Here is a 71,524-nt window from a genome sequence, read left to right as displayed (position 1 = left end):
GATTGCCTTGCTGGTTACCACAACAGCTTTTGAGGCAGACCATTTATTTTTCACAGAGCACCTGGGGATTTAAAGATCTCATCCCTGACCAGCTGTTCTCACATTTTTCTTCCAGCCCTGGGTGGACTTCCCACATTTTGGAAAAAAAAGTGTAATTTGATACACAAGTGTTACCCATAGAGTCTCAAGAAGGAAACCAACTGACAATGTAATGCCTTGTTTGTTTTTATACAACAAAACGACGAAAAGGTTGAATCCAGTTGCAGAGGAACTGTCGTGTATGACGTGTCATTGCTATTCTTGAAGGAGGAACCAGGTGACATGTGGAGATGCGGGAGAGATTGAGTTTCGCTGGGATTTTAACGCAAACCTACCTGATTCACACTTTCTGAAACAATATGCAAAGCAAAATCCAGCCTGCCTTTGAAATTCGTGCTTCTCTCAATTTTGTGGTGCAGTTTCTCCAAACTGACAGTGTGCAAAAATGTGTGTGTTACAGGAAAGTGTACATGAAAAATGCAAATAAGTGGGGGGGAAACTTGCATTATATTAGAGGAAATTGCTTGCCAAAGGGTTTCTGTCAAAGAAAATTGCATAAGCAAATGTGTCTGGGGAAAGTTTGCAATAAAATGCTAACAAATTTTCCTGAAGGGGAAAATGCAGAAATGTGGAGAACTGAATTTGAGACTAGAAAATGATAACTGCATGGAAATAAAAACAGACTGTTTTGTCCATCCCTGAGCAGCAGAGGGGTGCTTTATCTCATTGGGTGGTGTTGGTAGATGAACATTTATTATTATTATGAACATTCAATGTATAAAGAAAAAGGTATGTGAAATATTGTTTTAGCTGTTTCTATGCATCCCATCGTTTGATATACGAGATGCCTCATAGGAAGCAATTCATAAATTTTACTGTTCTTGTCATTGTTTTCATGGGTTTGTATTATATATCTTGAAAACAATGACAAGAACAGTAAAATTTACTGAGCCTAGGACTTGCCGATCAGAAGGTCGGCAGTTCGAATCCCCGCAATGGGGTGAGCTCCCGTTGCTCGGTCCCTGCTCCTGCCAACCTAGCAGTTCGAAAGCACGTCTAAATGCAAGTAGATAAATAGGTACCGCTCCGGCGGGAAGGGAAACGGCTTTTCCATGCGCTGCTCTGGTTCACCAGAAGCGGCTTAGTCATGCTGGCCACATGACCCGGAAGCTGTACACCGGCTCCCTTGGCCAATAAAGCGAGATGAGCGCCGCAACCCCAGAGTCGGTCACGACTGGACCTAATGGTCAGGGGTCCCTTTACCTTTACCTATTATACATATTGCAGGTTGTCCCTGCAAATTGCCTCAATATGGCTGCGGGAACGAAGACATAAATGGAATGGAATGGAACAGTGAAAAGAAGCTACCTTTTCCCACCCCCTTGGCAACATATTTCATTTCATTTTAGGACCCCCTTCTACAGCTCCAAACACCCTGTCCCAGCACCACCTTTCGGTTTGTGATTCAAGAGATGGCAGGAGCAACGTGAACGGGTGGGTCCTGGGTTTGGCTGGCAACCATTTATCCAGCAGCCACAAGCCCAAGGATTCCTGCTGACTCTGTCCACAGCCTGTTGGTTCACACATTACATTTCCCTCAGTGTTCTTGCCCTGGTTGCACAGTTTTCTGTGCATGCCTTAGAGAACACCCAGGCAAGCAAGATGCGTGGTCAGAGTTCAAGGAGGGAGCCTGGGCCTGGAGGATGTGAAGTGGGGCTCACTTTTGAGGGGCATTGCCCGGGAATAAGAGGGCATGCCTGAGGAGGACGTTACAGCCTGGGGAGAGTCCCAGGGGCCAGACAGAGGCTGCATTTGGCCCTGACACCAGCCTGACACTCTTTGCACTTGAAACTTCCCAATTTGTATTTTTTTTATCCACCATGCAAAATGGTTGTATATCAGTTTCCAGTGCGCCTTATCTTAAAGACTCCCTCCACATTATTAATAGCTTAAATCTCCCCAAAGCCCAAATTTGACCCTGGCTTTATCAAGTCTCTTTAACGCAAAGTCGCTAAAGTAATCTAAGAGCTAAGCGCGGCTCTGAGAGTCCTGCGCCTGCACAGTGTAAGATGGAGACTAACAATAAGCTCTTCCATTTGTAATTATGTCAAACAAAGCTCTGGAGAGAAATTGGATAAAATAAATGTTTTTTTATGTTTTTTTAATGCTCCCTGACTCGCAGCCAACAGCTTAGCAAGTCTTCCTAAGAATTGCCTTCTGTTATTTGTTAAGAGGTTGGGGCAGGAATACATTCCCTTTCTCTAAGAACTTATGGGCTGGCAAATGCCACCCATCTGAGGCCGCTTAGCTCAAATGCTCCCCAGGGTCACTTGAAACAATCCTTGCAGTTTCTATGGTTCATGGTTGCCTTCAATAATGCCGGTAGGTCAATGGTTCTTCAGTTGTGGTTCAGGATCTTATGGGACCCTGAGACCCTGAGGAAGAGAATACGGAAGAACTGTGCAATCCTATACATGTCGACTCAAAAGTAAGCCCCCACTAAGTTCATTTGGGCATATTCCTCAGGTAAGCTGGCCCAGGAGTGCTGCCTTGGAAGCTTCTTCCAAAAGAGGAAAGCTTTGGCATCAACAGAAGCAGGACTTTTTTTCATCCAGAACTCACCAAAACTCAGTTCCAGCACCTCTCATGTGGGCACCATTGCCATTATAAGAGAACCTCTTTTTCTAGAAAAATAGCACTGGACAGAAGTATAGTGTCCAGATCAAGGGAAGTAACAGTACCACTCCATTCTGCCTTGGTCAGACCACACCTGGAATACTGTTCTGGGCACCACAACTTAAGAAGGATGTTGACAAGCTGGAATGTGTGCAGAGGAGGGCAACCAAGATGATCAATCGTCTGGAAACCAAGCCTGATGAAGAACAGTTGAAGGAGCTAAGTATGTTTAGCCTGGAAAAGAGGGGACTGAGAGGAGATAGGATAGCCATCTTCCAGTATCTCAAGGGCTGTCACATGGAAGTGGGAACAAGCTTGTTTGCTCCTGCTCTGGAGGGTAGGACTCGAACCAATGGCTTCAAGTTACAAGAAAGGAGATTCCGACTAAACATCAGGTAGAACTTTCTGACGGTGAGAGCTGTTCGACAGTGGAACCGTCTCCCTTGGGAGGTTGTGGACTCTGCTTCCTTAGAGAATTTTAAGCAGAGGTTGAATGGCCATCTGCATACCCTCCAACATTTCTCTGATGAAAATAGGGACGTCCCATTCCATAACGATTATTTTACTATTTAGACCCCACACATCTTACTAGGTTGCCCCAGCCACTCAGGGCAACTTCCAACATATATAAAAACATAATGAAACATTTAAAACAGCTTCCTTATACAGGATTGCCTTTAGATGGCTTAGAGGGTCAGATAACTCCATACCCTCCAATATTTCTCCAATGAAAATAGGGACACCCTAAGGAAAAGTGGAACATTCTGGGATCAAATCAGAAACTGGGACAGCTTCTCTGAGTCAGGGATGTCCCTGGAAAATAGGGACACTTGGAGGGTGTGCATCTGTCATGGATGCTTTAGCTGAGATTCCTGCATTGCAGAGGTGTGGATTGGATGACTCTTGGGGTTGCTTCGAACTCTACAATTCTATGATTCTGTGAAAGAGAACAACAGCCTGCCGCTTCAGCCAGGCATTGGGGTGCATTAGAAGCTCCCCGTGTGTGGAAGGAATATGAATGAAGGCAGATGGGAATGGTGAAATTCTGCAGCAGACAACAGGTGAGCTCTAAAGCTCTAAACGGCCTTGGCCCAGTATACCCGAAGGAGTGCTCCACCCCCATCATCCAGCCCAGACACTGAGGTCCAGCGCCGAGGGCCTTCTGGCAGTTCCCTCACTGCTAGAAGGGAGGTTACAGGGAACCAGGCAGAGGGCCTTCTCGGCAGTGGTGTGTGCCCTGTGGAACGCCCTCCCAGCAGATGTCAAGGCAATAAACAACTATTTTACTTTTAAAAGACAACTGAAGGGTGCCCTGTTTAGGGAAGTTTTTAATGCCTGATGCTGTATTGATTTAAATATTTTGTTACCCCAGCCAGATGGGCGGGGTATAAATAATAAAAAATATTATTAAAAATAATAATAATTTATTTCAGGTTTAATGGGCCTTCCTGTACATTCTTTCTATAAATCAGTGAGCCAGGGCAGAAGGCGGCAATGCAGAGGATCCCAAAGCCTCTACAGTTGACAGCAGCGCCCTCAAGACTTTGAAAAAGCAACTGATGGGAATAAGTCATGCTGTCAGAGCTGCTTCCAGATCCTAGCTCACAGAGGATCACGCTAGCCAGCGATCATTAAATAAAAGTCTTTATTGAGTTACAGTTTCCATTCTCAAGCTGCTGCGTGCAACTCTACGTCTCATGGTTAGATCGGCGAAGCTCCATCTGAGTCTCCGCCCCTTGTACACCAACTTAATATCCTAGCCTTGCTCCACCTTTTCCGCCTGACTGTTCTTCTCTGGGTCCCTCTGCCCCCCGGGGTCTCTTCCTTCCGGGATTCCTCTGACGCTGACGCTGACCCCCCTGACTCTTCTCCCTCCTTTCGGCGGGCTTTAGGACCTGGCTCCCTTTCCGGGCTGCCTACTGCGCCACCTTCCTGTGCATTTGAACTTGGCACGCGCGCCCAACCTTCCACCTTCCGTCTGACCGTTTCTTCGCTCCCCGATGGAGGTGTGGCCACTCCTGACTCGTGCCCTCCCCCCTGTTGTGAGCTGCCAGCGCTTGATCCCTGGCGCCCTTCCTCTTCCCTGCTCTCTGGCGGTGACGCTGGTCCTGATTTCCAACTGCTCCCCTCTGAGTCCCCTCTGGCTCTATCTTCCTGGGGTGTCCCCCTAGGCTCCCCCCTTGCCCTGGCCACTGGTGCTCCTTTCTGTGAATCTTCTGATTCACTGGAAAGACTCGGAGATCTCGGGTCGTCGTCATCACTCATCTTTTCTTCTGCCTCCTCTCCCTCGCTCTCTGTTTCCTCCCTTGCCCTTGCCTCTGCTCCTGAACCCCTGACATCCATCCCCCCCTCGAAGCCCCCTCTTCCCCCCTCCCCTCCTTCCGGTGCGGGATCTGGGTGCTGCCGTGTCAGGGGGACGAATGTCGGATACAGTTCGCTTCCCGTGGCGGGCCGCCATCCGAAGTCTTCCGGTTCTTCCTCCCTGCTCTCGTTGACGACGGTCACCTCCGCTTCCATCTCTGTGCCGCCGTGCTCGAAACCCGGGTCGTCCCCGAAAACGTCCATGTCCGTCTCTCCCTCGTTGCCTTCTGGAGACGTTGCTCGTCCTGGACCCTCCAGCCACCTTCGGCGGAACTGCTCCTCTGGTCGATCATCCCACCAATACGAGGGTTCTGAAGCAGATCCCGAGGGTGACCCCTCTGGGGAACGGGCGTCTTGTGTCGGTTCCTCGTCCGAGTCGAACCCCCGGAACGTGCTGGCTGAAAGCGTGGGCGTGAAAAGCCAGTCGTCGAAAAAGTCTGCTGGCATTGGCCTATGTGGGAAGAGGGCATGAAACTCTTCTTTGAGCAGAGGTTCGTCTAAAGCGTAGCCCGGCACCCAGCTGTTGGCACTGGCCGGGGTGCCCTCCTTGGCGAGAAGGTATTCTACCCCCTCTTCCCCCCATCTGGAGTCCAAAATCTCCGTGACTTCGTTGATGCGCTCCTCCTGTGCCACTCCCCCTTGCCCGGTCCTCTCTCGGAGCGGACCCGGTGCCGTTCCTGGTTCCTGAAACCTGTGAGGTGCCTTGTAGGGAGTGAGCACCGATCTGTGGAACACCGGATGCATTCTGGAACCCTCCGGAAGAGCCAGCCTGAAAGCCACCGGGTTGACCTGTTCGTCGACTTGGTAGGGCCCCAGTTGTTTATGCCCTAGTTTCTTCTTCGCCAACGACCTGGCCGGCACTGCGTGGGCTGCTAACCAGACCCAGTCTCCCACATGGATCTCTTCGCCAACCCTTCTGTGTTTGTCCGCTTGTACCTTGTATGCGTGTTTAGCCAGCTCCAGGTGCCGCCGCAGCTGATCGTGGACCTCCTGCAACTCCGACGCGAACGCATCTGCTGTCTGCGGCTCCCCCTCCCCCATTCTTTCCAGTCCCGGGAAGGTTCTAGGGTGCCTCCCGTTGTTGGCGAAGAACGGCGTGACCCCCGTGGACACGTGCTTCGTGTTGTTGTAGGCGAACTCGGCGAGAGGCAGGTAATCCACCCACGTCGCAGGCTGTTGATTCGCATAACATCTCAGGTACTGCTGCATGATGGCATTGACCCGCTCCGCTTGCCTGTTGGTCTGCGGGTGTCTAGCCGACGCCAGGTTGATCTTGACGTTCAGGAAGCCCATCAGCCTCTGCCAGAAGTTTGAGATGAACTGTCGCCCTCGGTCGGACAGAATAGACCGCGGCAGACCGTGAACCTTGAACACGTGGTCTATGAACAGTTTGGCGGTTTGTTCCGCCGTGGCCACCTTCGCACACGGAATGAAATGTGCCATCTTGGAGAACAAATCCACCACCACCAGCACAGCCGTCTTGCCCCTCGAGCTGGGCAGATCCGTGACAAAGTCCAGGGCCACTCTCTCCCACGGCTCGAACGGAGTTTGCAGCGGTTCCAGCAGTCCGGCCGGCGGTCTGTGCACTGGTTTGGACCTCTGGCAGGTGTCACACCTCGCCACGTAGTCCGCGACTTCCCCTCTCATTCCAGGCCACCAGAAGTCTCTGGCTACTAATTCCACCGTCTTCTCCTTGCCAAAGTGCCCGGCAGTGGGCGCGTCGTGCAGCTGCTGCAGTACCTTGGCGCGAAGTTCGTCTCCCGGCACGTAGATGGCCCCTTTACGGATGAGCAAACCATCTCGCAGCTGGAACTCGTCGGTCGCTGCCGTGCCCCTGTGCACCTCTGCCATCTTTGCTTGCGCGAAGGAGTCATCCTGCAACGCTCGTCGCACCGCATCCAGGTCAACTGTTGCCGCCGCGCACGCCCACACTGTCGGTGCGAAGATGTGCATGGCGGCCGCTGGCGTTGCCTCCTCCAGATACTGTGGCTTACGGGAGAGAGCATCCGCCATGATGTTGGTGTCCCCCGGGACATACTCTATTCGGAAGTCGAAATTCGCAAAGAACTCAGCCCAACGTATCTGCCTCTGGTTCAGGAACTGTGCCGTGCGCCAGTGCTCTAGATTCTTGTGGTCCGTGCAGACCTGCACCGTGTGCTTGGCGCCGATCAGGAAGTGCCTCCACGCTTTGAACGCTGCATGAATGGCCAGCAACTCCCTGTCCCAGATGGTGTAGTTCTGTTCGGACTTGCTGAGCTTCCTTGAGTAAAACGCTCCCGGCCTCCAAACCCCCTGCGGGTCTTTCTGCAGCAGGACTGCTCCCACGGCTCTGTCCGAAGCGTCTGTCTCCACCCTCATCGGCCTGCTGGGGTTGACATGAAGCAGCTGCTCTTCCGACGCGAAGAGACGCTTGAGTGCCTGAAAGGACTGCTCCGCCTGCTCTGTCCAGATGAACTTCTTTTTCTTGGAGCTGAGCGTGTCCGTGATGGCTGCTGTCTGCATCGCAAAGCCTTTGATAAACTTGCGATAGAAGTTCGCGAAGCCGACAAACCGTTGGACCTCCTTCCGGTTGCGTGGGCTTTTCCAATCCAACACTGCTCGGACCTTGGCGCTGTCCATGGCGAGCCCTTTATCAGACAACTTGTAGCCCAGGAAATCCACCTCGGTCACGTCGAATTGGCACTTCTCCAGCTTGGCGTAAAGCCTATGTTGCTGTAGCCTGCTCAGCACTTCCTTGACGTGTCTGTCATGCTCCTGCTGCGATTCCGAAAAGATCAGGATGTCATCCAAGAAACAGACGCACGTCTTGTAGAGGAGCCCCGCCAACACGTGATGCATGAAAGCTTGAAAAACGTGGGAGCCATTTTGCAATCCAAAAGGCATAACTCTATATTCGTAGGTGCCCAGGGGCGTGAACATGGCTGTCTTCCACTCATCTCCCTCCCGCATGCGAATGAGGTTGTATGCCCCTCGCAGGTCCAACTTGGTGAACACTCTGCCCTTCCGTACCTTTGCGCGGAGGTCGTCGATTCGGGGCATGGGGAAGTCCGATGGCTTGGTCACACTGTTCAAGATGCGAAAGTCCACTACAAGTCTTTTTTGGGGCGTGTCCCGCTTCTTAACAAAGAATACCGGACTGCCCCCCGCTGCCTTGGACTCTCGGATGAAACCGCGCTCCAAATTATGATCTATGAACTCTTTGAGTTCCTGCAGTTCGTCCTCAGACATGGAATACAGCTTCCCTTTGGGTAGCGCCGCCCCCGGCAGCAGGTCAATTTTGCAGTCATATGGTCTGTGGGGGGGTAGCCTGTCTGCCTCTTTCTCGCAGAAAACCTCCAAAAATTCTGCGTACTTGTGGGGAACCGCTTGCAGCGTGCCTAGCTGCAGCTGTGACTCCTCTTCCCCTCCTTCCTGCCTGGGCACGATGCAGTGTTCAGCGCAAAAGGAAGAGCCGAAGGTCAGCTGCCTCTGGTACCAAGCCAGCGTCGGGCTGTGCTTGTCCAGCCAACTCATGCCCAATACAATGGGCGTGTCCGATAGTTGAGTGACATTGAAGCTGATGATTTCCCTGTGATTCCCAAGTCGCATCACCATTGGTGGCGTCTGCTTCACCACTTGCCCCCCTAGCAGCTCCCTGCCATCCACCGTGACAACCTGCAGGGGCAGCGTGGCAGGCAGCAACTGTATAGCGTGCCGGTCGACAAAGTCCTGCCCTATAAAGTCCGCATTGCTTCCGGAGTCAATGGTGATTGGCACGTCCATGGTGATTCCATTGGGCAGCTGGAGCGACGCGGTGAGCTTCACTACCGGTTTGGGCGGGAGGGGGTCCATGGGCTGTAAAATCTCTGGGGACTGCTTCACTGACACGTCTGGCTGGGCCCCAGTGCCTCTTCTTCCAACCAGACTCCTTCGTTTCCCTGCTGTGGTTGTCCTTGCTGCGTTGCTGCAGTTACCATTGCTGAGGCTGCAGTGTGCTTGTGGAGCCTCTGGGGACACTCTTTCGCCATATGCTGTGGATCATCGCAGATGTAACACTTCCTGTTCCCTCTAGGAGGCTTCGCTTTCACTGCTGCCGGTGCTAGGGCTCTGGCTGCTGACTGAGCCCTTGCACCTCCAACCTCCATAGGTTCCGCTCCTCCTCCTGGCGGAGGCGTGGATTGCGCACGCGCTGCTTCTCTGGGAAGGAAGGAGGAGCCCCTGGCTGGTTCGCGCCCTCCACGCCCTTCGTCCCTGCTCCACGGACGTCCTTCCAGCCGCACCCCCACCGCCAGCGCCCTCTGAACGATCTCCTGCGTGGTCCGGGGTCTCTCCCCCCTCGCAATTTCATCTTTAACCGAGCCGTGCAATCCCTCCCAAAACAGGTCTCTTACAGGAGCCGAATCTCTGTCCCATTCCAGGGCACTGACCAAAGCGAAAAAGCGGGCATGGTACTGCCTTACGCTGGCCCTCCCTTGCTTCAGTCCATGTATCTCCTGCCGAGCAAGATCCACGTCAATGCTTGATAAAAAGCACCCATCCATCGCTTTAATAAAGGCATCCGCATTTTGGAGCGCCGGATCCTTATCTCTCCACAAATTGTGCAGCCATGCTTTAGCATCTCCATGCAAATGGGACATGATGAATCCCACCTTCTCTTGCTCATCTCTAAAGTCTTTGTTCAGCAGTTGCAGTGCACACATTACATCTGCTCTAAAGTTGGGGTACTGTTGCAAATTCCCATCGAAGTGAGAGACCAGACCGCCTGTTCGTCTCCCCAACCCAATCCCCTCCGGTTTGGGTGTCAGTTGCCCTTGCTTCGTAAGCACTTCCAACCTGACCTGGAGATCCCTGTAGGCGGCAGCTGCGTCCTCCTCTCTCTTCCTGGATGCAAGAGCCTCGGCATTCAGTCGTGTCACTGCTTCTCTGAGTTCCACTATCTGCTGTTCGGCCGTCATGTTGTCTGCCGTTCGTGAGCTCGCTAGTAGGCACCCGCTTTCTCTCCTCTCCGCGAGGACGTAGATGCCCACAATCTGGAGATGGAGCTTACTGTCAGAGCTGCTTCCAGATCCTAGCTCACAGAGGATCACGCTAGCCAGCGATCATTAAATAAAAGTCTTTATTGAGTTACAGTTTCCATTCTCAAGCTGCTGCGTGCAACTCTACGTCTCATGGTTAGATCGGCGAAGCTCCATCTGAGTCTCCGCCCCTTGTACACCAACTTAATATCCTAGCCTTGCTCCACCTTTTCCGCCTGACTGTTCTTCTCTGGGTCCCTCTGCCCCCCGGGGTCTCTTCCTTCCGGGATTCCTCTGACGCTGACCCCCCTGACTCTTCTCCCTCCTTTCGGCGGGCTTTAGGACCTGGCTCCCTTTCCGGGCTGCCTACTGCGCCACCTTCCTGTGCATTTGAACTTGGCACGCGCGCCCAACCTTCCACCTTCCGTCTGACCGTTTCTTCGCTCCCCGATGGAGGTGTGGCCACTCCTGACTCGTGCCCTCCCCCCTGTTGTGAGCTGCCAGCGCTTGATCCCTGGCGCCCTTCCTCTTCCCTGCTCTCTGGCGGTGACGCTGGTCCCGATTTCCAACTGCTCCCCTCTGAGTCCCCTCTGGCTCTATCTTCCTGGGGTGTCCCCCTAGGCTCCCCCCTTGCCCTGGCCACTGGTGCTCCTTTCTGTGAATCTTCTGATTCACTGGAAAGACTCGGAGATCTCGGGTCGTCGTCATCACTCATCTTTTCTTCTGCCTCCTCTCCCTCGCTCTCTGTTTCCTCCCTTGCCCTTGCCTCTGCTCCTGAACCCCTGACACATGCCATAGATGGAATGCAAGTAAGGAACTTACAGTGCAAGCCTGTAGACTGAGGCAGATCGTATGGCGGTGGGATGTCACCACGTCACTCCTTCCTCTACCTCCTGGTAAGCAGCAGCAAAGGGGCCGACTGGGATGAGGTGAGCAGCAGCACCTCACTGCACCCTCCCGACTGGAAGCCCATTGCAATGCAGTTCCTAGCAAACTGATTGCAAATATCTGCATTGAGAGGTGTTTGCCTTGAGAGGCTGGATGTCATAATGCAAGGATAGGGGGCCTGTTTCAGCCTAAAGGCTGCTTTCCCCTATGTGCAATGTCCCAGGGATCAGATGTGACCCTTGGCTTTGTAGACCAGGCTGCATCCGACCACTGGGGGCAGTCCTGGGGGCCAGAGAGCGAGCCCCGGAAGGCCACATTTGCCAAAAGAAAAGGGAAACCATGTATGAGGCTCCCCGCCCCTGTCATATCGGCATTGAGTCAGCACACACAGGATTCCTGATGGACATAAGCCAGCAGGAATCTTGTGCAGATTCCCACAGCTATAATTCCATGGAAGCTGGAGCCCCCCGTGCAGGTCATTTCCAAAGCCTGTGGGTGGAGGGTGGGGAATGTTCCCGTGGACATTTCTGGGCTCTCTGTTGGGGGTGGGTTGGAGGTTGTCACTGTGTTAAACAATACATGATGGTTTTGTATATCTATGATGTAAAGTTCTGTCTGGGAATTAGCTGGAGCCAAACTCACCCACTCAGACTATTTCCCAGAGAGAAGAGGCTGCCCATGTTCTTTAGAACACAGGAGGAACCCTGTGAACTGATCGCGTTGGCCTCTTCTCCATCTTTTCCCCCTTGCTTGCCCCGCTGTTCCAGGAAAAACACTCTATACACTTCCCCAACCCATCTTGTCAGGACTATTGGGTGGCTTGGAGGAATTAGACAAACTAAGTTCATTTTTTGTTCATTTTGAACATCTTGTTCATTTTGGGCAATCCAGCTTCTTCAGTCTTGGGGACAAGTAAGAAGACACAGCAAAGAACAACCCTGCATGTGTCTACTCGGAAGTAAGTCCCACGGAATTCAGTAGGGCCTGCCCTACATTAGGCAGATTAAGACAGATGCTGAAGGTGACAGCAGCTCCCACCATTCCGCCTTGATAGCCTGCTCTGTGCCCCTAGGCTTGCCCCCTGCCCACAGGTACAGTAGAGGGCTTTCTCCCACCCAGTGCCACCCATTCAGCCTCCTACCTGGTCAGATGCTGTGTGTGCAATGGTGGGATGCCAGCCTTAGGTACCAAAATTCCTTAGGCCAACCCTGGGCAGGGGACTTTCCCAGCCCCAGTGGCTGAATCCTTTTGCATATTATTATCTGATAGCATAATAAGAGCCCTGTGGATAGCTCAGGCCAAAGGGAGCCCACCTAGTCTGGCATCCTGTCCTCACAGTGGCCATCCAGATGCCCATTACCTAGCCCCCAAAGGGATGTGGGTGGAGATATGGTCTAAACCACCAAGCCTCTTGGGCTTGCTGATCGGAAGGTCAGTGGTTTGAATCCCCACGACGGGGTGAGCTCCCATTGCTCTGTCCCAGCTCCTGCCATCCTAGCAGTTCGAAAGCACACCAGTGCAAGTAGATAAATAGGTACCGCTCCGGCGGGAAGGTAAATGGCATTTCTGTGCACTCTGGCTTCTGTCATGATGCTCCGTTGAGCCAGAAGCAGTTTAGTCATACTGACTACATGACCCAGAAAGCTGTCTTTGGACAAACAAACGCCAACTCCTTCAGCCTGAAAGCGAGACAAGCGGCGCAACCCCATAATTGCCTTTGACTGGACTTAACCATTCAGGGGTCCTTTACCCTTTTTTTACCTTTAGCAAGCCCCCACTCACATCATCTTTCAGTGACTGTGGTGTCATCCTGGCTCCCAGAGAAAGAGAGAGGACCTGCCTCATCTGCTCCTGTGATGGGTGGAGGGAATAGGGAGGTAGACTGAGACACAGTCCTAGGTAAGACAAGAAGCTCCAACTATCCAGCCCTCTAGGAAGTTTCCCTAATTCCTTTTTGGCCTATCTGCGCCCATTAGTCATGATAACTTTGGCCTCCACAGCGGTTAATCCAAGTTCTTTGGCATCCCATTCAGTGGGACATTTCTCTCCCCCAATTCTACATCTTTAACAAGTACCTGGTCTGTGTCAGAGGCTGCTGGGTGTAATCTCCAGAGCGGCCTCTGGCATGCCTGCCATTCGAAGACGCAAACAACAGTTAATGGGAACAGCTGGGCCTTTTTGGACTAGCCAAGGATGAGTCTGACTGGCCTGAGCATCCTGCGAGCCCAGCTGGAACCAGACAACAGCGGCGCGAGGGTTTGGCAAGAGTTTTATCACCTCGGCGCATCTCTGAGGCTAGCTTCCAGAGGGGTCAAGTATTTGGGGAATTAAAGAGAGAGGTGGATGCTGCATCTCTAAGAGTTTCCCATCGTATCATAGAGCCACAATTTCACTCGCCTGTTTCACTTTACACCTGGGTAGAGCATGGCCGGCTTTCTGCTGGCAGGCAGGCTTCCCTTCGATTGCCAAGACCGTTATACATACAGAGAGCCGGCGCACGATAAATTGCTCCAGCCTACAGATTTGTGGAGTGTGCAGAGTCTCTCTCTCTCTCTCTCTCTCTCTCTCTCTCTCTCTCTCCCCCGGCTTCCTTCCCTCCCACTCGCAAAGGCAGGAGCCGAAATTTATTCCAGCTGGGGGCAGAAACTCAGATCCAGAATTCGCCCTTATCTGTAAGCCAATGGAATGCCTCAGCTAATGAATTCTGCCCAAGTGATGGTGACAACTCACAGAAGGGTCTCTCTCCATAACAAACATGGGCAAATGCTGGCTAAGAGAGAAACACACACTCGCCAAAAAACAAACACCCTTTTGTGTGTGCCTTACATATAATTTATTTTATTTTATTTATTAAATTTATATACCACCCTTCGTCCGCAGATCTCAGGGTGGTTCATAACATAAAATTACAATATAGAAAACACAAAATACATAATAAAAACAAGAGCAAAAACAAACCAATAATCTCCCCTCCCAGGATCTATGGGAATCCCCAAAGGAGCTGGCAAGGCAGACAGAGTCAAGTAACACCTTTCATTTTCCATTTTTCCTTCTAAAGACACACAAACAAGGCATGACTGAACTTCAGTCATACCTAACACTTCTGATCGCCATGTCTCCCTCCACTGAGAATGATTCTGCAGACTTCACCCCAAGCTGACATGCCTTTGTTTAAGGCCTAGGTGAAGGATGTCGGGACGAATGTTTCTGTTAGCCAGCAAAGGGGACACAGCTGGACAAGAGAAATGAACTGGGAGTGCCTGTGGATGTCGAGTTAGCCCCAGCCAGGCCTTCTCCCCCGCCCCCCACAATTTGGGGAGTTTGGAGAGGCGCTTTCTACCGCCAACCCCTCTCTGGCATCTTCTCACCGGCCCTGTCATTTCCCATGTGTTGCAGGGGAAAGTCCACAGCGGGAAGGGAGCCTGTGTTTGCAGAGACTTCCCCCATTCAATCTAGAACCCAGATGGTTCAAGGTTCTAATCTGTGTGAGAGTATAATCCAGGGGTGAAGAACCTCAGCCGCAGGGAACAACTGCGGCTCTGTCTGGCCATCGGGACTCTTCCTGCATTACACCGTTCTCCAGCCCTTCTTGGCATCCTCCGTGAGTGCTTTTGCCTTTGCCTGGCTGGGAATGGGTAAAAAAAGGCAAATCTTCCCATTAATCCCATCTCCAGCATGAAAGAACTGTGACTCATCTGCTAGCCTGACTTGTAAATAATACTATTAAATAAACAAAATATTTTCTCTTGATTTTTTGTTGTTGTTTTTGTTTTGTTTTCTGCAAAGAGCAGCAAATATTCAAGTACAGCATATTCCTGGGCTCCCGATCGTCTGTGAGTATTTAGCTGATGGAATGTTTCTCTAAATTACTCCTAAAAATATTCACGAGAGATTTTCCAGCCCCTGCAGCGAGAGATAACAATGGCATGTAAACAAAATAATGGGCAACTTCTGGCAATGGTGGGAGCGGCAGGGGAGACAACTTGTTTAATGTCACTTAGCCTGTATTCTGATACAGGCTAACTTGGAAGTACATCCCACTCAACTTCCAAGTCAGCACACATAGATTTGTGTTGTGCACAAAGGGAGTGTGAGCTCCCAACAGGACTTTGGATGGTAGACCCATGGCTGGATTTCCTCCTGCTTTGTACTTTGAGACAGCTGCAGTGAGCGCTGCATTTGATCTGAACAGGAACATGCAGAGGGGGTGACTTGATCTTCTATTTCATCCATCTAAAGTGCACCTGCCAAACTGTTATTGGCTTGGCTAGGGAGGGGTATAGGGTGCATGGGAGATATGGACTAATTGCCTTTTGAAAGCATTAGGAAATCCAACAGGCCTCCTGGGTAACATGTTCTTTGGCTGATGAAGCTTTCCTGAACTCATCAGCATTAAGGTTGCACCTAAATCAAAAATGGGCAAACTAGGAAGTTGCGATGAGTTCAGGGGTGCCAGACCCAGTGGTGTAGCGTGGGTTGCCAGCACCCAGGGCCAAGTAGAGGATGGGGGTGAGAGAGAGGGAAACATCTGAGTACATATGCGCATTCAGCTGCCTAATGGCATCCACGTCACCCAGGACATTACAGCCACAGAGATGAGAAAAGAAGAGGAGTTCTGTTGTCTGGTGAGGTCACTTCCTGGTTCTTGGAGAAGCCATTTTCAATCATGTCCAGCGATGGTAGTGTGTAGCCCTGTTCAGGGAAGTTTTTAATGTGTGACATTTTAATGTATTTTTAATCTTTGTTGGAAACCGCCCAGAGTGGCTGGGGAAACCCAGCCAGATGGGCGGGGTACAAATAATAAATATTTATTTATTTATTTATTATCATCATCTTAATCGTTATTGCTGTATTCAGGCACCACTGGGTGTTGAAATTTTGCTCTGCTAACAATTTTGTGCTGGGCGAAACTGCCCCTGTTATCCCCCTCATGTTACGCCACTGGCCGGACCCCTTCAAACTCCTGGATCCAGTAAGTGTCAAAATTTAATCAAGCCTTCTAAGTCCCTAGGTCCTGAAAGAGTTAAAATATAGACCAGGCTAGCTTCCTGATGAGATAATCCCTGGAGGTGATGGGCCATTAAGGGAACAAAGGAAAGGGGGCTCTGTGCCAGACAGCAAATGTGTCCCTAAATATAGAGTTAGTTTGAAGACAAAGCCAGAGTGAGTTTGCAGTAGAGGGACCTAGAAGGGCAAGCAGGGTTTGAGAGCAATGTTTGAGATATATACATATTTATCTATATCTATATCTATATCTATATCTATATCTATATCTATATCTATATCTATATCTATATCTATATCTATCTATATCTATATCTATATCTATATCTATATCTATATCTATATCTATATCTATATCTATATCTATATCTATATCTATATCATCTATATCTATCTATCTATCTATCTATCTATCTATCTATCTATCTATCTATATTGCCTCCAAGGTTGTGGCTGTGGTGAGAAACAAGACCCTTTTGGAGGGGTGTTAATGCTCTGAACCCCTCCATCGCAGACTCAGGTTGCATATATGTGTTGTTGTTGTTGTTTAGTCGTTTAGTTGTGTCCGACTCTTCGTGACCCCATGGACCAGAGCATGCCAGGCACTCCTGTCTTCCACTGCCTCCCGCAGTTTGGTCAAACTCATGCTGGTAGCTTCGAGAACGCTGTCCAACGATTCTCATCCTCTGTCGTCCCCTTCTCCTTGTGCCCTCCATCTTTCCCAACATCAGGGTCTTTTCCAGGGAGTCTTCTCTTCTCATGAGGTGGCCAAAGTATTGGAGCCTCAGCTTCACGATCTGTCCTTCCAGTGAGCACTCAGGGCTGATTTCCTGAAGAAAGGAGAGGTTTGATCTTCTTGCAGTCCATGGGCCTCTCAAGAGTCTCCTCCAGCACCATAATTCAAAAGCATCAATTCTTTGGCGATCAGCCTTCTTTATGGTCCAGCTCTCACTTCCATACATCACTACTGGGAAAACCATAGCTTTAACTATACGGACCTTTGTTGGCAAGGTGTATATGTGTAAATAAACCATATTTCCTAAGGACACCACAGCCTCTGCTGTGCCTAAATTCTGAAAAGTAACACGAAGCTTGGGTAAGCACCTGGAACCCCCAGAATCTTGCACCGCTCAGAGACTGGGGTGCCATGCAACAGAACAAAAGTATGCGTGGAGTCCTGGGATGCTGAGAGCATGCACAGGGCCAGACTTCATTAGAGCCTCACAGGCCCTCCCAGCAAAGTTCTTGGCAGGCCAGCAGCCACCACCCAGCAACACATTCCAGGATGCCCAAGCAACTACACTGCCATGTCATGTGGGTCTCCCTGGAAGTGCTGCTGAGCTGGATGTTGGCATGAGAGTTTTGCAAGGCTGTGGGCAAACCAAGCCCTTTGACTGCACAGCATTTAAAGAAAAATAAAGACACACATGCGAACATCCAGCTCCCTCATACATTAGAATGAGATCAGCCCCTTAGCCCACCATGCCTCTCAAGTGTGGCAAGTGGGGTGCTCCTGGAGGGAGGCACCTGGTTGAGGGTCTTGCCAATCCTGAAGGAGCCCACCCTGCCTTGACCCCAGCCTACAAGCCCTCGATAGTTCCCAGATAGAAGCTTTGCTTATCTCCCAGTTCTGACACACACACAAGTCCCTCTGAAGGGAGGAAATTATATCATTTCTCAAGAATTGCTCAGCTAATGAATGAAATGAAGGTATGTGGCTGTCGGAATTGTCTTTGGCACCGATCCAGCGTCGCCGGGCATTTTATCAATTGTACTTCTGTCATCGTTTCTGCCTCTCGGTCTTATCGCTGCTCCAGAGGGCAGGACGTTATTCAGACCCCAAAGAGCGAGGCCCAGAAATATTGGCTCGATTGAGCTAGCCGCTCTCCGCGTGAGATGGGCTTTCCCAGCCAAGACTATCATCATGCGCAGACATTGAAACGCTCTTGTCTTATGCAGATGGCCAAAAATAGCTGGTGGATGAGACATTATTCAGAGTCTATTTGTTGCATCATAAGCATACAAGAGTCAGATGAAGAAACCACGCAGTGTAGGAAGTATTACCAACATGGGGAGCTCTCTCTCTCTCTCTCTCTCTCTCTGTGTGTGTGTGTGTGTGTGTGAAGCTCAGTTGGCAGAGCTTGAGACTCTTAATCTCAAGGTCGTGGGTTCGAGTCCCACATTGGGCAAAAGATTCCTGCATTTCAGGTGGTTGGGCTTGATGTCTCCTTGTTGTACCATCCAACTCTGCAATTCTATGATTCTATGAACGATCTGGATTTCATAGTGCGAATTTCAGAAATTGCCAGTGTTTAAAATACTTCACTGAGACGGTGAAATTGACATGTTTAACCAGAGAAAAGTCATTGCTAACATTTGTTAAAGGCTGGAAACCTCTCGTAGACTTTTTGCGTGAAAAAGAAAATGAAACCATGACATCTGGATTTGAGGACTGAAGATAATGTTTGTTTATAGAATGTGGTTTTGTGGGGTGTTATACTGGATTGGACAAAGTGAATATTGTTTTTGTATAGCGGACAGATGAACAATCAGAAGTTCTTTACTTTCTGAATCTTATCTTTCTATTTTAACCTCTTTTCTATTTTTTAAAAAAATATTTTTCCTCTATTTCTCCCATCCCCACTTTCTGTGTTTTTATTGTATCTATTGAAAGTCTTGGTTTGGTTTAAAAATGGGGAAATATATCAAGTTTTGTATTTTTCTCTATAAACCTGTCAGGGAACTGCCATCAGCTCAGAGGCGAGAGAGAGGCAGTTGTGTTATAGGGAGCCTCTGAAAATCTCGTGAAGCAGTTCCTCCTCCAGCGAGAAGGGAAGCCCCACCTCCAGTGAAGAAGAGGTGCAGGGATCAGGGGATGCCAGGGAGAGCCTCAACACCGACTCTGAGCAAACCAGAGAGGCGGGAAGTGCGCCCTTGCCAGCACCTATTCTGCGCAGTAGGCTTCGGTGCAGGGAAGGGCGGAAAAGGCTGGGGGGTCACGTAACTTTATGCTGGGGGAGGTACAAAGAGAGCCAGTGTGGTGTAGTGGTTAAGAGCGGTGGACTCGTAATCTGGTGAACCGGGTTCGCGTCTCCGCTCCTCCACATGCAGCTGCTGGGTGACCTTGGGCCAGTCACACTTCTCTGAAGTCTCTCAGCCTCACTCCCCTCACAGAGTGTTTGTTGTGGGGGAGGAAGGGAAAGGAGATTGTTAGCCGCTTTGAGACTCCTTAGGGTAGTCATAAAGCGGGATATCAAATCCAAATCCAAACAAAGACCGACCACTCCCAGATTCTGCTAGCGATTGAGCCAGACATGAAGTTATGACGCTCTTCACTGTAAATAGGTTGCACCAAGAATAAAGCCTGGAAAGGACAGTCTTGCCTGTTTACTCACGAGCAACCACATCACCTTCTGACAAAACCTTAATAAAATTTATTTTTTAAAAAATACATCATTTAACACAGTCAACCAATAATTTAAAACAACAACAACAACAGCAACACAGACAGACACCATGCGGTGTGGTAGCAGTTAAAATGTTGAACTCACGCCAGGATCAGATACCTTATCAGCCACACAGCTTACTGGTGTCACATCCAAACTATACATTTAAAGCACTCCAGAGCTGGCCCACCCATGAGGCTGGGTGAAACGACTGCCTCAGGCGGCTGTCCTCAAGGGGTGGGGTGCCCATTCCATCGTCCATCTCTACCGCCGGGTTCCTCAGCCTCTAGGGGCAGAGATTGATTAGTGACAAGGATCTGTGGATCACCTCTCCTCCTGGTGAGTCAGCACGAAGGGAGGAGCTCGGGCAAAGCCCCTGCTGGGCCAAGCAGGAGGGGATCTGGAAAGGATCTCTTCCCTCCTGGCTGGCCCAGCAGGGGAAACGCCTTGCAGAATTTGCACCCCCATCGTGGGGGCAGAAGCAAGGCGTTTCGCCTCTGGTGACAAAAAACTTTGGGTCACCCTAAAGCAATCTGACAGCCCTTTTTGTTGACTGTTTTGTGTTGTTGTTTTTAAAATCAATAAAGCATTAAAATAAAAGAAAATGCTGACATTGAATATTCCTCAGATAAACTCAGGATGTTTGCCAGATTTTTGCTGAATGTTTGGCATCTTCATCATAGCCTGATAATATTTGCAAACTGGATTCCATACATTGAAACCCAGCACTATTGTTCCCTGCCCCGCCCTGTCTCTGAGTAAGCCAGGGGATCGAACACACAATCATTTCTTTCCCCTTCAGCAGTTGAGAAGGGAGATCCAGTAAAGGAAGCTGGCTTCGAGTGTTGCTTTCACCCATGAAAAGGGCTTCTCTTTCGCTGCTTCATTTGCAGGGAAATTCCGGATTTACTTAGGATTTCAGGGCATGCAGGATTGAGCACATCTTAACAGAGAAGTGTGGCTGAGGGTTGCGTGTTTTTCTGGCAGTGTTGTGCAGTCTCCCTCGCTGCCCACATTTCTGGATCTGAAAAAGTTCTGCATGGGGAATTGCTAAATGACATCTTCTCCTTGGCTTAAATTGAAGTGTGGGGAGCCAGGGAGGCTGGAGATTGAGTGTCTGAGAACATTATGCTCACAGGGGAGGGAGGGATCTGTCAATTTTTGGTTCTCTTGGTTTACCATTTTTCCAGTCTTAAATTCATTTCACCACATTTCAGCAGCAATTTGCAATTCTTAGAACAAAAACCCTCATGGACATTCATCAGCATCTCAGTGCAAATTTTTCTTATCACATTTTTGGATGCAGTTTTGGTGTACTGTACATATTTGTGCAAGCAATTTCCCCTGTTCTAATGCATTTTTGTACATTCTGTTCACTAAAATATTCATTTTTAGGCGCATTTCCCTCTAAAATAGGCACTTTTACAAGCATTTTTTAGTTGGACAACTGCATTGCAAAATTCAGAGAAGTGCAAATTCTGGAGGGTGTAGTGTTTTGGTTTGCAGAGTGTTTCAGAAAGTGCGAGTTAAATGCAAATGGAATCTAAATTCTCCCCCATCCCTCATGCACCCTTATTTTGTTTTTAAGGAGCATCCTTCCTCTTATCTTAAAATTTCTGCACTGATGGAAAGACTCCACCAGGCAAGGCCTCCTTCCACCTGCCTTGCCCCACTCTCTGCTTCTCAATGTGTATTGTATTGTTTTATGTACTGTGGCTTGCCGTTGTTTATTGATTATAGTTTAGATATTATTGTAACTGTTGAGTGGATTTCTGTTTAACTTTTCTATGTTGATATTATTTTATACTATTCTAATGATTGTTGAATGTTACTTTTTTGATGGAGGTTGTCTATTTTAAAGTTATGTTTTATTATCACATTTTTGTATTGCCTTAGATTGTTATAAGATGTACATTTTTTGTTTCTTCAGCTTGTAAACCGCCTTGAGTATTGTAAAATAGAAAGGCAGTATAAAAATTAAATATGATGATGATAAAAAAGTAAAAGCACTTAAAAAAAATATACAGTTGGCTGCCTGGACCATGTGGGGCAGTCTCTCACACTCCCCATGTGTTAAGTCTATCGGGTGGTTGCTCGAGAGCAATCAGGCAAGGTGCCTCACTGGTCTGTTCTAAAGCTTTATTATTGGTGCTAAAAACCTTTACAACGCAGAGCGCCTCTATTCCACGTCTTGCTCATTCACTAGCAGAATCTGAGAGTGGGCGGTCCTTAAATCTTCCCCAGCAGAGTAGTCTCTTGACCCCCAGTCTGCGCCTCCCCTCTCTGCGCGAAAGCCTTCTGCGCAAGGAAGGCTTGGGTAAAGGGGGACCTCCCTCCTCCCCGCTTTGCTCAGGCAAGGTGTCCTGGCACCGCCTTGCATCCTCCGAGCCCTGCATCTCCTCCCCACTAGAGGCGTGGCTTCCTTCCTCCGCTGAGGAAGTGCTGCTTCCCACGATCTTTGGGGGCTCTCTGTAATCCATCCACCTTTCCCCCCCTCGCCCTTGAGCCGATGGCAGTTCCCTGACACCATGCTTGCAGGAAAGCCCAGACAAGGACATGTGAGGTCTTAGGAACCACAGGTACCCAGGAAAGTGGCAGAATGCTGTGTGCCAGAGGGATGGTTCATAGAATGGAAGGAAGGGCTCACGAAAGCCCTTGAGATCCTCAACAGGAAAATAAGTGCAACTAAAACCTCAGCTCCTTCCCGCCCATGAGAATTTTGCCGAAGCTTTCCGTCCTCTTTGAAAATTTTGGAACACAATTTCTTTTCTCATTAACTGATGGAGTCCGGCCGGACGGGGGGAAATGCAGAAGAAATTATCGGCACGGCACTCATTGATTTCATAACTTCACGTGAATTCCATTAGACAGCTGGACTCCGCAAAGTCTGAGAAACTCCACTTTGTCCCCAGCCACTGCTTCCCTTTCCCGATTTTTTTCTTTCTTTCTGAGAGTAAATGTCTGCCGTTCTGGCTCATTTCCTGAGCCCAGTCTGCTTCAGCCAAAATAATGTGAAGGTAAAACAATGCATTTTTTAAAAAAATAATGCATGCACGCGCACATACGCACACAGAACAGGCAAAATGCAGCCGCAGCCTCCAAAATCACACGCTATTGATTCTCCGGCTTAGCACAGACGTTACAGCAGCTTTAGCAGGAGAAAAAACAAGTGCTGCGTTGATTTAACATAATTGAGTTAAGACAGCTCAGCACATGGCAGAGAGAATTAGAAGTCATGTGCCATGCGCCGCCACATGTTACAAGAAGGGGCTGGTTTCCTGTCTCTTTGGGGAATCGGTTGTCTGTGCCGGAAGAAAAGAAAACTTGAGGGGATTATCGCATATGAGGATTCAAAGCCAGTTTTGAGTGCACAGAGATAAGGGCTGGAGATATCCCAGGTGCAATGCATGTGCTTCTTCCTTTCTGTCCTGTAGAAGCGCACATTCTTGCCATCCCCATGTGCCAGCAACACCGTGTGGTTTCCTTCCCACAGTCCTGCAGTCAAAGAGCACCATCTCTTGGTCCTTATCATGAGCTACAGCCAGCCTCCTCCGAAGCTGCTCTGATGAGTCTCTGAGACACCCTCCTCCCCGTTTTATATGAGCCAGCTTCCTTGGTTATTCCTTGACATAATTTCCCCGTAGAGGTCATGTTTGGGGTATGATAATATACCTTCGGTCTGCAAAGCATTAAGGGGAGGATATTGTCAGATATATGATCCAGCCAGGAATACACCCCAGATGCATCTGTCGCTGGCAGAAGAACCTCTTCTTGCCCTGGAACATTTTTAACCTGCTTGGTCTTTATTGGTATCTATCAGCACCTTCAGAATGGCTTGGTTAATTTGGCTCCTTCTGACCTCCTTGACTTCCTGCAGCAACACCAACCTCTAGGTGGTCATGTCTTCTGAGTCAAGAGGAAAGCTGGTGGAGTGGGTTTTTTACTTTATTATTTTTTTAAAATCCCCTTTCTGTTCATGTCTGTCTCCCACCCCCATCCCGCCACAGCAACCTGGTGAGTGATTCTGCCTATGAATAAAAAGTCTTCTCCATTTCCTGCCCTTTCACTATTTGAGAAAAGTATCTCCTGCTGATAAGATAAAAGCAAGTACAGTATAGCCCACCAGAGATGCAAGAAGATTCATCAGGAATGCAACAGCGGGACTGCATTTAATAACTGTGGCATATAGTCCGAAAAGGCAAAGAGTAGCAAAAGTGCTATACCCTCCAACAATTCTCTGATCAACAGAGGGACGTCCTATTATTATTATTGTTGTTGTTGTTGTTGTTGTTATTATTATTATTATTATTATTATTATTATTATTATTATACCCCACCCATCTGCCTAGGCTGCCCTAGCCACTCTGGGGAGCTTCCAACATACAATATATAAAAACATAATAAAACATTAAACATTAAGAAAACTTCCCTATACAGGGCTTCATATGTCTGCTAAAGGTTGTATAGTGACTTATCTCCTTGGCTTGGGGGGGTCACATAACTCCATACCCTCCAACATTTCACTGATGAAAATAGGGACATCCTAAGGAAAAGCAGGACATCCTTGAATCTAATCAGAAACTGGGATGGCTTCTGTAAATCCATGAATGTCCCTGGAAAATAGGGACACTTGGAAGGTCTGGAGTGGTGCATTTCTACATTACAAGCATCAATGAGTTGGGCATCATGGTCCAGCGCAGAGGTGGGGATGGTAGTCCTCTGCTCAAGGGATGAATCCGGCCCCCAGGTCTCTTTCTGGCCCTTGAGACTCTCCCCAGGCCCATAGCTGTCAACTTTTCCCTTTTCTTGCAAGGAATCCTATTCGGAATAAGGGAATTTCCCTTTAAAAAAGGGAAACGACAGCTATGCCCAGGCCACACCTCTCATTGGTTCTGCTGGATACCCCAGGTAGCTTTTCCTGGCTGAGACGTGCCTTTGGACTTGAACATGGCCTCTTTCTTGAGTGTGGATGGAGGGTCGAGAGGGGTGGGTGTGTCGAAACAGCACCTGTCCACATTTCACCAGCCTTAGGCCGCTGCTTTGCATGCCACTACAATGCAACAAACTGGTTCTGAGAATCATAGAGGTGGAAGGGACCCCAAGGGTCATTTAGTCAAACACCCTGCAATCCAATAACCTTACCTCCTTATTTGCTGGGATATCGCTGTATGCGTTTGGGCTGAAAACACTTTTGATGAGCCTTCTGAAGGCATGTTTTTTTCCCATTGCAAACATGCAGTTTTATACGCCTTCTAACTTCAAAGAACCCTGGAACTTGTCGCTGGTTGAGAGCACTGCTTGTTTTCCCTAGGAAATAAGAACTACATTTATGAGAAGTCCCAGAGGGGGAAGGAATTGCCGTTAAAAGTGTTGGGGGAAATTTCTCAGCCTTTGCTTTCCTTGGACAATTTTTCTCTGTTTTCTTTCCACTCCCGACACCTCAGATTTCAAGCCTGAATCCTGGCAGCAGAATCAAAATTTAGATTATTGTTCAGAGCCCTCTTGGGATTTCTTTTAAAATGTTTTCCCCACCCCCTTCTTCTTTGCCTGTAACAAGATATGTGAGATGTCCTGGAATGCTCGAAAGAGCCAATCTGATTCAAATGCTTATGACACTTTTTCCTTCTCTCCAGAGCAGCAGTGAACAGCTATTTGCTCAATGGAAGTATGAGAGGAAGGAAGCAGCAGCAAGGCCTTCTGGGTAATGTAGTTGCTTACTGTGGCCAACTCCACTCTACCAGCCTGCAGTGCCACAGAGCATCCTTGATGTGTTGTGTTGCGGGGTGAGGGTGAATCTGCCAATTTTTGTCTCTCTCCGTTTCCAGTCTTAAACTCAGTTCGCTACATATCTGCACCAGTTTGTGATTTGTTTTTAAAGTCCTCATCAGCATTTTAGTATCCGTCTTTCCTAATGTACATATTTTTGCAAGGAATGCCCCCTAATATAATATATTTTTGCACATTCTTTCCGCTATTCTATCCATTTGTATGCATACTTTCCTAAGAATATGCACTTTTTAATATATTTTGGTTGGAGCACGGCATTGCAAAATTCAGAGATGTGTTTATTAATTTTTGAGAATGTAATTGTAAAAAATCAATAAGATGTACAAATTAATCAAAGGGGGAGGGACATAACCATAACTGTGACAGTGACTGAGTGAACTGCACAGGTTGCTTACATCGTCTTTATTTGCCATATTAAGAAATAAATAGGGAGTAGTAGGTCATAATGCACATTAGAATGAAATCAGATCAAACACCATCGTGGGGAAATCAATTGTTTGGGGAAGGGGGCAGGCCAGACAATAGGAGAATCCTGTGCTTTTCAAAAGGTAGCTAGGTCACATTTTGTTCCAGGCAGCGCCAACACCTTTTTTTCTAGAAGAAAAGCACTGATTGTGGGAAGTGTGAATTACATAGGTTTGCATTTAAATCGGACTCCAGCTGAATATCTTTTCCATTACTAGTGGTGTTACACAGTTGTAGTGTTTTCCATGTAAATTTGACACGGTTCTGCACAGTCTGGGACTCGCCAAGCCAAATGCCGACTCTCAACTCCGTAGGAGACCCAACAGGGGCACAATAAACCAACGATGTTGGTGGCGTTTTGGTTAATATTTCTCTCCTTAGGAACACAAAGGCAGGGACTACCAAGTACTGGGCACGCCCTAGCCCAATTGTGAAGGCCTAGTTTAATGTCTTTGTTGCTCAGAGCTTCATATGTAATTCAGTTCTCAGAATTCTGTGGGAGAAGCCAGGACTCTTACAGGGGCATCAGAGTGCTTTAAATGCAGGGCGTGAATGTGGCCATTGCCAAAGCAATTCAGTTTGATGAAACAGACAGCTGTCCTTGTCAGGGCTGGCCCCTGAGGGAATCCACAAAACGGCCTCTGCCTCCCGCACAGAGGAAAAAGGGATGAGTGAAGATTTGCGTCGGGAACAAGAGTGGAATAAAGATCTACATCAGAAATAAGTTTAGGAAGAGACCAGCAGTGATTTCTATTTGCCCAGAGGCTGCACTGGGGGGGTGGGCTGCCAAGGCAGTGAAGGATCCGGCCTCCAAGGAACACACCACAGCCGTTGCTGTCATCGTGGGAGCAGCAATGGGCAATGCATTCCTTGGAGGCCAGATCTGCTGCCCCTGTGAATCCTGCCGCCAGAGGCAGTCGCCTCACCTTGCCTCATGGGTGAGCCAGCCCTGGTCCTAGTTGCTGTCCCCTAGTGGTGAGACACGTGGGCTAGCAATTGGAGTGATTACCCTCTGAACCAGAAAGACAACAGTGGTATCTCGGGTTAAGAACCTAATTCGTTCCGGAGGTCCGTTCTTAACCTGAAACTGTTCTTAACCTGAAGCACCACTTTAGCTAATGGGGCCTCCTCCTGCTGCCGCACCACCGGAGCACGATTTCTGTTCTCATCCTGAAGCAAAGTTCTTAACCCGAGGTACTATTTCTGGATTAGTGGAGTCTGTAACCTGAAGCGAATGTAACCTGAAGTGTATGTAACATGAGGTACCACTGTACAATGAATGAATTCCTAGGTGGAATCTAGGCACATATTTTTTAAAAACGCTGCAAAAATTCTTTTTTATTTAAAGCGTTTTGAAAAATGCATTGAATTTGCCATAAGCTCACCATCGCCATCTAGTGTCACATTTGTATAATGCACTTAAAGCACACTTAAAATGTCATATTTGCAGTTGTATAGCTGAGTCCCTACTTCCTGGCGCTGCAACTTACAGTGGCCTTGAGCATATCCCAGAATCCTTTGCAATACGCACAAAATTTATGACAGACAGAGCTACTTTGACAGATACGCTGGTGTGGAAAGAGGTTTCTAGGGGTTGGAAATCTGAAACCACTGTTCCCTATGTCACCAAACGTTGCCACAACTAGCAGGATGTCTATGGGGCAGACTTGTTCCCCTTCAGTCCCCTCTCAGCCCCTGTGAAATGCAAGGGGCAGCCTTCCTCTTGGCTCCGAGCTAGAGCAGCATCGCCAACTATAAAACTCTCCCACACACACACAAACACCCTTTGAAAACTAACTAGATGTGATCAGGGGCAAATGAGGAACATATTTTAATAATTCGAGACTGGGAGCAGGGAACAGGGGACGGCAGGGGAGCACAGCTTCTCCCACTCCCCATCTTTCTCTTCAGCTGAGAGCAGGAAATTTTCCTAGCAGCCGGCCTGAGGCACTTGGAATCAATTAGAGGTGAGGAAGCTTTGCCAAGTTCCAGGCACGGTTTGCGGTGGGAAAAGCCTGTGTGAGAGTGCCTGTGTGCGTGGAGGTCACTTCCTTCCACTTTCTATTTTGGACTCTTGGAAGCACGTCTGGAAGGCCTTGGGGTTTGCGCATTGGGAAGGGAAACAAATGCACAGGTTACAGCCAGGCATCTCGGGCACCGCAGCTGGAGCTGGAGGGGCGGGCGGGTGAGGAATTAGCTTTCCGTGGTGCTTACAATTTCTTGACTTGCTCATGAGTATCGTGGTTTCTGTTGGGAGCCCAGAAAGGGCTCCTTATTGGCTGGAGTCAGACCTGTGTTGACTCCTTCTGCATCTCTCTCTCTCTTTCTCTTTCCCTCTCTCCCTCTGTGTGCAGCTGGCTTTTGCTTCCCATCTTGTGGCTCCCTGCATGTGAAAAATGAAGCTGGCAAGTAGATTTCCCCCCTCAGAGATCTTGTTTCTGCTTCTCATCACTGGAGGGTTTCAGAAGAAAGCCAGAAAAGGCCAAAAGGCCTGGCACACGGACTCCTTGCCATGAGTTCAGGTGAACAGCCTCTTCTAGATGAAACTAGGTAACACAAACCCACCAGGATCTACCACCAGAGCACAGGTGCAATGAGCTAGGGCAGGGTAGATAAAGCTGATCATCTCAACTTCTGTCTCTGTGTCATTTTTTCCAGTCTTTCAAGTTCCATTTGCCACATTTCCTCAAACGTTTGCAGAGTCCTCACGAAATTTCATCAGCAAATTTCTTTGAATATACACTATTACACTGTGCACACTCTTTCCAAGACATTTCCCTCTAACATAATGTATTTTTGTATGCTGTTTTCATTAATATATGCATTTTTATACATATTAAAAGGTGCATATTCATAGATGCATTTTCGCTAATCCACGCTTTTTTTGTCCACATGTTTTGGTTAGAGAACTTTGTCGCAGTATTTGAAGAACTGCACATTCCTGAGGGTGACCGGGTCTCAGGTCGCATATAGTTTCTGGAAGTGCGAGCTGGGTGGGTTTTCTCCCCCATCTTTCCTACTGAAAAGCCATGTGCTACAATGGCAATGGCTTTTGAGAACAATCTAATTTGTGGTCAAGCTGAAAGAATTTGGTCCGGAGGATGCAGTTCTGCTGGTCCTAAGGGGTACCATGAGAATTTGGGGAAAGGGAGTGATCACCTATGTATGCATCTGGATTTCTGGTGAGTAGAACGGAGCTGGCCACATCAAACCAGCCATCTGTTTTGCAACAAGTTCCCAACGGTGTAACTTTTGCATTGAGTCCTTCTGTTGCTCGACATTAAAATGCCACCATCTGCTGACATCAGCAGACCAAGAACGCTGGACACAGTAAAGTGAAGATGATTTTGATAGGAATGGGGTGGCTCTTTCACCACAAAAAGGCTCATCAGAATTAACTTTGAGTATTTTGTTTAAACTGTTGCACGCCATCCTAACTTCTGAGCGGTGCAGGATTCCAGGGGATTCGGGAGTGCTAACTCAAGGCCTGTGTTTAGATAGATAGATAGATAGATAGATAGATAATAGATTGATATCTTTATTGTCATTGTCCCATGCAGAACAATGAAATTGAAAAACTGCATAAAACTACATAAAAACTACATAAAACATTCAAAAACCTATAAAAACTCTAAAACCCCATTTTAAAATACACTACTGTAGAGACCCCTTATGCTGCGTTTAGAACCAGAATTGCATTTGCGTAGAAACTGTTTCTCAGGCAGCTAGTCCTGGCCTTTATAACGCTATACCTTCTTCCAGAAGGCAGAAGCTGAAAGAGATTATTTCCGGGGTGTGTACTATCCTGCGTTATCTCTGCCGCTTTCTTATGGCACCTGGCAGCATAGATTTGATCTAAGGTGGGAAGAGTACACCCAATTATTCTCTCTGCAGTCATTACAACCCTGGATAGCATTGTTTTTTCCCTGGCCGTGCAGCTCCTTTTGGGAATGAGGCACAGCGGAGACTGCGGTGTCTTTATGATATATGGTTTATTTACACACATATCCAACCTGAATCTAGATCAGGGTTTCCCAACCTGGATCTCCAGCTGCTTCTGGACTACAGTTCCCATCATCCCTGACCACGGGTCCTGCTAGCTAGGGATGATGGGAGTTGTAGTCCAGCAACAGCTAGAGACCCATGTTTGGGAAACCCAGGTCTAGATGGAAGGAGTGCCCAGCATTACACTCCAAGAGGGTATATTGTTTCTCTCATAGGCACAGCAACAGCTCTCTTGTCGTTCTCAAGGCTGCCATAATAGATCCAAAACAGGCACGCCGGAAGGGGGCTGAAGGCTCTTCAGTCCCCCCAAATTTTTCAAGGGGGGGCTGGGCTGTCCCAAAATCCCGTGGCCCCACTCCACCTCCTCCTGCCCACCCGATGTCGCACAGGGAAGAGGAGGCTGAGCCCCATTCCCTACCCAACATGTGAGTGCCGACATCGCGACGGCGGGACACCTGCAAGTCCCAGCCCGACACACAATCACTCACACGCTAGGCGAGGATGGGACATGTGATGTGTAACATGATGTGTCACGCGATGCACCCCCGCAATGTGGGGGGCAAGTCGGCGCCCTTGATCCAAAAACTTCCAGCAATCTTTCTGCTTTGCCCCCCACCCCACCCTTCCCTGCTTGCAAAAAAATGCAACTATTTTTCCTTCCGCCTACCTCATCGGCCACTGCAATTCTGCCTCTCCCTCCTGAAACTCTGGCCTTTAACTCGCCTCAGGGAGAAACTTTCCCCCTTTGCTGTCCAACCCAGAGAGTCTCTGTCAAGGGCCTTTTTCCTGGGTTGTCCCCCATTTGTTGGTGCCCTATTAATGGTTCATCTCTCCAGGCAATTACTTTATCAAGATGCCAGCCCAGCGTGTTTCTTTTAAACATGGCTTATATTTTAACATGCTAAATTCAATATCTGGCACCCTGGAATTAGAAGGGGGGGTCCAGAATTAGAAAGGGGAGCCCAGGCACCTCACAAACTGGTCACAAGACATATATATTCTTTCTCCCAGTTCAAGGGGGCTAAAGGTTCCTTATAAGTGCAGAGAATCCAAAACCTCATGTAGCAGCTGCATTTACTAGCCTGACAATTAATACTTTTGACAGGAGAAAGGCCATCTGGGTTTAAAAAGCACAGAGAAGGGTTTTGAGGCAGATTGGAAGAAAATGATTTCGCATAGTGGCTTAGGTTTGTGTAAGAATCAAACTGAAAAATACTCAAAAGGTCAGGGCTTCAGTCCACCAGGGAATGCGGTTATGAATGAGCCCTGCTCTTAAAGCAACACAGCCAGAGCAATTTAGAATAACCCAAAGCATTCTGTGAGGAGAACTCAGTTGACCCAACAGGCAGAATTGCTATTAATAACGCGCCAGATGATAAACAGTGTCCAGGAGAACTGGAGCAGACAGTCCCCGAGGAAAACAGGAGAGATGTTATTACTACGCTGACAAAAGGAGAACACGTTTAAAAAGGAGAAATGGAAGCCACTGCTGTGAAAAACTATAGTGATGTATAGGATCTTCTCAAAGCACAGGCTGCTCTTGAAAAAGGAGGGTGGACCAGGAACAAGAGTTCTCTGGAAAGAGGGATTGATTCTTGAACCACTCTGACAACTGTATCTCTGGGAGGGGAATGGAGGGGTTTCCTAAGAACCCTCAGCACCCTTCACAAACTACAGTTCCCAGGATTCTTTGGGGGGAATCCATTATTGTTTGAAGTGGTATGATGCCAGAGAAGCAGTGTGGTGTAGGGTATCATACTAGGATCTGGGAGACCAGGGTTTAAATCCCCACTTGGCCAGGAAGCGCAACCTACCTCACAGGATTGTTGTAGGGATTGCATGAGGATTGGGAGAACCTTGTATGCCACCTTTGAGCTCCTTGGAGGAAAAAGTGGGATCTTAATGCAATAAATAAATAAATGTATAGCGCATGGATATATTGCACATTTTAAAGTGCTACGTCTTTCTTTATGTGTGAGCAATGCCAGGAACAAATACACTGAAACATAAGCAGACCCAGTTGAACTGCCTGTCTAGTTCTGTTCATTTTGCAAAGGGGATTCACACACATACCAGAAATGGAAAGGGAAATGCACGGAGGTATGTTGGGTGAAGGGATGATTAATGGGAAGATGCTGAATCACAGCACAAGGGAATCAGGGCGAAAGCTTGTTGTCACATCAGCTTCCCTGCAAACAAATCAGAACCAACGCTCAAGAAAGTCCAAGCATCGTCTAACTTCTGGAAGCTTAAAGCAGGAGCAAGTCAGGGTGAATGTTCCATAAACAAGCCATCTAGAGGCATCTTGTGCTCATGTGCAAAGCACTCAGGTTGGCAGCTGAACACACTCCTGGCCCCTGCTTGGAGAATAGAGCAACTTCTGAGAATACAGAGACTTTGTGGGTCCCTGTTATGTCTATTTTTGGAAGCCCTCTGCTTTGTGATTTCCATACGTAAAACAATTTTATATAGATTGTGTCTTTATCTTATGCTTTCCCTCTGGGCTCACAGGCAATGGGGTTATGACCATGTAAAAAGAAAAGGGAGGAGAGGGAGAGACTCCACCTTTAATGCCTGATATTATATCATCCTTGCTCAAAGTCCACATCCTGTTGTCCTTTTAAAAGAAAAAGTCATTGCACCCCCCCCCCCCACTTCTCAAGCTTTCTCTCTCCCCCCCCCCCCCCATCCCAGTTACTTGTAAAACTGTTCCAACCAATAACCTGCATCAGCAGGAATACACGAAGCAACATCTTGGATTAGTTAGGCACTTTTCGGATGAGCTCAAAGTCATATTTCACTTGCTTCTCCAAGTCATAAGGTTCTGAGCTTGTCACATTTCCTGCCATGAAAAGCAGCAACCACGTTTTATTCATTATCTGTCCTCCTCTGCGAAAAGAAGCACCTGCAAAGCATCTCAGAGCCAGGCTGCCTCAGCCAGGCTTCATTCGCTTTGACACTTTCTCCCTTGCTTATCTCAGGAAGTGGAACTCAGAACCTCAGACATGGCTGCTCTGAATTGCAGTGGGATCATCACCTTGTAAGCATTCGGCCTCCTAAGTCCTAACATGAGCTGGGAAGACAAAACACACACACACACAGCCTGCTCCCTCTCATTCTCTCTCCTCTACTAACCCTCAGCCTCCGTCCTTGCAACCACTCAGATTCTTCCCAGCTTTGGTCTTGGTGGTGATCAATTATTTCTCAGAACGAGTCAGCACAACTCAGCTCAAACTGTGCTCTGGGGAATACTGAAGAATCACATTCTCCCATATATACCTGCCTGGACTTGAGGTCTTCTTCGGAGGTCCTTCTCTGAGTTGCCTCACCAATGAAGTGTGTTGGGTGGCTACCAGGGGATCTTTAAGGTGATGGTGCCCCACTTACCTCCAGAGGCTCACCCGACCCCTAAATGGTGGTATTTTGCACTTTAGGTGAAGAAATTCTTGTTTGCCAAGCCCTATCATTGTGGCAAAAACTTTTCTCCAGCTGATCGTGGGCGGCTACACGTCCTTGACAACTGTACTCAGCAATCCAGTCTAAACAGGGCAGTGAATGTGTAGCAATACACACACCTATACCCCTAGTCCTTTGCTGCACTGTTAATTCCTAAAAGTCTGCTTCTGCCTTGCTAATTGCAAACTCTGATTGCAAAATCACTGTAACTTAGTGACTTAGTGATCGTAATGAAGATTGCTTTTTAACCAAAATCTCTTGGTTGCTTTAGATTTTGATTAAAAAGCAACCTTTATACGATCGCAGATGAGTCACTAAAGATTGCTTTTTAATCAAAATCTAAAGCAACAAACGTGAGCTTCATGGCCAAGTGTGGAGAGATATGAAAGGTAGTCTCCCAGGTCCTACTCCCAACACTCTAATCACTATACCACACTGACTCCTAAAGCTGAAAAGACAGGGTTTTAGAGACATACTATATTCAACAGCAGAGGCAGAGCATAACCATCAATGGCAATGTTTTTGCTAAAACTTGGAAAATTAATAAAAAAACAATTTGGCCAAAAGAAGTAGTCAATGACAGTGTTATCCTCCCTGAATTTGCCCAAACCTGTTTTATTGCCATCCAAGTTGCCCTTGTGGGAGCAAATACCAAGAAGAAGATGACTTCGTAGGAGTTGCAAGTTAGGCCAATCTCCTTCATTTAGCAAAGGCTAGCAGGCCAAGCGACCTTCAGCTTTTAGCTCCTCCCCTTGTTGCTCCTAACCTGCCCATCCGCCATGGGCTTCCTTTCCTCCTCCATCTTCAAAGAGAACTTTCAAACCAGAATGCTATGTGCCAACTCAGCAGCCGGCCTCTGATTAAAGATGTCTCTCAGGGACCATTACAAGCCTTTGCTCTTAACCCTTCTCCACCCTCAGATTCCAGGCCTCCCTGCCTTTTCCTGTTATTGTGAGGCCAGCACCAGATAAGATTACATCTGTCCCCCTTCAAAACTATGTATGTGTGTGCATTATAGATATATATTGGGCTTTATTGTTCTTCAAAGGGATTTGCAAGACAAGAGCGTGATCTCAGCTCTTGCTGAGGAAAAGCTACAAATTACAGGAACAAATAAATAACCAAGGGCCTCCACACAGAGCCTGGGACTGGAAGGCCCATAACTGTGCCCCATAACTGAAAGGCACGAGGAGATAAACTTTGGGTCTTTCTGCAGCTTGGTCCACTCTCACACACCACCACATTGGACCAGGCAGCCTGGTCCCTATTTGATCTACAACATCTTTTGATTAGAGTGAGGCCAAAAGTTTATGGCGACTCCTGGGGTTCCATTTTGTTGCATTTCCCTGTAAGGGGAAAGTATGTCTGAGTTTAGAAAACACTCACCTCCAAGAGGATGGAGGTGCTTTGGGTTTTCAATACAATATTGTTAATTTTCAGTGATATGTTTCTGGAAAAGGAGGTGCCAGGACTCACCATGAATGCCTCCCTCATTCTCTTAGGATGGCAATGGAGCACACCTGAGAGGTGCCAGAACTGAGTTCCAGCAAGTTCCAGCTGAGAAAAAAATGCCCTATATATTCCATTGCTCTCCTGCCATTCCCCCCACCCAAAGGAGCCCAGGGTGGCAAACACATCACCATTAAAATGTGTTTAAAATAAACAAGCAAGCACATAAATAAATAAATATAAAAACAGTTGGAAACATTCTCTCGTCCGGTGATCTCAGGGTTTCTGGGAACAGTACTGCGGTTTAGCCACCAAATGCATGAGTAAATAGGAATGTTTTCACATTCTTCCCAAAAGTCAATAATGATGGAGACAGACACCCCTCACCAAGGGAGGGCATTTCACAAGCAGAGAACCACCACTGAAAAGGCCCTGTCATGGGTCATAATCAACCTGGCAGCCTCCGGGGATGGCATAACCTTACCTGCTTGTAGTGGGGTCTGAGATGGTTGATACTGGGGGATGTGTTCTTTTATATCTCTGGGTTCCAAGCTGTTTGGGACTTTATACACTGGTACTAAGACTTTGAATTGTCCCAATAGCTCACTGGCAGCCCATGCAGTGCTTTTAGGATCAATGACCCATGGTCCCACTGGACTGCCCCCCTTACCACTCAAGCAGCTGCCTTCCGTACTAACTCCAGCCCCCAGACTATCTTCAAGGGTAGGCTTACTGACAGCACATTGCAGTAGTCCAGATAGGAGCTCACCAGCCCATGAAATCTGCCAGTCGGTGAGCACCTGGTACAGATACAAGAATGTATCCAACAATCTCACTGCACAAGTGGGGTTACTTTTGTTCGTGTAACTGAACTTCCCCTCCACCTACTCATCCTGCAGGTCCTCAAATCTGAGCAGAAAGCATATTCCACTGGTGCAATGACTTTGTCGTATTCAACACATAGCTTTTGAACTCCACACACACATCCGTGAACCACTTGACATGCCAACTGTTGTGTGTGAGGTCATTTTGGATCGGAAATACTAATTCCTCCCTCTCAGGAAAAACTCTCCTTTAGTTCATTTCTACCCTGTCACTTCCTGGTCCCTTCAACTCTTATTGTCCTAAGTGGATAGCATCAGTTGCCAAGTTGGGCACTTGCAATGTGGAATGGTAGCTTCAGTTGCACAAATGCATCAGTTGCGTAGACTCCATGTGCCAACAGACAACTCTGGGGCTTAGGTTTGCCTACCCCACTTTGCCATGGATGGCCATTCATCTCCCAGGTGGTGGTGAAGCTGCAACTAACAGGACACTATACCTTATCCATCTGTTAAGGGATTGGCTCTCAGCAGCTGCAATTTCCTAGCATTTTGGAGCTTAAGTGAATATGGAAAGCCCTGGACACAACGAGGAAAGCCCTTGTTTTTATATATGTTTTTTATTGTTAATTCACTTCTGGATGCCTCTGGGAAGCAATTCATACATGAAATAAATCAGTCTCGAACTGAAAGGTACATCCTCTCCAGCAATTCTGATTCCAATTATATTTTCCATTATTTCCATGGACCTGATTTTAGTGGCCACTTCTTCCAAATTGCAGACTATTGGCAATCCTTTGTTTTCCCACCTGTATGCCTAAGGCCAAAGTAGGGCAGAGCTCTCCCAAGATTCTGAAACCCCCCCCAAAAAAAAGCCCACCTCCAAAGCCATAGTCCAGTTTGTCCCCCATTACCCACAATCCTAATTACTACACTGACTGAGAGGCTTCTTGGATGCTTCTGCTCATCTTCTCAGCTCAGCCAATCACAATAATCACAAACAACAGGTCCCGCCCCTGTCTCCAGCATCTCTCTCCCACAGAAATGGCTTTGGGGGATTCTTTTGCTCATTCATTCATTCATTCACACACATACCTTTAACTCTGTAAGAAGCCATGGAGAGGGAGTGTGCACAAAGATTTCTAATGAGGGGTGAGATACTCATAACCTTCTGTGTCAATCAACCCATCCAAAGCCAATCAGAACCATGTGCTCTTCCTGTGTGTGTTTCATTCTCATACTGTTTCAGAAAGTGTGAATTGGATAAATTTCACTATAGAAGCAAACTGAATGGAATCTCTGGACTTCTTTACCCTCCCTCCTCTCCAGCGATGGTGGAGCAGAAGGATGGAGGGGCAGAACCCCACCCAGCGTTGTTGAACATGTAAGCACCCAAACAAATGGGAGAGTCCAAGCCAAATTAAGGTTTTTCAACTGCCACTGGTGTATTTTAGTTGGATGAGGAAGGGTGGAGGGGTGTGTGCATTTCCCTTCTTATGTTGGTGGAGAAACACTTTTGTACAGTGGTACCTCGGGTTACATACGCTTCAGGTTACATATGCTTCAGGCTACAGACTCCCCTAACCCAGAAATATTACCTCAGGTTAAGAACTTTGCTTCAGGATGAGAAAAGAAATCGTGCTCCAGCGGCAGCAGGAGGCCCCGTTAGCTAAAATGGTGCTTCAGGTTAAGAACAGTTTCAGGTTAAGAACGGACCTCCGGAACGAATTAAGTATGTAACCAGAGGTACCACTGTAATCTTAGCCACAGCATTTAGCATTTACTTCTGCTGCGGGAGCTGGGGCAAATCTTCCAGGGGCGAATGATGAACGAGAAAGGCTGAGCTGGGGAATTCAAGGATCCAGCACACAAAGTGACCAATGGGATATATATTTTGGTATTTCACTTGCCGTTTTGAAATGCAAGGAAGTCACAGACCTGTGAGGAGCAAAACTCCCTTCCTAACAACCATCCGAAGCCAAATTTCCACCTCTGCTTGCTGTCCCTTTGGAGTGAGACGGCTGCTCAGCCAACATCTAATATCCCCCCGAGCCAGCTTCAAGCCCGATAGCCTTCAGTGGGCTAATTTTTCAAAGCGGTAAGCTGATATTTCTGTATAAAAAGCACATCTGCAGGGTAACTGCCATTAAGTGTTGGTGAATTATGGTCCCAGCTTATGGATCACTTGAGCTTTAATGCTACAAGCACCTTAATGCTTTCCCCCGCTTTTCTTTCTTAACAAAGTTTTGACTAATTGCTTCCATATGATTGGCTTTTTAAAAAAAAAAATCCAAATGCTAGTGCTTCAGCCCACACAAGCCTGTGAATAATGAGCTATGAAATTGTAGCTTTTTGATTGGCCTTGATTTAGTGAACAAATGTCGGGTGCTCTTCATATTTCCTTTGCATCTAGGCAGCCTTTGGGTCACATCTCTGAAAGCAACACTTCCTCGTGAGAATGTGCTCCACGCTGCAGCAATCTGGCACCAGGCTATGGAGAAGGGGCTTGGCTAGCATTTAGCCCAAAGGAGCAGGATGCAGCCGCCTTTGGGGCTTGCATTTACAAGATCTGGGCTTTTTAAAGGTAGAGGTAAAGGGACCCCTGACCATTAGGTCCAGTCGTGGCCGACTGTGGGGTTGCGGCACCCATCTCGCTTTATTGGCCAAGGGAGCTGGCGTACAGCTTCCAGGTGATGTGGCCAGCATGACTAAGCTGCTTCTGGCGAACCAGAGCAGCGCACGGAAACGCCGTTTACCTTCCAGCTAGAGTGGTACCTATTTATCTACTTGCACTTTGACGTGCTTTCGAACTGCTAGGTTGGCAGGAGCAGGGACTGAACAACGGGAGCTCACGCCGTCGTGGGGATTCAAACTGCCAACCTTCTGATCTGCAAGCCCTAGGCTCTGTGGTTTAACCCACAGTGCCACCCACGTTCCTTTCTGGGCTTTTTAGCTTACAGAAAAGGCAAGTAAGAGGGGATGTGATAGAAGTGCATAAAAGGATGCTGAGCATGGAGAAAGAAGGCAGAGGGTTGTTGTTGTTTTTCTCCCTTTCACATAACATTAGAACTCATGGGCATCCAATAAAGCTGAATGTTGGAAGATTCAGGACAGACAAAATAATTCCTTCACGCAGTGCAGTTAAACTATGGAACTCTCTCCCACAGGGGGCAGAGGTGGCGACCAACTTGGATTGCTTTAAAGGAGGATTGGGCAAATTCGAGGAGGAGGAGAGGGCTATTGATGGCTACTAGCCAAGATGGCTATGCTCTGCCTCTAGTCGGAGGCAGCAATGCTGCTGAACGCCAGTTGTTGGAAAACTGCAAGAAGGGAAAGCGCTGTTGCACTCAGGTCCTGCTCGTGGGTTTCGCATTGGGGGCATCTGTTTGGCCCCTGTGAGAACAGGATGCTGGACTAGATGGGCCACTTGCCTGAACCAGCAGGCTCTGCTTGTGTTCTTACATATGTTGAGATCCACCCTCAGGTGGCATGAAAGGCAAGTACACCCTAGAAAGTGCAAATCACTTGACCACAGATGTATACCGCAGGGGAGGAACTGTAGGAATGAGGCGGTCTTTCCTTAATTCCTGATCTTCTCATTGAGGAATGCTTAATAATTGTGGAAGGAACTGCACGGTATCCTGGAGCACATTTTCAAAAGCACTGCTTAGTCTTTGCTAATTCCTCCCCCTCGTTCCCGGCCCTGCAAAGTTGTAAAAATTCTTGTTCTTCTTAGCAGGCTTCCTTGACTGTATCCTGTTTTGGTTTCTTAGGCCAAGTGAGCCTAGTCAATCATTTTCACCTTCTTTGTAGAGCAAAGGACGCCGTCGTGAGGTATTAACTTTGGCCCTTAGGTGCACATATAATATTTTTATCAGATAGGTGTGCCTCAGGAACCGAGAAAGTTAGGTAACAATATCCACCGATTCATATGGCTTCTGAGTGCAGGAATATCAGACCTCACAAGTGGAAGGTGGTCTGAACGCAAAGCAGGATCTGGGCTTTCCCCCAGCAGATAGTCTTACACTTCCACTGAATGTATGGCTGCCTGCATAATCTCCAGAGAAAATTCCAGGGTCTTAACAGCATATCTTGCTACTTATTTGTGTTGGCTCGACTTAGGGGTTCAACTCGCAATGCAACTTAACAAGATAAGGGACATTTCACACATCCACTTGGGGGGGAGGTTCCTACCTTTCTAGTGACCTTTTCTCATTTCCCACAGACATAAAATAGGTCACCATATACGTAGCTGAATCCTTCAACATGTGCCCCAAGGATCACACCACCTTAAATCTATATTTGTGAAGCACTGCTCAATGCACCCGACATGGGTGCCAATGTAGATAAAATATGGAGGAGGAGGTAAGCCCCACCCCACATAATCAATCACAATACATGGCAGACACACACACACACACTCCATTTGAATGGCAATGCCTGTCAACTTTGGGGGCCCAGCCCCCTCTAATATTTTATTGGGGAGCTGAAGGGACCTTGGCCCCTACGAGTTGGCTCCTACAGCACCCTAATAGACCAGCTTCCATTGCCCTGGAGGATCCCACCCCAGAAATCTGGTGCCGTTGAGAGTAGATGTTAACAGGCTAGAGGTGGACAAAGAGTCTTGCCTGCTTTAAGTTAGCTTCTCAGGTCCCTAAGCGACACATACCATGCATAGGTGAGCTAGCCTTCCTGTCCCACTCTTCTTCATTTTGCTTATATATTCCACCACAGTCCCATCTTTAAAAGAAGTAGTTCTGGGCCTGGTTCAAATTAAGCCCTACGTACAGAGAAATGCAAGTTCTTCGTCGCAGAGCTGAGGCATTGATCTTGAAGGACCTTAGCTGCTGACAGGCCACGGATGCAGAAGAATATGAGGTCGGGCGGCTGCAGACCTTGTTTTCTCAAACTCCCAAAGGACAGCGATGCATCAACATGCCGCTCGCATTACATCACGCTTTTCTCATGGCTGTGGAACTATAAGTTTCCTTCTTGAACATTTCTCCTCTGCCACCGTGAAACCCGATTCTCGTTTTGCAGCCCAATGTGGCCAGTTCGCCTCTTGTGCAAACACACTGAAACATTTAACAAGGACCTGGCTTGTGACCTGCTTTGACCCTCTGGGCTTTGACATGCGCCCTCCTGCCTGCTATAGCATACTCTGCCCCTGCTGCACCCTCTTTCCCTGCTCCAAACCTCAGCACTAATGAGGGAGATATTTATGACAGAGAAAACAGCACAATAAATATTGCACCTTATAATGTGCCCGCAGCCAGTCGTATTCATTTTGGAGATATGAATGTGGCTGTACAGAAATAAATAAACAGTTGTTTCTTGTTTGATTTGTTAAGGAACTTTGACAAGCTACAAGTAAAAAAAAAAAAAAAAAGGAGGGGGGAGATACCAACCTTTTACATATACAGTGGTACCTTGGTTCCCAAACAAATTGGCTCCCGAATGCCACAAACCCGGAAATGTTCTGGTTTGCAAACCTTTTTTGGAAGCCAGATGTCTGTTTTGGCTGTCGGCATTGTTTGCGGAGCCAGTCAGAAGCTATGCCTTGGTTTGTGAACGTTTTGGATGTCAGACTTCCAGATCAGATTGAGTTCGAGAACCAAGGTACCACTGTATTACAACAGATACAGTTTGTCAACAATGTACATTGCTGAAATCTTCAGAGTAAGCAGTTTGATTTGTTGTGTGAAAATCCCAGGGCGGGGGGGGGGGTGGCATTGGGTGGCAGGCAGGTGGCAAGTGATGGCAGGCAGGTTGTGTGTTTTTTAGCTTTGCGTTGTGCATACAAACTGTAGCAAGGCAACAAGTGCAACTGCAGATGTAACATTTCATTAGCAACTATGGTGCATCTTTGAAGCATCTCATTCCCCCTAATTGTGAGTTCAGGACTGGGACAATCGAGAAAACGAAAGGGAGGTGTGCGAGTGCTCGGGTCAATCTTGAGATATGCAGAAGCAAAAGGGGGAGAGGTCCAGCCCCCCCCCCAAAAAAAACATAAGCACAGTCCAGTAATAACTCAGCCTGTTCAGTTCTTTCCAGAAGCTGTAATGTGCTGAGTGTCTGATGCAAAAGAAAAAAACAGAAAACTCAGGGTGGGGAGAAAGAGTAGAGTAGTTTGTTTTAACCCCAACAACTCATGGTATCTTCACTCCTATTGGGGCAAGGTGGGGTAGAGATAATGCAACATGTTGTAACTGATAAAACTGTGATATAACCCTTTTTGAAGGCCCAGACCATAACTAGAGCTGAGCCAAAGGTCAATGGTGGAGCATCTGCTTTGCACACAAAAAGTTCCAGTTTCAATCTCCAGTAGGACTGGGAATTATCGCTTGCTTGAAACTCTGGAGAGCTGCTGCCAGTCAGTGTAGACAATATGGAACGAGAGGGACAAAGGGTGTGACTGGGTCAGCCTCCTATGCTCCTAAAATGGCCCCCGGTTTGCCGCTGCTCTTTCCGCACCTCTGCTCCTTCACCTTGAGCCCCGTCCTTCGTTCCCCTTTCCTGAGAGCCAAACCCAAGCGCTGGCGTTATGTTTCAGAGCTGCTAATAGCCAGACTATGAAATCATCCAGAAAATAATCCCCAAGCCATTTGAACAGATCGTGACAAATTTCCTCCATATTTCTAACCCTGGAGTTGGGGTGAGACAGCCTGGGACTAATACCTGCCCAGGTCCCTTTCCCCTGAGCCTCCAGGCGACTGAAGTCGAAGGGGCCCAGAACAGGTCAGGTTCGGGGCCTGAGCAAGGCCTACCTGGAAGGACAGGCCTCATGCGGGATTGATTAGGGGGCAGGAAGTAAAACTTGACATCGCTGACACTTAACACCCTCTCCACATCCTGTCTCCTAGACGATGAGAATAAAGATATTGTATTTTCAGTGGCACTGACATTTTTATACCTTTTAATGAAAGGAGGAAGCTGGCTTCCCCCCCGCCCCTTTCTCCTTTTCTTGGGAAACAGACCTGCGAGGTGGAGAGAATGTGAAGCATGCTTGCAGTGTTTCAGGAAGAAAGGGGTATTTGAGTCGGAAGTTGTATGAGGAAGGGGACTTATTTGTTTTAATAAAGTCAAGTGAATTCCCCCTTTCCCAATGCAGAAGAGGAGAGAGAGAGAGAGAAATAACATGGCTGGGAAATGACATTCACAGAAAGGGAGCCCGATGTTTGCAGTTAATATTTTCAGGTGGAGAATGGAAGCCGTTTTACAGGCGGTACCTCTGGAGGGTGGGGCAGGGAGAGATTTATAGTGGCTGCGGCTTGTAACACGGCGTTAAGAAATGACACAGTGTGCCTTCTGATGTGGTCGCACAAAACAGAAGAAATACAGCACAAAGAGTTCTCTGGGTTAGGTAGAATAGAAGCTAATGGAATGGTTTTGCTCTAAATTAAGACCCATTCCAAGATGGTCCCCTGCCTTCCTTTAGAACTGTGGTCTACTGACTAGTTAGATCTGGAACAGGTCCTAATTTGGCCCAGGAGGCCATTTTTCACGGACCTCATCCAATTGTGCTGCACCTGGTGACACTGCTGCCACTGACCTAGTTTTCTCGTTTTACCATTCTAATGAAATTCTCTGCGCTCCACCAAAGTGCATTGCAGAATTTTGGATAACTTTCATTGGGCCCTTCTTGGAAGTGCACAAATCTCAGCCTTCCAGAGAGAGCAGGGTACTTAAAGCCAGTGCCTGTGATGGTGATAATAATAATTTTATTATTTGTACCCCGTCCATCTGACTGGGTTGTCCCAGCCACTCTGGGCAGCTTCCAGCATATACAATAACATAATAAAACATTAAACATTAAAAACTTTCCTATACAGGGCTGCCTTCAGTAATGGAGCTGGAGTACAGTAGGCATAAGCTGCAGTTCCACTGTGGAGGCAACAGGCAGGGATGATGGGAGTTGCAGATCAACAACAACTGGAAGGCTGCAGGCACCCATTGCTGGCACAGAGCAAGGGTGGGCAACCCGGCACAGGGTGTGTTAGAGAGGTCATTTGCTGTCTGTGAGGGAGCTAGGCAGATCTGTCAATTTTGGAGCTCAAATTTTCTCATTTTTCCAATCTTAAATTCAGTTTTCCACATTTCTGGAGGTATTTGCATTTAAAAAAATCATTAAAATTCATGAATTGATTTCTTCTCATAAAAACATTGTTCTATTATATTTAATTTATTGTATTATATTATATTATATTAATTTTGATAGATATACATTTTTGCAAACAATTTCCCCTAATATAGTGCATTTTTGTATGTTATTTTTACTAATACACACATTTTTATGCACATTTCCTCCTAACAGATGCTTTTTTGTATATATTGTTTGCTTGGAGAACTGCATCTTAAAACTTGTACAAGTGCAACTTTTAAAGATGTTTCTCTTTTGGTGTTGGTATATTTGGCTCGACAAATGCAAATTCAGAAGAGTTTATTTTCATTAAAATGCAAAGCAAAGCAAATTTGTCCTCCGTCTCCACTCATTGCCCAACAGCCTCCTGAAAAAAGGACAGAATGTAATTAGGCCGAACCCAGCTAACATGCAACTAATCTGCTGCCTGTGGCCCACAAATGATAGGGCTGGCTAGGAGTGCAAGATGTTGCTGCTTCAGTTGTGTTTTAAGATTCCGGTGACCCTTCGCCAGCTACATTTGGACAGTTGGATGCATCTCCTCGTCAACTCACATTGGAGACAATCTGTTGGCCATTTAAGTGGCCTCTGGAATGGCTGGCTTGGAAGCAAACAACTCCCACCTGCTTGTGAGTGCAGGGGCAATGTGCTGAAATGTCACCCAGGTTCCCATCTGCTTTTCCACATTGTAATCTGCCCATGATTGATACGTCGGGAAAGAAAAGAGAAGGTGCAAATGAGACCCAGAAGAACAAAAGCAGAGAAATGGTGAGGGGGAGAAAGAGAAGCAAGCTGGAGAGGGGAGAACACAGGTGTGGCAATAAATTCTGTGTCATAAGCACACATGTGGACATTGCATATGCGCAATGGTTTTCTTTCTGCCCCATTGGCATAATATTTTACAGAACAGGACGATCTGGCTTATTGGGGGTCAATTGCTCTGCCTGCAATCCAAACATCTCTCCTGTTGACTTTGACCTTGTGCAATGAGACTCTGCAATACTTAGGCCACCAACAGCCTGATAACCTTACAAATTTCCATTGGTGCAATCTGCCTGAAGGGTAACGTATCTGTAACTTGGGGTTTTGTGCTAGAACAGTCATTGGTATGACCAACCCTCGGGGAGCTATAATTTCTAAAGGAGGGAAAACAGGCCTTGAAATCTTACAAGATATAGGACATAGTCAATGCCTTAATATCCACAGGCATAAATTGTCTAGCCAGTAGAAAATGAAGGTTTTTCCTCCACCCTCAAAACTTGGAACCTTTTTACTTTTCCTGGGGATATTCTTTAGAAAAGCTTAGCTGCCATCTAGTGGAATATCTATGCAATGCAACAGTGTTCAACACATGCATTTTTTTAATGGAGTCTTAATGGCGCTGTGGTAAACCTCCTCGTTTGGTGTCATCTGCAAATTTGATGAGCATGCCCTCAATACCTTCATCCAAGTCATTTATAAAGACATTGAACAACCATGGACCCAGGACAGAACCCTGTGGCACCCCACTTGCCCCTTTTTTCCCAGGATGATGAGGAACTCTTTGGGTTTGGTCAGTCAACTACAGTGGTGCCCCGCAAGACGAATGCCTCGCAAGACGGAAAACCCGCTAGACGAAAGGGTTTTCCGTTTTGGAGGTGCTTTGCAAAACGAATTTCCTATGTGCTTGCTTCGCAAGACGAAAATGTCTTGCGAGTTCCTGCGGGGTTTTTTTCCTTTCCCCCCCCCTTTTTCCCAAGCCGCTAAACCGCTTATCAGCTGATGGCTAAGCCGCTTATCAGCTGATCTTTAAGCCGCTTAACAGCTGATGCTAAGCCGCTTATCAGCTGATCTTTAAGCCGCTTAACAGCTGATGCTAAGCCAGCTGATCTTTAAGCCGCTTAACAGCTGATGCTAAGCCGCTTATCAGCTGATCGTTAAGCCGCTTATCAGCTGATCTTTAAGCCGGTTATCAGCTGATCGTTAAGCCGCTTATCAGCTGATCTTTAAGCCGGCTAAGCCGCTAATACTGTAGCGCTAAGCCGCTAAACCTCTAATGGGCTTGCTTCGCAAGACGAAAAAACCCGCAAGACGAAGAGACTCGCGGAACGGATTCTTTTCGTCTTGCGAGGCACCACTGTATATACAAATCCACCTAATAATAACATTGTGTAGCCCACATTTTACCAGCTTCTCTGCAAGAATATAATGGGGGGCTTTTTCGACATCCTTACTGAAATCAAGAAACAGTATGCCCACAGCATTCCCCAGATCCACCAACCTTGTAACTTTTTTAAAAAAAGAAAAGAAAAAAATGGTCTAGTATGACTTGTTTTTGGGAAACCCATGCTGGCTCTTAGTACAGTGGTACCTCGGGTTAAGAACTGAATTCGTTCTGGAGGTCCGTTCTTAACCTGAAACTGTTCTTAACCTGAAGCACCACTTTAGCTAATGGGGCTTCCCGCTGCCGCCATGTTGCTGCTGCACGATTTCTGTTCTCATCCTGAAGCAATTTTCTTAACCCGAGGTACTATTTCTGGGTTACCGGAGTCTGTAACCTGAAGCGTCTGTAATCCGAGGTACCACTGTTATCACAGCATCCTTTTCTAAGTGCTCATAAGATCACTGTTTAATGATCTGTTTTAGGACCTTCCCTGGCATCAACATCAAGCTGAATGGTAGGTCCTCCTTTTTCCCCTTTCTGAATATGGGGACATCGGCCTGCCTCCAGTGCAAGGACCTCAGCCCCAGGGGGGCAGGTTTTAGACCACTTTGCTGGTCACCTCCCCCCGTCCTGAAGCGTGGGAGATTGTCAAGGAAGAAGGCCCCAAACAAGATGGCGGACGTGGGCAGTCGGCCAACCCTCATTTAGGATGCCGGCGCCGACTTCAGCATCAAGATAGCGCTACTTCCGCCCTTTCGGCTCCCCGCTTCCGGTCCCAGAGCCTCTCCAAAGATGGCGCCCACGCCTTCAGCGTCAAGATGGCTCCGCTCCCACCCGCTCACATTGCCTCTCCGAAGAAGCCCCTCGCGACTGGCACCTCATCCAGATGGCGCTGCTTCCGCCCTTCCTCCTAGTCCGGCCTCCTCCTCGCCCGCACAGCCTCTCTCAAGATGGTACTGCTTCCGCCCTTACATCTCCCCTGTCTGCCTTTCGCCCCGCAGAGCCTCTCCCCAAGAGGCAGCTGCGGACGAGGGTACCGTAGAGCATGTGCAGAAGGCGCCACACACACACCGGGGAGCTCACAAGGACTTCAGAGAGGAAGAGTCCAGCCATGCCTTGTCTGCACGTAGCCCCACCCCCACTTCCCCAGGCTGCTCAGATCGTGACACTTAACAGAACTGCTTTTGCAGCTTTTGGAATAAATGCACTTGTATCCAGTTCCTGTCTTGCTCTCTTCCCTGCCCCTCCGTGTTTTAAGAACATAAAAATAGCGCTAGTATATGAAGCCCAAAGGAACCCATGTATCCTGTTCTCATAGTGGCCAACCAGATTCCCCAATGGGAAGCACACAAGCAGGACCTGAGCACAAGAGCAACACTCTCACCTCCTGAGGCTTCCTGGAACTGGTATAAAGAAGCATTGTTGCCTCCAAAATAGTGGCTATTAGCCATCAACAGCCCTCTCCTCCATGAATTTGTCTAATCCTCTTTTAAAGCCATCTAGGGCATCGTTGCCTCCTGGTGGAGGGAGTGCCATGGTTTTAACTATGCTGCGTGAAGAACTTTGAGGTCCTGGGAAGATAATATAATCTTTACATATTTACGTAAAGATGCGTATCTACGTAAATATAAATGTAATAAATAATAATCAGCAAAACCAAATAAGAGTATTATGTTGCCTTAAAGTCTTAACAAACATATTTTGCAATAAGTGTTTGCGGATTATAGTGCACTTCATAGAATTATAGAGTTGGAATAAGTCCAAAAAGTCATCTAGTCCAACCCCCTGCAGTGCAGGAATCACTTTGTTGGGTGTGTGAAGCGCAGTTATGAGTCACGGTGGGATGGAATTGTCAAGTGAGGTCAGGTGGAAATGAAATGCAAAAAATAATAATACAGACAATGAGAATTACCTTATTAACACCATCATTTTAGAAGGATGTTGACAAGATGGAATGTGTGCAGCGGAGGGAGACCAAGATGATCAGGGGTTTGGAAACCAAGCCTTATGAGGTATGGTTGAGAGAACTGGGTATGTCTACCCTGGCAAAGAGGAGACTCAGAACAGTTGATAGCCATATTCAAAAATCCAAAGGGTTGTCACATGGAAGATGGGATTTCTGTGAGCTGACAAATGATGGACAATTGCCTTTTTTGCAGTGATGGTACTTTCTAAGCAGCAGGAGGTGGTGCTTGCAGGAGATAAGAGGAAGGCTATAGTACCAGCCAAAGGTCTCTCACAATCAAAGAGTCCTGAAACCTACACACACAAAGTCCAAAGTAATTTGAATTTCCCCCCTCCATATGTGGAATTAAATCCAGAGGTGCTCTATCAATTCACCCTGTCATGACACTGAATGGTGAACAGGAAGATACTGACCTAAAGCGGATTCCTAATTTTTCTTTTTCCTTAAGGGCAAATACCTCCCCTTTCACAGAATCGTAAAGTTGGAAGGGACCCAAGGGTCATCTAGTCCAACCCCCTGCAATGCAGGGATCACTGCTAAAGAATCCCTGACAGATTATCATCCAGCCTCTTTAAAAACCTCCAACGGAGGAGAGTCCACCCACCACCACTTCGTCAGATGACAAATGTGCTTTCCACCCTGGAGGGCAAAGGAATCCCCACAGAATCTGATCTCTTCAAGAAACTGGGCAGATGCTGTCCCGTTCATCTGACTCCTGGAGCACTTTCTTCTACATATCACCGCTGGCAATATTGACTGCAAATCCCCTGGCGAAATCAAGGAAGGCCTCCGAATTGTTCTAGGGCAAAAAAGAAGGGGGTGCAAGAGAGCATGAACATGGACCCTTTTGCTTGCAGTCAAAGTTTCTAGTCCCTGCCACTTTGGACAAACGGGGAGCCTGCTCAAGTGTCCTTGTACATCTTTTAAGAACCCCCCCCCCAAGGCCTAAATGTCAGGTGCTGCTGTGGACGGTTAACAAGACAAAGCTCTTCCCTTGCGTATCCTGCAGAGATGGCTTGTTCTTCTGAAGACACTGCTTGAGCTTCTCCTGGAAGGAGGCGGTGGTGATGGTGTAGAGGATCGGGTTCAGAGCGCTGTTGATGGGGAGGATGAAGATGACCACCCAAGAGGTCACAGTGCCTGTCCAGAAAGAGGAGTTTGTATTAATATAATCACCTGCCTTGCACCCTGTGGTCCCAGGGAGTCTCACAACATTACAACACAACATTAAAAACAGCTTACAAACAGAAGGTGGGTCTTAAAATGTGCGCCTCAAATGTCAAAGTCCAGGGTAAAGAGGTGTGTTTTCAGCATCCTCCAAAAGCTGTACGATGAAGGTGCCAGGTACACCTCTGGGGGGAGGGAATTGCACAGCTTAGGGGCTGCCACAAAGAAGACTCTCTCCTGGACTGCCACCTCCTGAGCCTTTAAGGGTGGAGAAGCTAGCAAGAGAGCCTCCTCTGCTGATCTCAGCACCCGAGAGGATCTGTAGGGAAGGATGTGGCCTTTCAGGTATTTGGGGCTTGAGTCGTTTAGGGCTTTGAACACTTAACTGTCCTCCAACTAAACATTAGGAAGAACTTCCTGACAGAGATGTGGAACAGACTCACTTGGAAGGTGATGGACTCTTTCATTGGAAGTTTTTAAGCAGAGGCTGGGTGGCCATCTTTCAGGGATTCTATAGCTGCAGTTCTTGCATTGCAGGGGGCTGGACTAGATGACCCATAGGGGTCCCTTCCCAGTTACACCTCTATGCTTCTAAGATGAGTAAGGTCAAGGCATCTACCTGGAATGTCCAGGTCCAGCAACGAAAGCAGCTTGAGGAGGAAGATGGGGATCCAGCAAAGAGCATTGGTGAAAACAATGAAGAAGAATCTCTTGGCTAGGGCCACCTCCACAGAGACAGCGCTGCGCTCGCCTATCCTGGCTGCTGTGGTGTGGATGGAATAGAACATGCTCACGTAGGCCAGCACAATGATGGCAAAGGCAACCAGGTTCAGACCTATTGGGCAGAAGGGATAAGAGAAGTCTTAATAGGCTCTGAATTCTGCAGACGCCACTCAGGGCTACTAAAGTTGAAACATGTTTTAAATCTGGGAGCACGTTGACTGACATCTGACTTGTAAAAAAAAACCTTTGCTTTCATAAACATGTAACTGTGAAGAATATATTTACAATATTCTCATTCGTATTCACTTTGTTCCTTATAGAGAGCTCCTGCCAGGTTTTCCCCTATTAATGTTTAGGGATCTTCCTCTGTCTGTTTCACATCAGACAGATCACACTGAAACACACATTGTCCTCAGCAGTATCCAGAGAAACTTCTCTCAGCAACCATTCTCCCTCAAACACGTAGAGAGAGAAGACAGTTAAAAACCAGAGTTACTTGAATAACAGTCACAACAGAATGGAATAGCTCTCTCACGTGACTCACAGCCAACCAATCACATGAGAGCTACTGCCAAAGGAAATTTAACATAAGGAAACATTCCCATTTCAGGAAATTCAACCATTATCCTTAACAAAAGTTGCATAGAACACTTCAGCATAGGCACCCCCCACCCCTCCCTCCAAATCCGTAAAGCTCTCCAGCTGAGTGAGGAGTGCTTACCCAGGAATATCCCTGTGGAATAAACCCGAGCCCCGTGGCGCTCTGTCCCGTCGGACTGGAGTGGAAAGCACACGCCGTTCCTCCCGTAATACGTCCCGAAGGACTCCTTGCACAGAAAGGGCACCAGAGTCAGGGAGAAGCCCAGGAGCCAGATGACCGCCAAGGTGGAGAGAGTCCGCTTCTTGCTGGCCCTGTGGTGGCTGAAGGGGAAGACGACGGAGAAGGATTTCTCCAGGGTCATGTAGGTCAGCTGGAACACCGAGACTTCGGAGGAGAGCATGGCCAGGCTGCCCACCAGCTGGCACGCTGAGCTCGCCATCCAGGCTTGGGCGTGCTGGTTGTACTCTCCAGAGAACCTGAGGTCAAAAGCTCCGAGGAAGAAGAGGTAGATGCCCATCAGGCAGTCGGCACCTGCGGGAGAGGCAAGGAGGAGACGGTCGGGTGCCTGTCAAACTACCCCTGCCCTGCTCTTCTTCAGCCTGATGTTAGCTCAAAGAGTTGCAGCCAGCTGGACTAGATGACACTTCCCAACTTGACTTCCCCTCTCCCTCCCTTCCAAGCTTACAGCAGAGAGATTTGATGGCCAAGGCGTGGTTGCTGTTTTCCGTGGTGATGAAGGACCTGGTGAGGATGACGAAGAGGTTCCCCAAACAGGTGATGAAGGCAACGACCCAGACAAAGACTCGGAGGACACCGCTGGCCAGGAGATTCTCAAAGGAGGAGATGCCGTCGGTGTTGGGCTTGCAGCTGCGGACGTGGGGTGCAAAACTGCAATACTGGAACTTCTTGAAGTAGCTGCCACAGAGGAGGAGATTTAGAGTCGAGGGGGTGGGAGGTAGTCTTCTCACCCAATGCAAATATTATTATTATTGGTGGTGTTGCTAATTGCATTTATTAATTGCAGCTAGAAGATTGAATTCACCTGGCCTCAACCATGCAAGAAACACTTTTGTGAGAATTCCCTTGCTGATCAGCACTTAATGATGAGAAGCTGTGAATCCCTGGGGGTACCTTCCAACCATGATTCTATGAGAAACCTTCCTGGTTTCTGATGAAGTTTGGGGTAACTAACCCCTGCCTCATTCCTCCCTATACACATTTCTTTCCTTCTCCTAATGATATGAGGGATGGAGCAAAGTATTGCATGACTCAAGTTTCTTATATCTCTTGGTGCACAATGGAAGAAGGCACACACACCCATCCTCTCCCTAAACCCTAGGCTTAAAAAGGTAAAGGGACCCCTGACCATTAGGTCCAGTCATAGCCGACTCTGGGGTTGCGGCGCTCATCTCGCTTTATTGGCCGAGGGAGCCGGCGTACAGCTTCCGGGTCATGTGGCCAGCATGACTAAGCCGCTTCTGGTGAACTAGAGCAGCACACGGAAATGCCGTTTACCTTCCCACCGGAGGGGTACCTCTTTATCTTCTTGCACTTTGACGTGCTTTCGAACTGCTAGGTTGGCAGGAGCAGGGACCGAGCAACGGGAGCTCACCCCATTGCGGGGATTTGGGCTTAGGTTTGCATAAAAAATAAGTGGCAAAAAACCCCTCTTGCCTAAGCTCCACCCACTAGGAATGCTTGCTGTTCCCTATGCTGCAGGTGGCATGGCCACTGTGAACTGAAGCTCTTGATGACACCTTGTGTTTCTATGCATATAGGAAGATTGTCATGGAACTTCACAGGGAATTGCCATGGAGTCACTGTATGTTTTATTTTTTAGTTTACTTGTACGTCCAGATCATTGGGCCCCAATGTTTACATTTTCACCCCTATAAATATTAGGGAGGGTGCCAGCAATAAATAACAAGCAAAATGGGGTGATGTGGAGGGCTCCGCTACTCTGAAGTGAAGTGAAATTGGGTAAGCCCTGCAGTTCTGCAGTCTGCCCTGCTCATGCCCCACTCAGAAAATTGCAGCTACTACTAGCTTGTTTTGTAGGGAGCGTCTGCCCTGTGTCAGGGGGCTGCCCCACACTGTGTTTTGAAGCTCTGAAAGGGTGACTTACATGTGATGCAGGTCAGTGAGCTTCTCAAACATGCGGCTGTGAATGTTGGGGATCTCCAGTCCTTCCAAGCTCCTACAAAATGAACAGCAACAACAAAGGTGAGCTGGCTCTTGCAAGGAAGGATTTAAGGAGGTTTGCATCAGCAGGAAAACCAACCAATCAGGGTTTTGCTGCTTGGGACACTTACAGAGAGCGCAGGAGAGGGACATCGTCAAATTCATCTGGATAGATCTGGCGCAGAGGGTTATTCGAAATATTCCTGCAAGGAGGGGAAAGGCATAGGTTGGTGGGTGATGCCTTTGAAAGGAATCTCAGTTATCATCTGCTTCATCTGCTTCATAATTTCTAAAAACACAAATTTCAGAATTTGCATTTGATATTTTGAAAACTTTGACATTTCGTTTCTGTGCACCTTTAAGTTACTCTTGCTAATGAATTCGAAGGCAGTAACATTAAGAATCTGATGCCTTACAGACAGATGGTTTTGCAAACTGCCCGAGGTTTTATTACAGTCAATCGAGCTGTGATTCCTACATTCCAAGGAGTTCAGCTAGATGACCCTTCCAGCTCTACTGTTCTGTGATGCTACTGCCCTGTCCGTCATCAAAACCTTTGTTTTTTTACATTGTTTTCCTATAGAAGCATCACGCTGCAGAGCTGGAAAGGACCCCAAGGGTCATCTAGTCCAACCCGTTGCAATGCAGGAATCGCAGCTAAAGGATCCCTGGGAGCAGCTCCCCAACCTCTACTTAAAAATCTTCAAGATACATACAGCTGCTGCAATTCATGCAGACCCTTGAAAGATGACGGCAGAAGATCCTTCAGCCTGTTGGAGGACAAGTCACTGTTGGAAGAGAAGAAAGGAAAGTTTGAGAAGAGCTGATTCATGGAAAGCCGGTCAGCGTACCACATTTTTTACTGCCGCACCTGATACTAATATATAGGTCAGTATGGTGTAGTGGTTAGAGAGCTGGGCTACTGCTAGGGAGATCCAAGTTCAAATCCCCACTCAGACATGAAGCTCACTGGATGACCTGGGGCCAGTCATACTGGGGCTTCTTGGTGGTGGCTCCAGGGAAACCAATATTTTATCTCCATGGTAAGCAGCATGCATCTTGGAGGTAAGGTCTGTTGCATTCAGTACTTTATTTCCTGAGAAGTGGAAAGGCCTGGAGGTTCCGGATTTGAAAGGATGGAGACTTTGGTTGCCGTCATTTCGGTTTTGGAAAAAGCAGCTCAGTAGAGGCTGACCGTTGCAGGAAGAGCAGGTTCCCCACTCAGATATAAAAGGTCATTGAGAGCAGCAGGGCTGGAGACAAAAACCATGTATACACCATCCATTTAAAGCGCTGCGATACCACTTTAAACAGTTATGGCTTCCCCCAAAGAATTCTGGGAGTTGTAGTTTGTTAAGGGTGCTGGGAGTTGTAAAGAGTCACATCCCATTCCCCTTCTAGAGAGGTTTAGCAACCCCATGGTTGGATTGCATTTCTATCCCAGCTTTTTCTCTCCAAGGAGCTCAGGGTGGTGGCCTTGGTTGTCCTGCACATCATTTAATCTCCACAAAAACCTTGCGTAGGTCAGGTGAATATCAGCAAAAACCAGCCCACAAAGTCACACCCCATGAGCTTCATGGCCAAGCAGGCATTTGAACCCTGACCTCCCAGGTCCTAGTCTGACACTCTAAGCACTACACTGCCCTGCCTCTCTTCCCAGGGAACTCTGGGAACTGTAATTCTGCGATGGGACTAGGGAATCTCCTAACAACTCTCAGCCAGAAGATGTAAGTGGGCAGCAGAGAGAGGGCAATGTAGAAATGTCAAAATAAATGAATCCAAATCAACCTTTTCAGGTTAGGTAACATGGAGCAGGTGTCAGTGGGAGGCACCACTTGGATTTTCTCCCTTCAGCAACAAACCATCCTGGCCAGGCAGGCCTGACCAGTTAACGTGAAGGCTTGCCGGATACACTTACAGTTCCACCAGGCTGTTGAGGTTGGAAAAAGTCCCTGCCTGGATCCGCTCAATCTTATTCCTGTTCAGCACTCTGGAAGACAAAGGCAAGCAAAGATGAGCATAGGTTCATCATGTGTTATTCTCCCCCCACTTTCTTTATTTTATTATATAATCCATTCATTCCCATTTACATACCATCTTTCCTTCAAGTCGCTCAAAGTGTTGTTCTCTCCTTCTCCTCAGTTAACCCCCACAACAACCCTGTGAGGTAGGCCAGGCTGCGATGCAGTGGCCAAGTGGAGTTGTCCTAGCCCAACATTCTAACCACTACACCACATTGCCTCCCTCAGTCTCACCACCCTCACAAGGACAACTGGCGCACATGGTTCTTGCCTTCCTCATTTAATCCCCACAACAGCCATGTGAGGCAAAGAGTGATCTTGGGGTATCCCCATTGGGTCATTTGGCTGGTCTCTGTGAGAGAAAAGGATACTGGGCTAGATGGTCCATTGACCTGATCCGTCAGGGCTCTTCTGGTGCTTGCATGGAACCTCCAGACCCAGAGGCAGTCTATCTGGATTCCTAGAATGTTGGCTACCTTGAGAACAGGATGTTGGGTAAGTTGGGCCACTTGCCTGACCCAGCAGAGCTCTTCTTATGTGTGGCTCAGAGGAGCCTCTCACAGGGAGGAAAGCCTCTCTCTTGCATCCTGGCTCCTTTGGGATTTAGCCTTCAGCAGTGAAGACAATGAGGAGATAGAGGGGGCAAGAGCTACATCATTCCCTGGTTCACACAGAAGGTCTTCGTCTGCTTCATCTCCCCTATAAAACTGTCACTGGGGCAGGGTCAATGGCAGGGGGTGTTTATGCCTCCCATCTTCCCTGTGTTTATCTTTCTGTGATGTTGACATGGGAAGGTCTTGGGGATCACATTCCTGGGCAAAGCCACAGATGATGGAGATGTCACGCTGATGGGAAGGCTGATGGCGCAGAGACTCTGAGTTCCATGAGCCCAATTATACCTTGGGGAGCTCTTGCTGAAACCCTCACCTGAGGCGGGGGGGTGGGGGGGGAACGGTGCTTTATAAGAGATCTGGAGCCAGCTTGTTTTCTGCTGCTCCAGAGAGGAGGTGCCGAGTCAATGGATTCAAATGACAAGAAAGGAGAGTCCGATTAAGCCTTAGGAAGGACTCTCTGACAGTAAGAGCTGCTTGACAGTGGGACAGATTCCCTCTGAAGGTGGTAGACTCTCCTTCCTTGGAGGGTTTTAAACAGAGGTTGAATGGCCACCCATCAGAGATTCTTTAGCCACGATTCCCGCATTGGAGGGGGTTGGACTGGATGACCCTGGGGGTGCCTTCCAACTCTACAGTTCTATGATTCTGTTAATCCAGTGGTTCTCAAAGGATGTGGTGCACCATACTGGTGTGGCAGGAGAGGATGGTAAGTGTGGCAGGAAGATTCAAGGACAATCAATATTATATTTTGGGAATGATTCATGTTCTTATGTAGCTGCATTGTTTTATACTTCCTGGATGTCCCACGACCATATTATATGTGTTCTATTTTTGTTTTCCAATGTATTTCTTGTCAATAAAAAAAATATTGGTGGGGCATGAGCAATTTTTTATTCTGAAAGTGTGGCCCATGAAACAAAAAGTTTGAGAACCACTGTATTAATCTGTCAGTTTGGGTCCTACACTCTGCAGCTGCAAAACACAGGCCTGCTCCATCTTCCATGTGACAGCCTTTTTTGGTATTTGAAGGTGGCTCTCATGTCACCTCTCCATCAACTCTTCTCCACCAATTCCATCAACCATTCCTTATAAGGCTTGGTTCCCACACCCTTGATCCCCTCAATCGCCCTCCACATCTTGCTGATATCCCACATGGAAGTGGACAGAGCTCAGATTCAGAGCCAGAAGGCCTAATCCTGTCCCTGCCTACATGGATTTCCCATTCTCTGCATGGAACAAAAAGTGACAGGTTCAAGTGTGGCCAACAACTTGCTAAGGCTGGCTCACCCTCCTTGAATATCCATAGAAGCAAGTCAAGAGCTGTGTCTCTTTTGACTCTTGAGAGCTGGACATGTGGAACTGGACATTCCAAGGCTGCCTTTCGTTCCCCCGTCTTGCGGGGAATTTGTCTTGTGTACAAGTGTTATGTACTGAAGTTCTCACCCTGGGCCAGCAGGGGGATACTGTAGATAGTTATGCAAATGAAGGATCGAAAGTGACGTTCAGTGATTGGATAGTTTTAGAAAATGGCAACAGTTACATTGTTCTGGAGCTCTATATACCGTAAGCAGGCTGACTGAGCTCCTCAGTTAGTTCTGTTCCAGCTTACAAATAAAGAGCTGCTTTGGAAGAATCGCTGTGTCGTCTGATATGTTCGCCCACAACTTAACAACAAGGATGATATACACAATGCAAGGCAAGTGGATTGAATCCTCTCCAAGGGAGGCAACAAAACCGTCACACTTCAGAAAAGTGGAATGTGGGTCAGCCCTGCACGTTCTGCAGAAGAAACTCTTGGCTTCGTCATGGATGAGGAAAAACGAGCTGAGCTTGAATCCTGGCAAGATGGAGACCGTGTGAGTGGGTTGTTCCCATGTCTGAGAAATTGCTAAGTTGCCTGCCCTGAATTCAGTGGCACTCTCCCTGAAGGAGCAGGCTTGCAGTTTGGGGGTGCTTCTGTATCCAACTCTGTCACGGGAGGCTCAGGTAGCAGACCCTCCAAGTGTCCATATTTTCCAGGGACAGTCCCAGATTTACAGAAGCCGTCCCGGTTTCTGATTTGATCCCAGAATGTCCCACTTTTCTTTAGGGTGCCTCTATTCTCATCAAGGATGCGGGTGGCGCTGTGGGTTAAACCACAGAGCCTAGGACTTGCTGATCAGAAGGTCGTCAGTTCGAATCCCCACGATGGGGTGAGCTCCCGTTGCTCGGTCCCTGCTCCTGCCAACCTAACAGTTCGAAAGCACATCAAAGTGCAAGTAGATGAATAGGTACCGCTCCGGTGGGAAGGTAAACGGCGTTTCTGTGCGCTGCTCTGGTTCGCCAGAAGCGGCTTAGTCATGCTGGCCACATGACCCGGAAGCTGCACGCCGGCTCCCTCAGCCAATAAAGCCAGATGACTGCCGCAACCCCAGAGTCGGTCACGACTGAACCTAATGGTCAGGGGTCCCTTTACCTTTATTCTCATCAAAGAAATTCTGGAGGGTATGACTGAATTACGTGACCCCTTCCAGCTCTACCATTCCTTGATTCTATTATTCTAATCGTTTGGGATCCCAACAGATTGCGATTTGTGCGGCTAAGGCTGTGTGCATGAAAAACAAAGAGAAATACGAGGGGAAGGAAGGAAGACAGTTACACTCACAGAACAGTGACTTCATTGCATCCTCGGAAGCTGGAACTTTGCAGAGTGTGAAGTTGGTTCCCCTCAAGATCCCTGGGTGGTGGAGAAAGCAAGCAATGAATTTTTTTTAATCCTGGGAACTGTAGTTTGTTAAGGGCATTAGGAGACCCCTCAGAGAGCTGCAGGTGATTTATCCATCGTAGAATCATAGAACTGATGTAGTCCAACCCCCGGCAATGCAGGAAAAACATCGATCCCTCTCACCTTCTGGGAATTGTAGCTCCATGAGGGGAAGAGGGATCTCTTAGTGACTCTCAGCAACATTAACAAACTACACTTCCCAGGATTCTTTGAGGGAATCCATGACCGAAGCAGTATCAGAGTGCTTTAAATATATAATGTAGATGGGGCCACCACCAGAAAGCCAGCCTTGCCTTTGTAAAAGGACTTGAACAATCCCAAGGCTTTCTATTTGATGTTGCCTAGCCCAGTCCTTTTCTGCACCCAGCCGGGGTGCCAAGGCCTGACCCCTCCATACACAACCAGCCAAACCCTCCACAGTCTTCAAAAAGGAGGCTGAGACAGGTGACCCTCCTCTACGTGGGTGCAGGCAGACAACAGCAGCACGTCCCTCTGCCTGCTGTCTCTCCTTAAACAGAGCCCTGCTGCCCCCTTCTCCAATCTCACCCACCCTCTAGCTAAAGCAGAGCTGAACGCAGAGGATGGCTGAACCTCGCCCAAGTCAGATGGGCCCCTGCCGGTCTCTCTGTTCCCCAAATTCAAAGGCAGGAGGAACTCACAGCCAGTTCAGCTTCGGCATTTCTGAACAGATCGATGTGTTGGGGAGGCCTCTCAGGAGGTTGTTGTGCAGGTCCCTGGAATGGAAGGACAAAGGGATCAATGGTGATGGACATTGTGCACCCAAGAAAATGAAAAGAAGTCCATGCCAGGGAATCATAAGGAGAGGAACTGAAAACAGAATTGCCAATGCCGTAATGCAGCTAGGGTTAGGGTTGGTGATGGGGTGTTCAGCAGCAAAACAGACTCTTTCAGGGGTGGGTGAGCTCTCCTTCTATGGAGGCTTTTAAACCAAGGCATAATAATAAATAATAATAATAATAAATAATAATAATAATAATAATAATAATAATAATAATAATAATAATTTATTTATACTCCGCCCATCTGGCTGGGTTTCCCCAGCCACTCTGGGCGGCTTCCAACAGAATATTAAAATACAATAACCTATTAAACATTAAAAGCTTCCCTAAACAGGGCTGCCTTCAGATGTCTTCTAAAAGTCTGGTAGTTGTTCTCTTTGACATCTGGTGGGAGGGCATTCCACAGGGCGGGTGCCACAACTGAGAAGGCCCTCTGCCTGGTTCCCTGTAATTTGGCTTCTCGCAGTGAGGGAACCACCAGAAGGCCCTCAGCACTGGACCTCAGTGTCCGGGCAGAACAATGGGGGTGGAGACGCTCCTTCAGGTATACTGGACCGAGGCCGTTTAGGGCTTCAAAGGTCAGCACCAACACTTTGAATTGTGCTTGGACACATACTGGGAGCCAGTGTAGGTCCAGATGGCCACCTGTCAGGGATTCACTGTAAGTGGGTTGGAGGAGGAAGCCCAGCCAAAGCCCAGCTTCCAGCACCACAGTTCTATGGCTCTATAGTCCGAGTGTAACTTAATAGTCTGCCTGTATTTGCTTGCTGTGAATTAAAGACTGTGAGTGCCCCCGACTGAAAACACATGCAGATTTCATTTAAGCATGACATAATTCCCAGGACAGAATCTGGAGCAGAGGATGTGCAAGCAAGACTCCAGTACCCCCTTCCCCACCCCATAAACTCCATACTTACAGAAATAGAAGCGATTTCAGCCCCTCAAAAGCAGTTGCGAGGATTTCAGTTATGCTGTTGTTCTCCAGGATTCTAGGGTGGGGCGAAATGGAGATCATGGTATCAGTGAGCTTACTGGTATAGCTCGATCCAGCATGAGATATTTAATCTCAGGGTCGAGGGTTTGAACCCCACATGGGGCAAAAGATTCCTGCATGGCGGGGGATTGGACTAGATGACTCTTGTGGTCCCTTCCAACTCCACAGTTCTATGATTCTATGTACTTACAGCCATTTGAGACGAAGCAAGTTGTGGAAGATGCGAGGCTTCAGATGAGTGATGTTGTTGGAATTGAGATACCTGGAATGACAAGAGAAGGGTTGGGTTTGTTCTGGATAATACAGCCAAGGTTCAGGCTTCCTAATGCCTATGGGGAATAGGCAATGGAGGTCTCTTTCCGGCATTCTGGTTTTACAGGTCTATGCCTGATCTGGGGGGGGCGGGTCATTAATTCTACCTAGAAATCTGGAAAACAACTACACCTGGTACCTGGAAGGAGCCTGGTGGGAGGAGCAGGTGGGGAAAGGGGCAGGGTCCACTGAGGTGTGGGGCTGGGCTCCCAGTGGGGTGAGGGGTAAAGAAGCAGAGCTCTGCATCCAGCAAGGAAGGGGCCACACGAAGGCAAAGCTCTCTTTGCCCCAGACAAAGCATGTGTAGAGCCTCCTACCTCCAAGCCATCCATAGACAATACAAAGTCATAGGCAGCCCTGTTTAGGTAAGTTTTAAATATTTAATGCTGTATTGTTTTTAACACTCGATTGGGAGCCGCCCTGGGACGTGGGTGGCGCTGTGGGTTAAACCACAGAGCCTAGGGCTTGCCGATCAGAAGGTCGGCAGTTCGAATCCCCGCGACGGGGTGAGCTCCCATTGCTCGGTTCCAGCTCCTGCCAACCTAGCAGTTCAAAAGCACGTCAAAGTGCAAGTAGATAAATAGGTACCACTCCGGCGGGAAGGTAAATGGTGTTTCCATGCGCTGCTCTGGTTCACCAGATGCGGCTTAGTCATGCTGGCCCCATGACCCGGAAGCTGTATGCCAGCTCCCTCGGCTAATAAAGCGAGATGAGCACCGCAACCCCAGAGTCGGCCACGACTGGATCTAATGGTCAGGGGTCCCTTTAGCTTTACCTTGGGAGCTGCCCAGAGTGGCTGGGGAAACTCAGCCAGATGGGCAGGGTAAAAATAATAAATTATTATTATTATTATTATTATTATTATTATTATAGAATCATCGAGAATCATCTCTCTCTCTCTCTCTGTCCTCCTGCACCTGTTCTTCCCTCTCCAAACCTGCAGCTTCTCCTGCCTCTGCCTCTTGTCTCCTGGCTGTTACTGGATCCCCCAGATCACTGATTCAGTCTTCCACATCAGTCCCCAATGCCACTTCTTCCAGACACCACTCCTCAGTATCCAGCCAGTCCCTCACACCCTGTTAACCTACTGGAATGAGTAAAGCAGGGGCTGGCAAGGTGATCTCCCCACCCCCCCCCCCCCGCAGAAGTCTTTCTTTCCTTCTTGCATGACCTGCCTGATCCCATGCAGCAAAACCAAAACTCATCACTCACAGCTTCTTGAGCTTCACAAGTCCAGCAAATGCAGAGGCGGATATTGACTGGATTCTGTTATCTTGTAAGAAGCTGTTTGGAAAGAAAATTATACAAAAGAGAGATATCCTCAGGATTAATATTGTATCCATGGTATTCCTGCCCCCTCCCACCAGAACCTAGGAAATCAATCATGGAATCGTAGAATTGTGGCATCGGAAGCCACCCCAAGAGTCTTGCAGTCCAACCCCCCACAATGCAATGATCACAAAGACCAGCGTTCATTGTTGGATTAGTTGCATTTTACACCTGAGGGTTCCACATTGGCTCAGGAACATTTGATTCCAGGCTGGAGACATTTGATTTTTTTTATTTTTTATTTTTAAAAGAACACTATGAAAACAGAGGCTTCTAAAATGCAGTTTTTTAAAGGCTGGTATCAAATCCCCTGCATAGGCCATGCAGTTCATACAACCATCGAACTGCACAGTTGGAAGGGTCCCGAGGGTCATCTAGTCCAACCCCCTGCAAGTTGCAGAAATGTAGGGATTGGGTATCATACTTACAGTAACTCCAGTTGCTCATAGGCAATGAATTGATAGTCCAGCAGGGAAACGATCTCATTATTCTTCAGATCTCTAGGAAAAGTAGAACAAAAAGTGACTCCAGCAGCTGCGAAGGCGGTTTCACACATTACACAGCAACAAACCCGGTTTGCAAATGAATGTATGTGCACCACAGAGGCACGGTCAATCCTGGCCCTCTGATGAGGGCACCTGTATGAAACAGGTGTCTATAAACACCTGCTGGATGCATTCACACTTTAGGTGCAGACCTAGAGACAGCATAATCAGGAGATTTTGCTGAATGCCCAGAGTCATCCCTAACAACTGAGCGACCCAGAATGGAGGGCTGGAGTGCCATTGGTGGATGGGGTGGGGGGGGAGGAATGAATCATTGGACAAAAATCAGATGTGACTGCAAAAAAATTCAAATTTATATATTTTTAAATTACCTTTTCCTAACACTCCCGGTTAAAGATACTGTTGAAATTAGCAAAACGACAGACAGAAACCTCAGGGCAAAATCCAGTCAAAGTTGAGCACTTTCCAGCCCCACTAATTTCAATGGTTAAATGGCTGCTGGACAGATTCTCAACTGCTCTTTTGAAAAGATAGGAAGTTAGCCGTGATTCCTGCATTATTGCAAGGGATTGGACTAGATGACTCTTGTGGCCCCTTCCAACTCTACAACTCTGTAATTCTCCCACCTCGCAGTATCAACCCTTCTCCCTGCAGTTTAACCCCATTGCTCTCTGCCTGAATTTAAAATCACCACCCCACTTGTGAGCCCACCTGGCAGGTGCCAGCATCACACCTGTGTACAGAATCATAGAATCTTGGAAGGGACCCCAAGGCTGGTCTAGTGCAACCATTTGCAATGCAGGAGTGCCATTTCCTCTGCCCCACATATTTCCACCTGCCTTGGGGTGCGGAGAGTGGCTTTGGTCTGCATAGCCTTAGCTCCTTGTTGTTGAATGAAGCCACCGCCCCACCCCCATGGCGTTCCTCCTCCACCCCTGTGCCAGCTGCCCAAAGACTAGGATGGCAGGGACATCTAACCCGCCATTACTCACAGCTCCGTCACGCTGGGTGAGACCTGTGGTACGGCACGCAGGCCCCGATCCTGACAGTTCACGGCGGTCCCCGAACACCCACATCCGGCTGGGTACTGATCTAGGGCTAAGGGAACAGAGCGGAAGGCCAGCTAAGAGTCCAGAAATGGAATCATGATGATTTTGCACAAGGAACAGGATGGTGGGGAAGGCAGATTAGGCAGGAAAAGGGATGGTAGGATGAAGACGGCTATGGATGGAAACAATCACAGAATCACAGAATTGCAGGGACTCCCCCAAGGGTCATCTAGCCCATCCCCGTGCTGTGGATGGTGTGAATGTGGCCGCACACAAAAATATACTCACTGCAGTTGGCCACTCTCGATCCATCACTCGTCCTGCTGCTGCTGCTGCTGCCGTTGTTGCTGAGAAGTTCATTGAAAATCTTGGGCCACCCAACATCATTCACTGCAAGGAGGGATTTAGATTCTGTTATGGATGGAAGTTCAGGCATCTGAGCTTCATCCTCTCCCTCAGTACTTAGCATAGTTAGTTAGTTAGTTAGTTAGTTAGTTAGTTAGTTAGTTAGTTATAGAGCCCAATTTTCTTCCAGGGAGCTCAAGGTGACCTATGTACTTCCCCTCCCCATTTTAGCCTTACAATAACATCCCTGTGAGGTGGGTTAAGCTGAGAGGCAGTGACTGGCCTCCAGGGTCATCCAGTGAGCTGCATGGCGAAGTGGTGATTTGAACCCTGGTCTCTCCCAGGTCTTAGTCTGGTGCTCTAACCACTACACCACACTGGCTCTTTGTCAGGGAGCCTTGGCCCATGTACCAAGACCACCAAGCTCCCTTCTTCCCATACATACACCTGCATTCCCAACTTGAGAAGTGGAAACCAAAGGTTACCCTAAAGTTTCTCCTTAACGGTTGCCACCAACTTTGGACTTCAGGAGACCTGAACTCTGGGGCCACCAAAAACCTGAATCTCATAGCTGAGCTTTATTTTCATAATGCTACAATTCTTTGATTGGAGGTTTATAACCAGAGGTTGGATGACTGTCCATCAGAGATTCTCGGCCTGTGATTCCTGCACTACAGGGGGTTGAATTCGATGACTTGAGGATCCCTTCCAACTCTATGATCCTGTGATTCTAGGAATCTCTGAAGGCTCCCTAAGCCACCAAAGGTTAGAATGCTTTCTTTGGCCACCTCTTGAGAGGGGAAAGCCTCACAGAGTCTAAGAAGAAATTACCACAGTTCTCTTCGTCGGCTCCGTTGTCACAGTTGATCACCCCATTGCAATGGAGAAGTTGAGGTAAGCAAACGGTCATGTTTTCGCATGGGAACATTCCGGAAGAACAGCCGCCATGATCTGGATGAGAGTCAGCCAGAAAAGCCTCTGTCAAAGGGGAATTTGAGACAAAACACCAGAAATATTATATCCCACTTCTTCATCCTTAGACAGTAATATTGACATGTTTTCCCTGAGCATATAAAGAGTAGTATAGGGAATGTCCCTAGGAGGGAGTACCAGGAGTCAGGAAGACTGACCCCTGGGAGAGCAGGCTGGCCCTATTCAAAATGATGATGTCCACCAGCCATGGGGTCTTCACAGTCATTTTGCTTGTTTGTTTATGTTTATTTATGCCATGATAGCCCACCTTTCCTCCAAGGAGCTCCAGGTTGCATACATGGCTCTCCCCCCTCTCATATTGTGCTCACAACAACCCTGCGAGACAGGTTAGGCTGAGCAGCAGTGATTGACTCCCAGCGTCACACTCAATGAGCTTCATGGCCGAGTGGTGGATTTGAACCCAGATCTTCCACATCCTGGTCCTATACCTTAACCACTACACCACTCTCACTGTTCTAACCAGCTTGCGGAGACTATCAGAGGTCACAAAGAGAAAGGAAAAATATATGGAAATAACAACAAGAGATGTGGAAAAATAAATAAGAAAGGACTGGATAGTACTGTGAACATCATAAGGTTAGATTTGCGGACATTAAAACAGCAGTAAGAAGCAAGAAGTTGATTGGATCCCCTTCGGAACTTGAAATATGGGTACCCCCAACAAAAATTTAAAATTCGGCTGTGTAATTTGGAATTTATGTAATTTGGTTTGATTTGATGTGATTGGTCGGTTAATAAAAAATTATTCTTAAAAAAAAAAAAACCACTACACCACTCTCAAGGGACTTGTGTTCCGCCCTTCAGAAATGTCAATTTTGATCTAGGAGGTGTCGTCACAGGCAATTAAAACCAAAGTCTATTCTGTCACAAGGGCTGTGTTGTGTAGTGGTTAGAGTGTCAGATTAGGACCTGGGATTTGCAGGTGGGACTCACCGTCCCCAGTTGGACTGTGCCATGATTCCTGCATTGCAGGGCGTTGGACTCGACAATTCTTTGAGTCTATGATTCACTGGATTCTTGAGGAGTGATTTCTGCATTGCGGGGGGGGGGGCTGGACTAGATGACCCCTGGGCTCCCTTTCCAGCTCTACAGTTCTATGATCCTATGATTCTAACCTAGCTTGCTCAAACGATGACCGACTGCAGTCCATTAGATGCCCCCGGGCAGGCAGCAAGGAGCTAGAGGTTTGCTCTACCGGGCCAGAGTCATCCTGAGGATTCGAGACCAGGTCTACGTGCAAGAAAGATCATCACATTGGGACAGGGAGGGGGGAGAGGACCTGAAAAAATTCCCAAAGTTGACATCCCATGAGCTATTGTTCGCTTACAGGCAAGGCATTTTTTCCACATCAGCTCTGAATTATGGCCCACATTTCAACTGCCTTGTTGACTACTCTTCGCCAAAGTTAGAAACAGATGGCAAATATTTGGGAAGGCCTGAAGCTCTGCAAAAAAAGAAAACCCCGTCCTTTTGAGGCCCAGCAGCTTACCCAAATTTACTATTGTTTGTATCTGAAATGTTTGCTCTTGGGGAGGATTCAGGGACAGGGGGAGGATCCTAGATCCCAACAAAACCTGCAGGAGTTAAATCAACCTTCTGCAAACTATTTAAAAGTCCTGGGCCTGGAGCAAAAGTTTCCCTGCAACTTTGATTAATCGCTCTCCAAACATGAGAGCTGGTCCAGGAGTTGTTGGGAGTCTGGACCGTAAAGAATACCAGAAGTATGAGTCCAGCTGTCAACATCTGAGCACCTTTTAAAGCTGGGGGGGTGTTCCAATGCATGGCCCAAGTGTGACCGTTTTTGGTGATCATCAGCAACATTTGGACTCTGTCAGAAGGTGGTGCACGCTCCATCACTGGAGCTTTCAAACAGAGGTTGGATGGCCATCTGCCTGGGATTCTTTAGCATACAATTCCTGCAATGCAGCGGGTTGGACTAAAGGACCCTTAGAGATCCCTTTCAACAGTGCAATTCTATGATTTTAAAATGTAACTGCATTTTGCTTCCTGCAGGGCAGGGCAAAATGGGGGATCTTCCTTTTCCACCTACAGACCTTGACCAGACAGGCAGCTGAATTCCACGGCAAGCCCAGCGAGTGGTCCACACTCTTCGTGGCATCTGAGGGCAGCCTCCTAGTTTAGCTGGCCACGGGATACATGTTATGTATTCATTGGTCTGTGTTTGCCTGAGCTTGAGTCTGGACTAAGGATTCTGAGCTCCTGTGTTCTGATTCGATACATGTTGTCTAATTACAGAACATTTCAGGATTTGGGCCTCTGCCATTGACCCTTGAACTCTGAGTCATGATTCGCAGTTTGGAAGTTTAGACAGCCAATCCTTTTGGGAGTGGGAGTGGCCCAGGCTTTCAGAAATGTATACAGTGCTACCTCTGGATGCGAACGAGATCCATTCTGGAGCCCTGTTCGCATCCTGAAGCGAACGTAAGACGCAACTGCATGTGTGCGGTGTTGGGATACTGCCAGGGAGACAAAATCCATCATGACTCCACGTCGTCTCCGGACGTCCATCGATCTCCCGTAGACACGCAGTATCAGCAATTAGTGACACGAACTCCAGAAATAGCTTGCCACATTCCAGAGCTGATGCACGCTCTATCAGCAGATAATGCACACAGCGAAAGATGCACGCAGGAGAGCATTATTTACAAGTTTATTCAGCATTGGTCAGAACAAAGAAAACATGACTGCCAGCTTCAGTGTCTCAGACACACAGAGAGAAACGAAAGCATAGACACAACAGAAACATCCCGTGAACAGGAAATACGCAGGCTGTGACACAAACATCCTGCTCCCTTTTAAGGTGGAACGGAAATATCCTAACATACGGGTCGCGTTTCACCGCTTCCACACATGCGCGTTTTGAGTGTCTGCGCATGCGCAAGCGGTGAAACCCAAAAGTAACGCGCTCCGTTACTTCCGGGTCGCCGTGGAGCGCAACCCAAAAATATTTAAGCTGAAGCGTATTCATCCCGAGGTATGACTGTACAGTGGTACCTCGGGTTAAGAACTTAATTCATTCCAGAGGTCCGTTCTTAACCAGAAACTGTTCTTAACCTGAGGTACCACTTTAGCTAATGGGGCCTCCTGCTGCACTACGGCAGTGCAATTTCTGTTCTCATTCTGAAGCAAAGTTCTTAACCTGAGGTACTATTTCTAGGTTAGCCGAGTCTGTAACCTGAAGCGTCTGTAACCTGAAGCGTCTGTAACCCAAGGTACCACTGTATAAGCAGTTGCTTTGCCTCTGTTTCCCAGTTATGTAGTTCAATAAAGGTTCTTGCTGTTATCACTGTGCCTTGCCCCATGGAAACCCACCTACACTTCAGTACATACAGAAGAAAACAGTCAGGGATCTACCACCACTGCCCCCCCCCCACTTCCCCCAGCATCTGCTACCTGAGGCAGGCAGCCCACTTTGCCCAATGCTAGGACCGGGCCGATTTAATGGGTCAGTGCCATTTGTTTATTAGATTTCCATCCCATCTTTCCTCCATGGAGCTCAAGGTGGCGACAAATGAGATTCCTTCCTCCTCCCATTTCATTTTCTCTCCACAACAACCCCGTGAGGTAGATTAGGCTAAGAAAGACTGATTGGCCCAAGGTTGACCAATGAGCTTCGTAACTGGGTGGGGATTTGAACCCTGGACTCTCCTAAGTCCTAGGCCAACATTCTGACCACAATACCACACTGGCTGCCCGGTGAAATCTCAGAAACCAGAGGGTGGCTCAACAGGAAAGTTGCCTCTCCATGATTGTATGAGTGTACATCTCAACAGTTTGCACGCACAGGCAAGCAGGTGTCATACACTCATTGAACAAAATGTGTGCAAAATGGATGCAATATTGTAGAAGATGATCACAGCGTGGAATTGTCATTGCTGTTTCCAGACTCCTAACAACTGTAGGAGCAGAAGATCATTTAATCCATTAGCAGTGGACCAACGTTCGCCGTAAATGTTGACGCAAGTAGACTTCGCAGGATCCGTGCTGAATGGCTGGTTCACTCAAGCATTTCCGAGTGTTGGACATCACACATAAACAGACTCACTCATGCAAAGGAGGGACACGACATCCGCAGAGCTGAAGGAAAGGGGGGTCAGCTGCCACAAATACCAAACGGATAAAGAAATGCTCGGGGTTACATTCTTTTGGGGGTGAAGACACTCAAAGGAATGGGTTTACACAATGCTTCTGGTTGAGGAGATCATGGGAGGAGGGGAGATTTAAGGCAGCACAAGCCCAGAGGGAGCCACAACTATGACATAGTGAATTGAGCAGAACAGAAGGCAAGAGGGATGCTGAATTTTGGCCTCTCACAGGGCTCCACTCCTGCTCTGATCCTGCTTGCAGATTCCCCTTTGGGGAATCTGTTTGGACACTGGGAGAAGAGGATGCTGAACTAGATGAGCCATTGGCCTAAACCAGTGGGCCGTGGCACCCTGGGGTGCCTTAAATGCTGGTCAGGGGTGCCACGAGCAACACTGGCCTCTGTCCCTCTTTCCTTTCCTCCCTCGTCTGATGCCCTTTTGTGTCTTTGCCTTCCAAAGGCTTGTACAGCTGTTTGTTGCAGCAGCCCTGGCTACAAGCTCCCCAGGTGAATGGTGCCTCTGGGGCTGGCCAGGGGGTGCTGGTTGCCAGGAGCTGAGGCTTCCTCAGAGTAAGCAAGCAAGCAGGTGAGGGAGCTCAGCCAGCCAGTCCGGATGGACAAGTGGGAGGCTGGGCAGACAGGCAGACAGGCAGTGTGCTGGCCTATCTTGTCCTTGTTGTGTGCAAGGTCTACCTGGGAGCTGAGTGCCCAGTGCTGAAGGGGAGTCTTTCCAACATGCAGGCATAGCAGTGCCCACTGCTGCCTCCCAAGGTAAGGTCCTGGTCTCATGTTCACCTTTGGCCAGTCTCTGTTAGGGCACTAAGGCTGGGGGCATCCTCTTCCCAGGCCCCTGTGAGGCAGTATGAGGAGGTATCTCTCTTTAGGGTGAGGGTGGCAGCTCAGAGACCAGGGGTGGCAGAAGCGGCTGCTCAGAAGACTCCCAAGGAGAGGGGAGAGACGGCTGAGGGAACACTCCACAAGGGAGGGTGTTCGAAAAAGGGTGAGAGGCTGCCAGTTCTGCAGGCAAAGGGTGGCATAACCGGGCTCCTGAGCCCCACAGGGGTGCCACAGAAAAAAATGTAGTGGTCAAGGGAACCGTGGACTCAAAAAGGGTAGAAACCTCTGGCCTTAACCACCAGGCTCTTCTGAGGCTCTTGTGGAACCTCCAGGCCAAAAGGCAGGATATTTAGATCTCCAAGTTGTTACATACCCTCCAACATTTTGGGAGGGCAAAGTGGGAACACCCACCATCACCATCCAACCCTCCTAATCTCTGCTGTCCTTAGCCCCTCCCCCCACCTCCTGATCTCTGCTTGCCCTCACCCACCTGCTGAATGTTATGGTGCCAAAAATATGGGAAATGTGTGCAAAAATGCATGATGGGGGGTGGGGGAGATGTCCTGAGAGAAATTGAAACTGAGAGTCAATGACCAGTTTGCATGAAACTGACCAGATGCTGCCATTCCCCTACCTGACGCCCTCCAAACTCCCATCGTTTCCAGCCAGGTTAGCCATCTGATGATGCAAATTGATCTAGAGTTGTGGTCCAAAGAGGGTTGAGAACCAGTGTGGTGTAGTGGTTAGAGTGTCAGACCAGGACCTGGGAGAGATGGGGGTTCAGATCCCCTCTCAGCCATGAAGCTCACTGGGTGACCCTGGGCCAGCAGTCACGGCTTCTCAGCCTAATCTACCTCACAGGGTCATTGTGGGGATTAAATGAGGAGGGGGAGGAGAACCAAGCCACCTTGAGCCCCTTGGTGGAAAAGATGGGCTAGAAAATAAATAAATAAATATTCTGCCTTTTGCCAACCCATCAGCGCCAACCCATCTGGGCAACCCAGCACTTATCATTTCCCCTCCCACCATCACTGATATGTTGGGTTCTGTGCAAGAAGAGAAAAGGGTGGGTTTTTTTAAAAAAAAGAAACAGCCACTTACTTGTAACCATCTGGAGGATCACCAGAAGCAGCTTCATGGTGAACTTGGAAATCATCACTCCAGGAAAGGAGGAATCTTTAGAGGCACCCCCTCCCCAGTAAAGATGCTTCTGCCTCTACTCTGCTAGGATCCCGCACAAGGTGACAGCTGCCTTCTGTGCAAATGTTTTGTCGCTTGCCGAACAATCCCAATGAGGTCTGTTGAACAGGAACTGAATCCTTGAGTCAAAGAATATCCACAGCCGCCAACCACTCTGGTGCCGTCAACAGCTTCTGCTGGGGAGCCCCAGATCCCATTTCAAGGCTGTTTCGAAGGCTGTCATCCACAAGACCTGGCTCCCCTTGTGATGTAATAAGAAGTGGAAAAGGAATAAAATACAGGCAGCTTGATGGTTACTTCTTTCTGCTTCTCCTGCTGCAGGTCATTTTGAAACGGAATAAATAATTGCCTTTCCTTTGTTTGTGTATCTAACTTTTTCTCTGTTGAAGAGGGAGCCTGCTGGAAGGTTTCTCTTCAGACTGTCCAGATGGGGACTATAAGATATAGAGAAGAGGAGGAGGAGGAGAGTCCACAGTTCTTCCCCACCACCAACCCTGGTGGCTGTCTCTGTAATACTTGACAGAAGGGCCCTCTGCTGGACTAGCCACTGAATGAAAACTTGCTACACAGAATCATAGACTTGTGCAGTCAGAAGAGACCTCCAAGGGGCATCTAGTCCAACCCCCTGCAATGCGGGAATCACAGCTCAAGAATACCTAACAGGTGGCCAGTCAACCTCTGCTTGAAAACCTCCGAGGAAGGAGAGTCCACCATCTTCAGAGGGAGTCTGAGATGCCCACTTTGGAACAACTCTGGGCTGCTGTCGTTTTCCTAACGAGGCAAAGCAGATCTTACTCTGTCTTTATTTCCAGTTAAATACGCTCTCCAAGGCAAAGTGTCCTTTTTTCCACCCTGGTTTGTGGTGTTTTTTTTACTGGACCAGTCTTTTCAGCATAACTTTCCCAAAAGTCTAATGAAACCAGCTCCTGGAAGATTTTAAACAGCTTGTATTTTTAAGGCACGCTGGTTATTTAAGGTTAAAAAACAGCTTGAAGGGAAATACTGCAGAACATCCAGATTGGCTGTAGTGGTTTAATTTTCAAAGGTGAAGCCAGGCTGTTTGCATGTGGGAGCCCGTGAAGATGAGAGAAGGAAGCAGACTAACAGAGATGCATGATTGGCAGTGGGGAGAGAGATTTGAAAGCCTGGCTCATAAGTTGGTCACTGGGACATCAGAAGTAAATTCTTGGAATGGCACTAAGAGCATAAGAGCCTTCTGGATCAGGCAAGTGGCCCATCTACTCCAGCATCCTAGAATCCTAGAATTGGAGAACTGGAAGAGACCCTGAGGGTCATCTAATTCCAACCCCCTGCAATGCAGGAATCACAGCTAAGGAATCCTT

At 48.0% G+C, this 71,524-nt stretch overlaps 1 protein-coding gene across 1 annotated transcript; it reads right to left on the bottom strand.

Annotated features, from left to right (window-relative positions):
- Positions 1–47,335: 47,335 nt before the first annotated feature.
- On the bottom strand, positions 47,336–70,774 carry LOC308464268 (relaxin receptor 1-like). The gene is made up of 18 exons (XM_080983473.1): positions 70,083–70,774; positions 63,878–64,024; positions 62,990–63,091; positions 62,645–62,750; positions 61,575–61,646; positions 61,030–61,101; positions 59,696–59,767; positions 59,429–59,500; positions 58,371–58,445; positions 57,592–57,663; positions 54,231–54,302; positions 53,029–53,100; positions 52,444–52,515; positions 52,257–52,328; positions 50,817–51,046; positions 50,252–50,662; positions 49,427–49,642; positions 47,336–48,780 (listed from the first exon to the last, which is right to left on the bottom strand). Exons 1-18 carry the CDS (start codon positions 70,135–70,137, stop codon positions 48,593–48,595), a joined length of 2,178 nt encoding a protein of 725 aa, XP_080839599.1. The 5' UTR covers positions 70,138–70,774; the 3' UTR covers positions 47,336–48,592.
- Between the last annotated feature and the right edge of the window lie 750 nt (positions 70,775–71,524).

The sequence above is a fragment of the Podarcis pityusensis genome, assembly GCF_964106645.2.
Source record: "Podarcis pityusensis genome assembly, chromosome: 15".
Classification (NCBI taxonomy): Eukaryota; Metazoa; Chordata; class Lepidosauria; order Squamata; family Lacertidae; genus Podarcis; species Podarcis pityusensis.
This window is presented reverse-complemented; position numbering and strand designations above follow the sequence as displayed.

What these genes read in the sequence shown, in the direction of transcription:
- LOC308464268 (XM_080983473.1), bottom strand. Translation starts at nt 70,137, where the DNA reads ATGATTTCCAAGTTCACCATGAAGCTGCTTCTGGTGATCCTCCAGATG. An exon ending in AGCCGACGAAGAGAACTGTG is followed by an intron (nt 63,092 to 63,877) that starts GTAATTTCTTCT and finishes CCCTCCTTGCAG; the next exon opens with TGAATGATGTTGGGTGGCCC. An exon ending in TATGAGCAACTGGAGTTACT is followed by an intron (nt 61,102 to 61,574) that starts GTAAGTATGATA and finishes CTTTCCAAACAG; the next exon opens with CTTCTTACAAGATAACAGAA.